Genomic DNA, 72,089 nt, shown 5'->3' on the forward strand with positions numbered 1-72,089 from the left:
GGAATGTAGTTCTTTCTGCTTAGGTTTCACCATTTAAATACACATTATTCTGATATGTTTCATGGCCCACTGAAAAAGAATGCATGAGCCTGGGACCGCAGATTAAAGTGAGCCTCAGCCAAATCCCATTTACCTGACAGCAGCCAGGGCTAATTCTGATGCTGGTCAATGTCCAAAGACCTAAGACAATGACATTGAAAGCCCGACAACAAACGTATAATCCCAGAAAGTAAAAATAAAAATCCTGAAAATTGTAATTAAACCTCAACATTTCCACTACATCTCTGGATTTTTTTCAGGATTTTTATTATCTTATTTTTTCCCTTTGCTATGAAACCCACAGTTAACTAGGTTACATTCCACGGAGGTTAATGCACCTGTGCTTGATTTCTATCTTTGTCCCAAATGTATTACATTTGCGAATACTTATCACTCATATTACACTTTCCCTTCTCGCTTCATTTTTCAGTCGCTGTTCTAAAATATGAGGGAGGAAACATAAAATTAAATACTCAAGTAAGGACCCAGACGCCGTGGAGGAACGAGATCCAACTGAGCAGTTCAAACCGGGCCGCAGGGAGACGGTGGCACCCTGCACGGCGTACATAGCTCGCCGTCTTTCCGGGTTTGACGGCGTGTGCAAACCCAGCGTGTGATTTGTAAGGCAATCTAAGGGCATGCATGCATCATTTTTGGAAGAGTATGTTCTACCACAGTCATGTATGTGAAAGGCGACAGATAAAATGTGTCAAGTCAAAAAAAAAAAAAAAAGACCTCTGGGAAGCTCAAACTGTGAATTGAAAACAAAGCTTCCAGGCAGGCGTTGAGGGAGGGGACATGCGGCTAAGCAGGGGAGAGTCTCCCCATTTCTCTTGCTTGCTCGGTGTGGCTGTAAGTAGCTCAGGCCCCAGACTGGAAGAGTTAGCCGACCCTCCCCTCCTCACTCTCCAAGCCCCTGCTCTTCCTCCCCCACCAAACCAAGGGAGGAGAACTAAGGAAAGGGTGGGATTGAAGGCAAATCTGCAGTAAATCCAACCTGAGCCCGCCGTTCAAGTTCTCAATCTCTTAGAAAGAACTGGAAACGGATAACGTTTTCCCTGGCTTCGTGAGCACGGAAAAAAAAATGAAATTGGTAATGAGGCGGAAGCACCCTGTCAATTGCTTCAAGTTCACTCACATCTAACATTTCACACACCATTTGCATTCGCGGTCTCCCTCCACCGAATGGAAAGGCAGGGCTGCCCTTTAGGGCTTAACAGGATGGCTGTCTCTCCTGGAAGTGCCTCTCTCTGTCATTCCCCCTCCTCCCTTCAGTTCCTCCCTCAGTGGTGAGACGCCTTCACGACCACCGGAGCCATCTGTGTGTGGCTCGGTGACTCTGCGGCCCCACCTGAGCGTCAAGAGATCTCTCAGGTTCCCCATCAGGGAGAAAAGAGCAACGATCCCGCAGCACAGCCCCGCTTCGTGTTTCAGATCTCCTTGCATCCGCTGCAGGGCCTGCTCTGGAGTTTCCGAGCTGCACTCGCTTGTCTTACTCAATGGGAGTTCACCTGCCGCACTGGTTTCACGCACCAGGGACCCGAATGCGATCTGCCGGATAACATCAGCGTTTACTGAACAACTTCCCTTTCCAAGCTGTTTCACAGTCTGAACTGTAATACGATTCCCCCAGTATGAACAGTCTGACCCCCCAATACGAACCTTGCTGCCCTCTCAAAATTCATATGTGGAAGCCCCAATCCCTAGTATCTCAGAATGTAACCGTATTTAGAGAGAGAACTTTGAGTGGGGTGATGACGGTAAAATGAGGCTGTTAGCGTAGGCCCTAAATTCAGACACTTCATAAGAAGACCCCAGGTTGCAAGCACGCAACAGGAAGACCGTGGGAAGAGGTAGCAAGAGGGCGGTCATCTGCAAGTCAGGGGAGGGGCCTCAAAGCACACCAACCAGAGGCATCCTGAGAGTGACCTTCCAGCCCCCAGAGCTGTGAGACAGTAAGTTCCTGTTGCTTAAACCACCCAGGCTACTCCTATACAGGTGGTGTTCTGAAGACGTTACGTGTGTAACTCAATTTGTTCTTACAACAGCCTGCGTGAATATGGAGCAAGAAGAACATTCTTAATCGGCTCTGTGCAGACAAGGAAACTGAAGTCCGTATCAGTCAAAAAAAAAGGGAGTCAAAAAGAAAACTTAGGCGATGAGTGAATGAGCTGGAGTTTAAAGCCTGGTGCTCTGCCCCCACAGCCCGCGTCCGAACCGCTACACTCTCCTCTCCCCCTGCACCCAGCGGAGCCCTGACTCCGGCACCCATGTTTCTCTGCAATCTTTCAAGAATAGAGAAAAAAAAATTTTTTTTACTCAGCTGAAGGCATGGATTATGGTGTCTGGAAATTAATAAATACACCAGCTCCTCTGCTTCCTACCTTATTTTTAAATTCCCTGATGGCGAGTTTCTCAGCTGGGATTCTTAATATTATGAGATAAATCCCAACTCAAACCGGCCTGAATTTTTGTACATGGTGGGGTACCCCTGTCTGTTTCGAACTCTTTCTCGGGGAGACAGAATGGCTGCCAGGACTCCAGACCTCTAGTCTTTGCACCACCGCCTTCGGGATGAGAACGTGTCTTTGGCATTTTTTCCCTAGAGTCCTCAGTAAACATACTTTTGCAATGTTTTGGTCTTCAGTTTTCCATTCACGGCCAGAACCCTGGAGCCAGGGGTATAAAAGACAGTATTTGGTTTAAGACAGTCAGGCCCTCAAGCAAATCACAGATCTGAGAGTCTCGAGATGGAAATGGGGGAGACCTCCCCAAGCCTCATTAGAGGTTACCAGGGGCTGGGAGGAGGAGGAGGAGGAGGAATTATAATTTAATGAGTATAGAGCTTCTGTTTGGAGTGATGAAAAAGTTCCGGAAATAAATGTTGGCGATGGTGTTCAACATTGTGAGCGAAGTTAATGCCACTGAACTGTACATTTAAAGTGACAAATTTTATAGTATATACCTGTCACAAAAATAAATCTAAAAAGTAAAATAAAAAAAACCTTGTGAACACATTTCACTTCCATGCCAACTGAGGCCAGTGTTTTTTCCTCAAAGCGCCCCTTTGCCATTGAAAAGTCCCCTTGGGAACCTAGTTCCTGAACCGGTGCCAGGACCAACGGACAGAAAAAGCACCTGCCATGGGTGGAGAGAACGACGTTCGGATTGTATTGAACAGTGACGTGTGACCCGGTTCAGGAATGACAGACAGGCTGGTTCATGGGAGGCGAGCCCCTTTCTCTCAGACTGCCAGAGATTTCCCACGGGATGACCATTCAAGTCCCATCGCTCATTGGTGATTTAAATGGGGAAAAGGGGAGAGCTTTTTAACGAGTATTTCCTAGTGGCATGTTTAATGTTCGGAGAGGAAGGAACATGTCCTCGCAGGGGAGCGCTGGAAGCGAACCTGAGCTGCAGCATCTCCGTCTTCCCCTGTGACTATGTACGGGTAGGCACACACCGAGAAATCGCAGCAAAATCTTTCAGGGGATGGGAAGTCCTCCCTTCTGACAGCTAGGAGGAAGGTGAGCAGCCTGCTCTGGGACCCAAGCCACTCGGTGGCATCGTCTGTCTAGCAGGCGGGAAACGAGGTCCGAGGCAGCCATCTAGCTGCAAGGTGAGTAGTTCACCCTGACTTGTTGGGAGTAACTGTTGCTGGGAAACAATACACGTGCATTCACGGCGCCCCGCATCAACTTCAGAATGATGTTATCATGTGTGCCCTTGCGCAGCTAAGCTGGAAAATCTGGGCCGTGACAGACTGAAGCAGGAACGGAACACATTTGCATGTTCCTGGGTTGAAAGAGCCCTTTGATTGCCGGAGAAGCCCGATGACGCTGTCAAGTGCAGGCAGGCAGCGCGGCGCACCCCGGGCTCCGCGGATCGCCGACAGCGCGTGGCGGCGGAGAGTCAGCTCCGGATCAAAGCGTCGGGGCTGTCGCAAGGAAACGTGTTCAAAACACAAAGGAGCCTGCGTCTTGATAAGAGGACGTCGCTGTGGGGAGAAATGAACAGAAAGAAAGAAAACGACCTTGAGTCTGTAAAATATTACAAGCCTCCGAATTGTAAGAGGCCTGAGTGAAAGGAAAATGAGCTCAGAGCTGAAAAGGTTGGGAGCTGTTCGCTTGCCCCACCTGGGGGAGAGAAAGGGGTTCCCTGGGTAGAAGGCTGGTCTTCAGCTTCCACCCAGAGGTCTGTGACTGAAAGCAGCGACCCGTGCACACGCGTGCACTTTACCTGAGCATGCCTCCTTGGTGTGAAACACAAGGCTTGAAAATACACATACTTAAAAAAAAAAGATTTTATTTATTTCCTTTCAGAGAGAGGGGAATGCAGGGAGAAAGAGGGGAAGAGAAACATCAATGTGTGGTTGCCTCTCATGCGCCCCCTACTGGAGACCTGGTCCACAACCCAAGCATGTGTGCTGTTTGGGAATTGAACTGGCGACCCTTTGGTTTTGCATACCGGAGCTCAATCCACTAAACCACACCAGCCAGGGCAAATATACCTATTTATTAAGAAGGAAAAAACAGTGGTTAGTGGCAATAGTCAGAACAAAATTTGCTTTCTAAAGAAACAAATAAACATATCGAAGATGAGACGTTAAGTAGAAACAAATAATTCTGCTGCCTTGGAAATGAAGTTTTCAGCAAAGCATTCCGTATAGTAACACACTTATCAGCAGGGAGTGAACGAATGATTCTCCCCCAACAAAGACCGCTTCTTCTGGTGGTACTCTAAGTGTTTCAGATCTGACTCCCCCATTTCAGTTTTTTGTTTGGGTTTTTTTTTTCCTTTTTTTTTTCCTTCCCCATAAGAACATCCACTGTCTCCATGCCTGGCATCCCCATCGACTGAGAACCACCAGAAAAAGAGAATAACGGGGGTGGGGGGAGCTGGAAAACTGGACCCCTGACTCTCTCACTCAAGCAAAGCCTCTCAGAATCGGCAACAGACGCCCTGTCCCTGCCTTTGCCCTTTAACCTTTACGTGGGTGTACGTCCTGGAAGGAAAGGCTGGACCAAAACTAGCTAGATACCATGTTTTCTTTAACCCTTGAGTCCCTTTTTCAATCACCCAATATCCGCCACCGTGGGCACCCCAAGCACATAATCGATCTCGGCACCGTCAGGCCGCTAGCCCAGTGGTGAAACGTGGGTTTTGCACAGGGAAGCACACTACCTGACTCTGCTCACCCCCACGCCCATGTTCAGGTACTCCTATCTGGTTTCAAATCACTGACCCAGTACTTTTCCTAAAAAATTTTCACAATTTACCAGCTTCTCAATAACAGCTTTTAATTAAAAAACAAAACAAAACTCCCCAGTCTCCAGCCAGCTGCAGTGTGATCATATAAATAACATTTAACTAAATTACACCTTGAGTGTATTTGACAAGCATAAAAGAGTCTTGCCCCAAATTCTGCCCCCTGCCGCACCCCAAGTTTTTATGGCTTGCTGGTGAACACTGAACATGTCAAAATATATTAAAAAGGAAATTCGAAGGGCCATCATTATGTGATTGCCTTGCCTGCACAGGAAATCATTTCCTTCTAAGTCTTGTGTTTTATCTGTTCTGATTTCTGAATTCATGCCACGTCTTCCAACATTTGGGTTTTTTCTCTGAACCCAGGCAATTCACCACGATGGTGAAAAGAAGCACCAAGAACTTGACCACACGGTGCAATGTTCTAATAAAACACAAGAGGGCAGGTTTTGCTTTGCTGTAAGCCCAGCTCAGCTGCGCTGCTGCTAATCAGGAAAGTCGTTGGCCTAATTACACATTCAGAAAGCCTCAGCAACATACACAGTGAGTGAGTAATCAGAGTGTGTACTCTGGCAGAAATCTCTGGTACTTTAATAAGGAAGAACAAGTTTAAGCCTTTCTACAAGGCGGTATTTACAACACAGAGAACAATTATATTTGGGAGACCCTGGGGTAGTTTTAGCTTCATGATTACCAACCTCCGAGGGAGCAGAGAGTGGCTGGAAGAAGAAAACCAAACTCAGTCGTATTATATCCAAGAAGCCTAACTTGAATCAAAGGGGCAAATAACACAAGTGGGTTGACAATTTCTGCCAAACAGCTGTAGTCCTGGTGAAAATATACCGGGCAGGGACCAAGTGCTTTTATTTGGCTTGTTTACTTTTAGAAGACTTGAACTCATCCAATGGCTCACAACTTTCTTATGTTGTTTTCAAGATTTCTTTAAACTTCCTGCAAAGCATAATGAATTCACCAGGTCGATGTTCAACTTGAACTGTCATAATAACGAAAGCCCAAATATATCGTCTTTGGAGAATTTTGAAAGAAACTCCTGGGCCCATGAAAGAAACCAGTAAGAAAGGCACTGGTTTGCCTGGCTAAATAATTGGCCCACTCACTTCCTTCCACTGAACCAAGGCTGTTAAGATATCAGGTTGTGGAGGGCCCCGAAATGACACCGTGACGTCCTAGCTTCCTACCCTTGTCCCTACAGATGGTAGAATTAAGGCCTACCAATGGTGGGGAAAAGATACACCCAGAAAAGAAAATATAGCTGACAAAGTGTACCCCTATATTAGGTTGCCTGAAGTAAAATTCCACTTCCCATATGCCCAACTCAGAAACTGAAATATGGGTTATTTCATAGTTCAAGCTCTACTTTGAGATTAATTTTTTCATTCAAAAATATTAACAGAGCGTTCGGGATGAGGAAGGCATTGTAGAAATGGGGGAGCTATGCACTGGGTTTTGCCACTGCATGGAGGAGAGGAATTATCTGCCCAAGTGCGGTGAACTGGCTCTTTTATGAGCCTGTGTCAATTAACCGCCCACATTTTCTAAGTACTGCAAGTGCCTTGGTACCATGGCATTGGAGCTGTACAGAGAGGTGTACACCCCGGCCTGCGGGAGCTTCAAGTCTAGACGTATAAGCAAACAGGGCACAGCTTTCACCTCACTGGTCCTGACATGCTTCTTCTGCATCTCCAGCCAACTGATTGACTGGGAAAGCTTCCCAGGAGGGCCAGGGAGTTAGGGGCTGTGGGCCCCTCTCCTTCCCGGTCAGTGACTTTACATAGCCATTCTACTACACTCCGACCCCAGCCTTGGTCTTTCAACCATGGGGAGGGATGTCAATAGGAACTCTTCACCAGGGAAAGGGCGGAGTCTCATTTTTCTTACCTATGTGACAGAGAGCCAGGAAGCAGCAAGTGCTTAGAAACTCACAAGCAGAAACATCAGTTTAAGAACTGATTTTTCAAAGTGAAGTAGCTATTGTGTGTTTTATATACATTGTCAAAGTGAAGTAGTTATGTATTATACATACTTATGTTGATAGACAGATAGATAGATAAATGCTCCAAAATTAAAAAATAGCCTGCAACAGACAACCAATAATCTGCAAAACAACGGTTTTATTTTCTCTTCAGTAAGTTTTCTACTTCTTGTTAAAGTGAGATTACAATTGTTCATTAGTATTATTATAATTAACAATGTTAAATTCTAAGCAAGACACAAATTAATGTCAAAGAATTTTAGAATTACAGAAGAACTCAGTTCACAAAAGCAAGATGTTATTAGATTTCATTTCACTTCTGTGTTAGATTTATAAAAACATTTCTTTGGCAATAATAATTCATAGACATAAACTTTTTCTCCATTTTTATTTTTTTAGACTAACCTTCCCAAACTCACAACACTTATTTTATTTGTTTAATCCTTACCCGAAGACATTTTTCATTGCTTTTTAGAGAAAGAGGGAGGGGGAGAGAGAGAAACATCAAAGTGAGAGAGAAACATTAATCGGTTGTCTTCTCCCATGCGCCCGAACCAGGGACCAAATCCATAAGCTGGGTGTGTGCCCTGACTGGGAATTTAACCCATGACCCTTTGGCCTACAGGATGACACTCCAACCCACTGAGCCACACTGGTCAGGGCTACATATGATTTTTCTAGTACTGATAATTTAGTATATAAAGATTTAGCATATGTATTCATTTTATTCAAGGTTGAATTTTCTCTCCCATCATTGAGAAGTATAGTTCTACAATGCTCAGTGATAGTTTCTGAGTTTATTCACACAATATGCAATGTAGGTAAATACCAACTTTTTTATTCTGCAGGTTTGTTCTACCTTTAAATTTGTTAAAAGGTATTCATCACTGATTTATGATAGTATTAGAACATTTTATTCCTCTTATATGAACTATAAAATTTAGGAATTACTTCTTTCAGAGAGACATTATAAAATACAGTGTTTATAATAAGTTTCAAGCTATAGATAAAAGTAGCGAAGTATAAATGACTATTCTTTACTTCTACCTCACATAGATCTTGCTTTAAACAAACATTATGAGAATATGTTATATAGAATTCTGATATACCTGAAAGATAAGCTAGAGGTGGTTATTTGCCTTATAGAATTATTCATAATGGTTCATCTACAAAAAGTAATTCCCCGTGGTGCTTTTAATGTGCAGTGGATTGATACACAACTTCTCAGGAACACACCTACCATGCACGACTTTATCTTCATTTTAATATATACCTCGTTTGGTTTAACAACTGGATGCAGAAGTGTGTTCTGCAACAACCCTGAGTTGAGTGCGTAAACTGTCCAGAGTGAAGCATGGTGATAAAGCGTGGTTGACTTTTCACCTATGCCGTTCAAGGCAGGAATCGAGATGTGGCCGTGTCTAAGAATGTCGCACAGGGCTTCACCCCACGAAGAACTCTGTGCTATCTCGATTCTTATCTGCTGAGCCTACTCTCCAATACACCTGTAGCTTTATGAGACTCAAATTCAGTTCAGATTGGGCTTGGTCCATTCCTCTGTTTTATTTCAGGAGATGACACGGAAGGGGGGAGTTGGTGAATCTTGAACCCTCGGAGCCCCCGTAGGTAGAAGGCAGATCCAGGGTCCTCCTCACACCCATTCTTTACACACGTGCATTCCATAGAGAGGGGTTGCAATGAGCAGACAGACGGGCCACCTGGTAGAACTTGGCCCTCCCTGCCGATGCACGCACAGGGGCCAGACATGAGCAGATGAAGTTTGCCTTCGAATCTCCGTAACTGTTACCTTCTCAGAAGTAGGGATCATATTGCTAAGTTTAAGGCCCTTGGTAAAGATTCTTCTCCCTCCTGATCTGACGATTACTTAGTGGAACATAACCATCTAATTCTGCACTGTTATGTTTTGTATACACAGTTGGCTCTTAAATAATAAGACAACTGATCAGCGTTCATAAGTAACTGTCGGTACAGTGCAGCTTTAATGAATCAAAAGTCAACTCTTAAAAATAAGCCAAATGCATTGTATGTGAATAATGTTTCACCTGAGCCTACCTAGTAAAGGAACTGGTTCAGGGTCAGTCAAATGGGACCCCAGAGCAAAGGGACGCTGATTAAATTGTCTCGTGTTCAGGGCTGTATCCTCATTGGCCACCTCCGGCCAGCCTTTCCTGGAAAGAGGGATTCCGTCCTGGGCCATAGGCTTGAAGCTGTGCGTTAACTAACTAGAAAGCTCTATCATTTAATCCTTTATCTAATTATTTATCACTATAGGGTTCATGCTTATCCAGCTATTGTATCTTGTGGTATGTCTCCCATTAAGAATTTCAGACTTTTGATAAACTTCTCAATGTCTGATTTATAAAAGAGAAATGAAGTGAGCACTCATTCATTCATTCATTCATTCATTCTCCATCCTACTTGCAAAATAAGGCTTATTTTCACCCTCATGGCCATTTTAACGGCTGAAGAAGAAAAGAAGAAAAGTAAGGTTCAAGAAGACAATCAGAAAGGCCCCTGAAAGCACAGATATTTAGCTGAAAGGGAGTTCAGAGACTATTGTAGCACCTGCTACCCCCTACACCACCCCATTACAAACTGAGACACTTGGGCTAAGAAAAATTGAACCATAATCTCGTCCAAGTCCCACATTACACTGACCTGCAAATTACCATGAATGCACACTGTCAACTTTTATTTATATTCTCAAAATGCAAGGCACCTTAATCAATATGGGGAATTATTATGAGATGCCACAAATCTCTTCTTCTCCCCTTTGTTGGATGGCAGAGATAGCCTAGAGTACCGCAGCTTGCGCGTGTTGTGCACGCACGTACGAACCTAGAAACTACGGCTAAGCATCTTCTGTGTCTGGGGTCATCGCCCCAACAGAATGAGCTGCGCCACAGATCTTCAGGTAAAGGAAGAACAGTGAGGGTTAGCTTGTTCATTGAAAGGGTTGCAACTGCAGCTCCTCGGGTTGGCCTCTCCTGCAGGGTGAGCACCCTAGGCTTCTTCTGTGTATCTCTTGTTGTTGAACTGTGCCTCCATTAAGGGCGTATATCCCTTCCGAAGTCTTCTGTACTGAAGGAAAGCCAGCAGCGCCAAGAGGCCCACCAAGGCCACCAGCATTCCCACAGCCATCGAGAGAGTTGCGGTCCCACTTGGAGTTTCTTCCGCTGAAACTGAAGCAAAAGAAAAGGGTCAGTGATTGGGATTTTCATCAGCTGAATACTCTCCGCAAACAAACAAAAAAATAAACCAATTTGCCTTTTGCATGCATTTTGTTGATAAAGCAAAACTACACAGGCTAGTATTAAATGTACTTTCTTCTTCACCAACTATTTATCACATCCACAGTTGTTCTTCCGGAGGAAGTGGGAAATGAAGTTCCATTCTTTAAATGCAGCTCATTGCAGCTTAAATTTTTCTTGTAGTAAATACTTACACAGCATAAACCCTCCCAGGAAGTATACATAACCACTTTTGTGCATCGGAAACTCATTTGTAAAAGTGTATGCGAAAATGGTGTCTGGGGGGCTACAACCCTCAGGGGAAGAAATTTTGCCACTGTCTCTATCTTTTTGATAGGACGGCAAATGCATAAAACAAATCAGACGGGTTGTTCTAACCGGAGACGTTCGTCAGCAGGAACAGATGAAAGGTGTGCCTGTTTACGTAGCTGCAAATAAAATCTGAATCTCCCACATGATCAAACCAATTCTCTACTCAGAGATATTTTATTAGCACCCCTCCACAAAATTAATGGACTTCATTTCTAGTATATGTATGCCTACTTGTCATTTCTCCAAAAATTATCTTATCCTTGGGCAGCTGTTCTTAAATTCAGTTCCTCCGTGCTGGGTTCTTGTTCTACACCCTGCTAAATGTAGGTTCTCCTGCTACTTCTTTTCCTCCAGCCTCACAGAGGGCTCTGGCCTCTCCTGAAGGGATTCCTCCAAGAGGATTTTAATTTGCCTCCTTTTGCTATAACCCGGCAACATCTGTTGCCCGTCTCAGCTTCTTAAAACACACATTTTGATTCTGTAGTTCTTGGCTCAGGAACCCAAAATGATTAACCATTTGTTATGGTCCAAATTCCCCTGCCTAGCTTATTTTAATTATTATTTTTTAAGTTGTAAAATGCACATAACATACATTTTACCACCTGAGCCATTTTTAAGTATATAGTTCTGTGGCATTAAATACATTCACATTGCTGTGCAATTATCACTACCATCCATCCGCAGAACTTTTTTCATCTTGCGAAGCAGGAATGGTAACTCACCCATCTCCCATCCCCCCAGACCTGGTGACCACCATTCTATTTTCTGACTCTTTTCTGAACTTGACTGCTCTTGATGCCTCACATAAGAGAGGTCGTATGGTTTTTGCCTTTGGGGACTGGTTTATTTAACCTGGCTCACTGTCTTCAAGATTCACTCCTGTTGCAGCACGTGACAGCATGTCCTTCCTTTTTAAGTCCAAACACTACTGCGTCGGGTGGGCGTACCACATTTCTGCCATCCCTCCCTCCCTCCACCAGGGAACATTCGGGCTGCTCCCACCTCACATCTGTTGTGACTACATTGCTACGGACTGAGGTGCACAAACACCTGTTTGAGTTCTTGCTTTCAGTGCATTGGGATAAACACCCAAACGCCGATTTGCTGGATTTTATGGTAATTCTATGTTTAATTTTTTTAAGAACTGCCACAGTGTCTTGCACAGAAGTTATGCCATTCTAGATTTTGACAAGCAGTACACAAGGCTCCCAGTGTCTCCACATCCTCATCAACACTTGCTATTTTCTGCTTTTTGGGGGTAGTAACCATCCCAATGGATATAAAGTGGTATCTAATTGTGGTATCTGCCCAGCTTTATAGCCCTAGGTAACCAGTCCTCCCACAGATCCAACTATATTTGATTTTTTAAAACTATTTAATACTCTTTTTCTTCTTTTTTATCGAATTTATTAGGGTGACACTGGTTAATAAAATTATATAAGCATCAGGTGTATACACCACAGATCCTGTTTTAATTAACAACAACCCCCCCCCGCCCCCCCCGACGCCTTCCACTGCAGGTAAGGAGGCCTCCTCCTGACGCGGCGCTCTCCGCAGACTCCCCGCGTCTTCCGCACACAGTCCTGCCTTCCGTTCCTTTTCCATATGTACACAGCGCTGCCTTCTCGCCTGCCCAGCGCCCTAAGATCCAGTCTCTTTGAATCTAGTTCAAGACCCATCTCCTTTCCCAAATACCTCCCTCTCTTCTCCAACTTTTGGTTACAGACAAGACTGGAAGCTTATTTGTCATGAACAGGAATGCACAGGAATTTGTATCTTCTAGCGAGTTAATACATTCGGGCAGTATTTAGCCACCCAGGCTATTCCTGTTAATTGGCTGACTTCAGAGGCGATGGGAACATGGTCAAAATGCACATTGCAAACATTTGGTTATTATTACATTCAGTCCCAGAGAAAAGTTTCAAAGAGATATCCCCAGCTGCTCAAGGAAATAACATCTCCGATCTGTAAGGAGAATAAGCAGCAAGAGGCAGGGCAGAGGACAGACTTCGGGGCCTGAAAGACTCAGCTAAGGAGACAGACGTGACCTCAGAGGCGGTCCTGATGACGCTGTAGGCGGAGATGACAGGATGAAATAGACTCAAACGGGGGAACACCATGGGCAGCGGGGCAGTGTGCTTTTTAACTTCTTGACATATTAACACACTTTTTTATTATTTTACCTTTCCTTACTCAACCCGTTCTAACATTCTTTTTTTTTAAGAGGGTATAACTGACACCCAATGCTCTACTAGTTTCAGATGTACACCATAAGGAGTCACTGTTTGTATACACTGCAAACGGAGATTCTTTACATGGCACTTGGGGCTATATTGGGGCCTACTCAGATAAAAAGATACATGTGCTTCTATATGAACTTACCAAAATATCCTCCCACAATTTGAACCAAGTGGAAAAACTACACAATGGAAAAACATGACTTAAAAAACATGCACACAAAGCCCCACGTAGCTCAGCCTGTTAGCAGGAGACTGACAGGTGCACGGGCCCACCCAGCACGGGTGGTAGGGGATAATGGGAAAAAATGGTCTAGTTAGAATAATGCAGGGGCATAAAATGAACAACAGCTTGTCTCTATTTAAAATTATGATAATAATTCACTGAAGATTTTTTTGCATTAATAGTCTTTTTTTAATATTGCATTATATTACTACTTATCTAGATGGTTAAACTTTTTGGTCTGCCCTTGAACTTTGTGCTGACCCTAACTAAGCCCAGCCCAGCCTTCCAGTACTGATCTCCTGTAAGTGCCCAACCACAGGTGGCTAGTGTGTGTCGACTTTACTGGTTAGGTATTTCCAACCTCAGCCAGCTTTTGATTAATTCAGACAAAATTGTCAAATCAAGGGTAGGGTTAAATACTTCCTCTGTGGAATAAGGTCTCTTAACCCTCAGTTTTCTGGTTGACCAATAGTCAACCAACCAGTCCCTTTTCTAATGTTTAGTACTTTAAAGGCTCATTTTACTAAGTATATGTGTCCTAGACAATTGCCAATAGACGTAACGAGACCTGAATGCTTCAACTTAAGGTCTTGGTTTCCATTAGGAAAGAGAGAGAGAGAGAGAGAGAGAGAGAGAGAGAGAGAGAGAGAGGAGGGAGGGAGGGAGGGAGGGAGGGCCTTCCAAAGACGAACAAATCTCCCACTTAGAAGTTACATTAGTTACCTGGCATGTCAACAGCATAGCTGTAGCCAAGTTGGTCTGCGGTTGAAAAGAATTCCTCATTAGTCACGGGAGGGAAGAAAGGAACCATGTTGTACATCCGATTGTGACCGATGGGTGCCAGCTCCCAAGGCCAAGCATCTGCAGAAGGATTAAATCTTTTCATCCACTCATCAAAAATGGCATCAGTAAAGGCATGGAGGACCTGCAAGACAGTTGAGCGCGACAGTTAACATTCATCAGACTATTTCATTAGATCTATTTGATTGGAGTGTTCTCTAATATGTAATGGGGCTCTTCTTGGCACGAGCAGCTGCCATATACCCAATCCAGTCTTAGTGACATACCTACTGGCAGTTCTGGTTAAATTGCCAAGAACATACCACGTATCTCTCCAAAGAGGATTAGAGAGCCCTTTGTCAAGGGAACAGATGAAAGCTCTGTTGCAGATTTGACATGGGTCTGAGAGCCTGGGAGGCCTGCAATAGTGTAGGTTAGTTCTTAAGTTCAGAAAAAAGGGCAAGGATGATGAGATGCATATTCTAGTCCGTTTTCAGGTGCTTTTGCTTTAACAGGAGAGAAAGACAAGGCTGTGTCTGCCAGGACTGTAACATAAATGGATAGTTTAAAAATATATATCCAAAACGGGTTTTCAACTTCTTCTCACCTGAGTATCCATCTGTGCACTCATAGCCACTGAATTTTCAGCGCTAGACCAGCAAAAGAAAGTCTAAAAATGTCATGAGGTGCATAGTGCTCATTTTCACTTCCTCAAGGAAGCTGTTAAAATCCTTAAGCGCAGCAATTAGTACATGCTTTAAAATATTTACAGCAAAACGTCTACACGTATAACCCTGATTTCACAACAGGACATAAACGTGCGTTCAGCTCAGGCTTTGCGCCTGGCGGTTAGAGTTCTTTTTTCCCTAGGCTGCAAGTTCAAGGAGCTCAGAGGCATTCTCCGCTCTTCTTTGCCTCTGTGTCCCCAGTGCCTGTCACCCCAGGGCAGGACACATGGGAGCAGGGAGATACTTATTTCAATAAGTACTTATTAATAAATGTATTCATCCATTCACCACTATTACTCATACCCCAAATCTAGCTCTGGTTTAATTATACTCCAACTTGTTATTTATCTTTGTCCCCTAACAAGACCCCTAACTCCTAAACATCAGAGATAAGGTTTTTTCCCCTTTGAGGCCTCCAGCTCAGCACCCAACCTGTACAGAGTTGATGCGTAACAAGAATCTGTTGGCTAATGACAGCGCCGTGAGAAGCGGTTGTATTTTTGGAAAATTGGCCCAAATAGGCACCTTGCTAGCTGGTGCCGCGTCCTCAGTCTGCAGAGTCATCCTTCTGCTTTCTGGCTTCAGGGTCGTTCAGGGACAAACAAACCTAACGTCCCTGTCCAGGCATGCCTTCGAGGATTATCCTCAGTCTGAACCCTTCATTCTTTGCACTTCTTAACCCTTTCAATTGTATTGCCCTTCCAGTTTACTTACTGTTGTTTATTTAGTAGGCAATGTTTTCATATCTTGCCTGCAGTTTAGTCTCCCCCGTTTGGGCAACACAGGGAAGCTTCCTCCCTGTATTTTGTCTCAAATGGCTACATTCGGGATGGAAACAGGAATCGAGTGATTTACTGAAGGCAAGTTTTGTGCCAAACATATTTTTTTTAAGTTTATGGCAGAGACAGTCTTCTGAAAAACCGAAACACCAAATGATAAGGCCTGGCATTTTACAGAGAGAAAAGATTTTTGAATTTCAAAGTCTTGGCTTTGAGTAACAAAATTTAAGCTCCAAAGGGATAAAAGCATCATTTGTTCAAAAGCAACAACTACGGAAGAATGCTTGATAAGGCAAGCGATAGATGTTTCTCACAAGGAGAGTTCAAAAAGGGTCGGTCATCTTCGAGAAGGGTCATCACCCCTACTTATGAATTGGAGACTGTATATCTCAGTTATTTATAAACACATATATTTAATACGTAAATGTGGCATTTTACAACTAAGAGGAAACAAAGAAAAACAGAATTATCTTCTGACGGTCGGGCCCCTTGTAGTGCAGGCTTCCCCCATTGAGTGAGTGCTCTAGGCGCCCATCTGTATCAGTGATCAGTGTACCAGCTGGTGTTGGTTCTGCTTCAGTGAATGTTTTTAAAGACTCTTTCAATGCGTTCATCCGTTTCATGATGGGTGATTTAGAAGCGCGCCTGCCCGCACCGGGCTGAGCGTTCAGGAGTTTTGGACCAAAAATGGCCTCCCTCCCAGACCCAACCTTCCTTATTCACCCAAGTTCACCCGAAGAAAGTTTTCTTGTTTCCCAGATGAAAAATGTCTTCAGAGGGAAATGTTTTTGCAGATGTGGAAGAGGTGAAACAAAAAACAGCAGAAGCACTAAAAGGCATCAAAATCAACATGTCAAAAACTGTTTTGAGCAGTGGAAAAATGTCTCGATAAGTGTATTGCATCAAATGGAGAGTACTTTGAAGGTGAGTGAAGTTTAAACATGTAAGAATGAACACACAATTTTTTATAAATAAATTCCAAGTCTTTGGGGGTCCCCCTCACACTTAATTATAAAACCACTGCCCTATCCTTTTAAAAGACCAGCAAAACTATTCAAACCTGCTCTTCACCAATTTGTGTTAATTTCTATTAACGTGATCTAACAAAGCTACACTTCCTCAGCTACACTGTGAGCAATTGTGCAGGGATCAAATTAAGAACTGTCTAAAATGACAGAAGACAAAATTGTAGCTAGGGACACACACACGGGGAAAGTTTCCGGTAGAAAACTTTTCTTGTGCAAGTATTCTCTGTGTGGCCACTGACCGGTTCGTATGAACTTAAACCCTTTCTTAGCCCCTCTGAACTTCATTTTCCCCATATTTAAAACAAAGAGAATAGTTTATTATACACGTTTTTGTGAAGTTCAAAGACTATGTTTGCATGACGTCTAGTATAGGGACACATTAATAGATACTCAATAATATCACATTCTCCTAACAAAAACTTATTGAGCATCTCCTAAGTGCCAGGGACTGTTCTAGACATTGGATATGGTATCAATGATCACATTAGCTTCTTATAAGCTAGTGATCACTTTTCATATGAAGCAAGTATTAGGTTTTTGAAAACATTAAATATCAGAAAGCATGTTGTACTTTGTTACTGACTTATGCAGAGATCTTTCACTAATTCTCTTATGAAACTAGTATTTTTTCTCTTCCCAGAAGTCATTATCTTAATGAACAGACAGCTCACAGAACAGTAAATACAAATAGTTCTTTAAATATATATATTTTTAGAAAGGTACTGGACATCATTTACAAGAAGAAAAATAAAAGTTAAACACTAAAATATTATTTTCACCTACCAGATTGGCTGGTAGGAGGGGAAATCATTCAACCTTCCAAAGGGCTATTTGGCAATATCTATCAAATTTTCAAATATACTTGTTTAACCTTTGACCCCACAATTCTACTCTATTTTATTCTCATGACTTATGCTACACATTCCCTTATTGCAGCATTGCTTGTAAAGCAAAAGATTTCAAATCATCTAAATGTCCATCAATGGGAGACTAAAAATTTCAGGATAAATCTATTCTATAGAATACCATATATCCCCCCACCACAAAAAAAGGAATAAGAAAGCCTGATATGAAGTAAGAAAACTGATACGGAGTGATTTAGAATAGAAAAATATAAACGAAGTCACAGAAGTGTCTATAGCATGCTACCAAGTGGACAAGAAAAGTGGGGAGGAACACAGGCACACTGGTGCTTGTCTGTTAATAAAACATAAGACGTATCTGGGAGGACAGAGGGAATGGTCGTGGGTAGCTGGGAGCTGCTAGTGGATAGGTTCCTCATTTTGTGCCCTCTGCATGGGAGTCGTGTATATGCATTGTGCATTTTAAAATTTTAAATTTAAAAATTCAAGAAACCATATAATAATCTACAAGTCTGTGCATTATCATTGCAACTGTATAAACACAAAGGAATATAAAAATAAATATGCAGAAAAATTGAAATGCAATTATGGATATTTTTAAAATCTTTAAGACAATATTTCTGCAATTGTAAACCATTAAAATCATTAAACCATTAAAATTTAAAAGCTACATTATTTTTGTTATTACTCAAAGTATTCGTTTAATTAGGACTTTTTAAAGAAATATAAATTACATAGATCTGTTTTTAAGTGATTCTCTCTTGGGCAGAGAAAGGCCATGTCTCCGGCATTTTTTTTTAAATTGTAAGTAAACTCATATGAACACAGAGGTATTTTATACTTGTGATTTTTTACTAACTATTAATATCACTAATTTTCCTGTAGCCTAGAACAGTAGCGTCAGAAGAGGCCTAACAGGATTAACTTAGTCCATCAGATTTCCCCCCCCCCAGAAACTCATTTGCTCTCTCCTTGTTTTGTATTCCTAAGTCCCTACTTCATTCAATTGATTGTCTTTGTTAAGAAATGCTGGTGGTATGGAGGCGACTTGCATATCTCATCCCATTTAGAATTTCAGTGTAAAACACTAAACAAGCCTTTCAGTGGGTATTAGCCACCCACCCTACCAATCCCCCAGCCACAGAGGAATAGAAAGAATTAGAACTCGCCAATGCATCTTTCTAAAAGGATAACATCCAAATTCACTCTGAGAACAGTCTCTTTAGGAATTGGGAAGAGAATAACCAGTCTCTCACATTGCTACTTCTGCGGCAGTTAACTCCACTGTTTAACTCTACAGTCTCTTGGGTTCCCTCCTTGTTTTTTCTTTTCTGGGTTACATCTAAATTGAATGGAAGACAGCACTACTTAGCTGTGGCCTAACCTTTTTTTCCATGATAAATGCATGTATTTCCTTCAACTACTTTAGGAATTATTAGAATTTCAGAAATCGGTTCAGAGCTTTTCTGTATTTTATCACCATGCTTTCTTGTACTGCCGCTGTGACCACACACAACTTTATACCGCTCTTGCTTGAAGAGATTTCACGCATTAAAAAAATCATCTTAATAAACGTATGCAATATATTTGCATGAATTGCCTTACGAACTTGAAATTCCAGAAGCTATAACTCTGTTAACTTAAATGCTTTGTACCTGGCTCTCAATACGTAAAAAATCATGTAAGGCTAAATCGGTTTCAACACGAAACTCTTTGTAAATAGTCTACAGTACTTGTGAGTTCCGAAACTAGTGCTAAATCATTATTTCTTCAGTGCCTTTTAAAAAAAAAGGTGGTAGCTTTTTGTTTATTTATATGTACATGATAACATATCCCAAAGAAAAACAAAATTTTAAATCTTAAAGGCATTAAATGTAAACTAATGAAGACAAGAATAATTAAACATCTAGTATCTTTGAATTATTAAATTTGTGAGTCGTGGAATTCCTCATCTATAAAGTCATAATGTGGCCTTCCAACCAGAACAAGAAGAGAAGTATGATTAAAGAGATATCCCTTTTGCGGAGAAGGGACATTAATCCCTTAGCACAGGGGCTGGCAAACCACAGCCTGTGCCCAATAGGACTTACCACCCATTTTTATAAATAAAGTTTTATTAGAACACCACACTCATTTGTTCATGTAATCTCTATGGCTGCTTTTATACTCCAGTGGCAGAGCTGAGTGGCTGCCACAGAGGCAGCCTGCAAAGCCTAAGATACTTGCTATCTGGCCCTTCAGAGAACAATGCTGCGAAGCTGGGTACACCTGGTGGGCTTCCTGGAAAGGAGGAAATAAGGCGTAGCAGTCCCTGAGACTCGGGATGCTGGAAATCAAACCACTAGCATCGCCATCGTTCCCTTTAGTGGGAGGACAGATTGGGGGTATGATTCTTGATTCATCAGAGGATTCCCCTTTTCTACGCATAATATTTTGGAGTACTTGGATAAGGAGTACTGTGACAACTTTCCTGATGAATATGGATTATGGGTACGAATGATCCCCAGTTGAAAGCGTATGTTTTAGGCCCTAAAAAAGAATGAAACCTTACCATTGGGACAGCATGCATGGACTTAGTGGGCATTACGCTCAGTGAAATAAGTGAGATAGAGAAAGACAAATACCACACAGCTTCACACGTACGCAGACTCTAAAGAACAAAGTACATAAACAAACGAAACAGAAACAGACTCAGATGCAGAGAACAAACTGATGGTGGCCAGAGGGGAGGGTGGTTGGAGGGCTGGGTGAAAAAGGTGAAGGGATTAAGGGGTACACATTGGTAGTTACAGAATAGTCACCAAGATGTAACGTACAGCATAGGAAATGTAGTCAACAGTATTGCAATAATTGTGTACGGTGTCCCGAGGGTACTGGAAATATCAGGGCATCACCTTGTAAAATATGTGACTGTCTACCTACTATGCTGTACACATGAAACTAATATAAAATAATACTGAATGGTAATCGTAATTGAAAAACAAAAGTGAGAAAAGAAAATGCATGTCTTAATAAAATCATATTTGGAGATGTATAGTATAGATTCATAGATGTATGGCCATATAGCAGAGAAGGAAGACACCAGAAATACTTGGCATAAGCTTATGGCTGGATGATGGAGGGAAAGAAGACGTGAGATGCCAAGGCAGAGCCGCTGACCGAGGCGGACTTCTTCCAGAAGGACACGCGTGGCTGCGGAGACCTAAGGGGTCTGCTCTGCTCTCCCCTCCCTAGGGGGCGGGACCAGTGGTCCGCATTTGTGACAATCCCTTCACGTATCGCTGCCACCTGTGGGGGAGCAGCGGGTTTTAGGCAGAAGGGACAGTTCCACCAACTGCTCTCGTCTCAGGATTCCTCCCAGCTCACTTTTACCAGGCTCCCATCTACCTGGGGGTCCAGGACGCCCCTCCGCCTTTACACCACCGGGCAAGCTTAGGGTCGTGGCAGCTCCGCCTTTACCCTCCCGCTTCCTATCTCCTTTATTTTGTACCCTGGATGGAGGGAGTAAGAATAATAATCATCTTTGAAATACCTCTGACTTTGTGCTTGTCAGTCAATCACCTTAAGGCACCCCTGTCTGCTCGGGAGAACAAGACGAACCTTAATTAAGGTTTGGAAATTCAAGGGCAGCGCGCAGTTCTCTGATTCTTTCCCACCCGCGACGATAAAACACACTGATATTTTCACGATGACATTTGCGGTGTACTCGACAGTTTCTAGACGAGCTTTGTAGAGGCCGAATTTATGGTTGGCTGCTTTGCTGAAGGCCGCGGTTTTCCCCAGCAGCAGGGCGGCGGGCCGTGACCGGGACTTTCAGGGTGGCAAACAGAGGTTGCTTGTCGGTCAGTCCGAGAGGCTCCCAGACTGCACAAGGCAGGGCCGAATAAAGCAGATCTGATTTCTGACCCAGAAACATAAACGGCTATAATCTGGTGGTTTCAGGGTGCAGTGTACTAGGGGCTGGATTGTGACCCCACCCCACCCCACACCTCATATTCATGTGATAAAGCCTTCATCTCCAAGGTGGCTCTTTTTGGAGAGGGAGCCCAATAGGAGGTCATTAAGGTTAAATGATGTCATCAAGGTGAGCCCCTGAGATGATAGGATCACCGTATTTTGCCATGTATAATGCACACTTTTTGCCCAAAGTTTTCAGGGAAAAATAAAGATGTGCATTATACATGAGTGGTATTTGAAATACCTTGTATCTGTTCTTGTGTTTTGTAATCATTTGTTATATAAAATTTCTTGTACCATAATATGTTCAAAAGTAAATGCTAAAATTCCTTTATAATACAATCAAGTATCTAAATACCAAAAAAATGAATAGTTGAATTAAAAAATTAAAATGAAAGATTTTTTTTCCTGAGAGTTTGGGCCATAAACATGGGTGTGGATTATACACAGCAAAACACAGTAGTGTTCTTATAAGAACACACTAGGAGCTCACTCCCTCTCTCTTTGCGTCAGGTAGAGACACAGTCAGAAGGCAGATGTCTTTGACCAGCAGCCCAGTAAGCCAGCACCTTGACCTCAGGTGCCCCGGTCTCCACAACTGGGAGATATAAATTTCAGTTGCTTCAGCCACCCCATCTGCGTCCGCTATGGCATCTCAGCAGACCAGAACACATTGCTAAGAGTAACCTTAAGGCGAGGAAAATTGGGGGTGGAGGGAAGCATCTAGTGTTTGTGTGCTCTAATACAATCCCAACTGGATAAGAATATAAACAGAAAATACTGCCAAAATAAAAGAGGACCACTGGTGAAATTTCTCCTTGTAGTTGCTCTGAAATCATCTATCCCGAGCATACTAGGGCAGGCCAGTCAGCCAGGACAGGTGGAGTAGGAAAACTGAGACAGACAGTTACACGGCCAAGCAGTTTACAGCCGTCTAGTAAATCGCAAAATCCTTTCTTCCCTAGTCAAGGACACTTAAGACTCTGTGATTTATGCTTCTCCTCTCCAACCAGAGTGTAAGTAGCTTAAGTCACCCCACTCAGGGAGATAGAGAGCAGAAATCCAACTAGTGCCATTGGTGCCAACCACACCCAAGGACGGATGAAATTAAGGGAATAAATCCCATTTTGGTGCTTTAGCATAAACGGATGAACATTCTCTTGTGATCTTCCCCTAAGACCTCCCCGAAACTCCTAACCTTTACAACCCTCAAGACAAAGAACCCAGGACATGCATGCTCTTCTTCCAAGGAGCATGCCCATGACTTCTTTCCTCTCAGGTGCGTGCCTTTACTTTTCTCACCTTGACTCTAAAGTTCCCACAAGACTTGCAACCAGAGGAGCAGTGGGCAGCAGCAGCCAGTCCCAGGCTAAGCCCCTGAGCCCGTCTCCAAGGCCCCGGCTCCTCTGACCCCCCAGTGAGCAAAGCAGCCCCAACGAGGCTCTCCTGTCGCTTCTTCTAGTCGACGCCCTTCCTTGTTTCGCTGGCCCTCGCTTTAATAAGCGTACTCTCAAAATCACCTGCACTCATGTTGTGAAATCTTTCCTGCACAAAGTCAAGAACCCACACACTACGGGCCAGCCAGAGGCAGACCTGCTCTGGCCTCAGTTCTTGCTGGGTAACACCAGGACCAAAGAATACACCTTCAAGTTTGCAGACTGACCCAGCCCAGTTTGCCCATTCAGCTCTACTAGGTTGTTTTATGTGTCCGAAGCTCCCGGTGATTGGGGGTGTGTAGTGGCCATATGTCCCTCCCCATTTCAAGTAGATTTGCTACTAGGGGGTGTGTAACAGTGAAAGCAAGTACAAGAACAAATCCTAGTACACCTATAGACACTTGTTAGCATGTAGACACAGAAGAAGTGAAAGACCTGTGCTTATACACCCAGGGAAGTCCACACGCTCCTCTGGCGGGTGTTCTGCATGGAAGATCCGCTACAAAGTAGACACGTGTTATTCCGACAGCAGGGGCAGCTGGTTTCCAACCAGAATCCTTTGCGAAGTGAAGCGGCCAGGACCACACACCGACAGAGCTTTGGGCCGAGTGTGCTGCTTCGAAGGTGCCAGGGTGCCGGGCTTCATGCCGCAGCCGTGCAGCACCCTCCTAGCCCCCCACTTATCCTCGACACCACTGTCTTCACCAATTAAAAATCATGTATCACCATGCTAATGTATGACATAAATTATGCTAAATTATTATGATATAATTTATAGTATCATTACATGAATTTACGGCTCTACCTCTAGATTGTAAACTTCTACCTAGCATCATGCCAAAGCTAACCATTTCCAAAGCACTCGTTTCTGATAAGGGGACCTCAAATGCTATCAAAGCGCCCATGTGGTGAAGATTCAGGTTAATTTATACAGGCATACACCCCCTCATTCACACAGAGAATCAAACACAGACCAAACTTCAATGTTATTGAAAAGCAAATAAATCCAACATAATATCCAGAAAACGTTCTTGCTATTCCACGGCTTTGAACGTACCACAAAAATGGGATCGTTGGCGGCAGAGTGCGGCAGAGCGCTTGTCCCGTTCAGGAAGGCGTGGACCAAATTATGGAGGCCCATCACGTGAGAGTCCAGGGTCCCGTTCGCCTTGTCGAACCCCTCCAGGGTATTCCTGGGGGAAAGCAGTAGGTCAGCAACAAGGTCATGGCTCAGTGAAGGCATTTCTGCGTGTTCCCGCCTACAGAAGCGTCTGCTGGTTGGAGGCTGGGCAGGGAACTGGGCCGCTCTGTCCTGGCTCATTAACTAAAACAGCCCCAACCTCTGATGATGGATGGCCTGCTCCAGGGGAGGGGACCCCTATGCAGGGCTAGCTCTTCACCTGCTCAGGTGGACTGTATCTCTCCTGTGTCCTGAATGACAAGTGTCTACTTTCACACCTGTCTCCTGTGCAGGACTACAAACTCCGAGAGGGCAGCAACCTCCTGCAGTTCTGCTGAGACAGCTCAGGCCCATGCCCAGCACATGGTCTGTGATCGATAAAGGTTGTTTGAATTAACGTATAATTTTATACTCCCATTTCTCAACTAAATAGACCTGCAGCGTAGCTGTAATATACATTCGGTGTTCTAAACACATCCCGGAATTTCTCCATCTTTGTTTTTCTTTTTTGAATTCCCCATTTTCGGGAAATTCTAATTGCCCATACCTGAACTCAGGGATCCTCAAAGTTAAGCATACAACAGAAAAACACTTATTGCTGGAGAAAAACACTTATTTCACGCCCCACTTCCAGAGTTTCTGTTTCAGTAGGTGCAGGCTGGGTCCTCACAGTTTGCATTTCTAGCTAATTCCTGGGGGGTTGGGGGGGGCCAATTATGGTCACCTGGGCACCACACTTGGAGAACCACTCCCTTAAATTGACATGGAATGCAATCTGTGTCCAAAGCATTTTTGTCACAATGGAACACCGAGGCCTGTTCCGCAAGAAGACCATTGTAAATGTCACCCTGCCCCTGACACTGCTGCCCTGAGGACTGTGCCAGCCCGTCACAGACCCTGAGACCTGCCACGCTCAGCTCAGCCTCTGCCTGTAGGTGCAGCCCACCCTGCCCCTGGCCCCAGAGAACCCTCAGTGATATAACTTACACACGGGTGGCAGAGAGAAGACCCGGTCTGGGCAGAGAATATCAATCTCTCCACCATTTCTTTTTGGAATCCCATTCATCTTTGTTTAAAATCTTGTTTAGACACATACATATTTCTTAGGTTTTAGAGGGAGACAATTATTAGCTGGCCTTCAAATTGCAAGCATGGTAAAGCCGCTGCTGAGTTGCAATTTGAGTTGCGTTAAGTCTGTGATTCTCCTCCGAGATATCAGACCCAGATATTAGGGTCTATGGAAGGGGATTATTTTTAAAAGACAGGAAAGTAAAAGAAAGAGCATGAGCAAATATTTGTAAAATACTGTATGTAATGAGGTACTCTGGTTCTATCCATATACAGAAATTAGAAATTTTTAAAAAATGGTTTTAAATAGCTAAGCGATTAAAACGGCACTATTAGTGACAGTGGGTGGATGGTGGCTTTCTTGAGACTGCTCCCTCGCCATGCCCTCTTATCAAGCCCCCCTCCGTCACTTAGCTTCCTGACTGCCTCCTACCACCTGGATTTCCTTTTGGTTCAGCCCAGCCGCAGGCACAAAAATCTCCCAGCGCTGTGAGGCGCCAGTGTGGCAGAGCCCAGGGTGCCTACCTGAAGCTGAAGGTAGAGTTCTGGAAGAAAGGAGGGTTGTCAAACGCCTTGAGAGACAGGCAATCTTGTATGTCTTTGAAGGACGGCAATTTCTCTCCATTTCTTCCCACTTGGTTTCTTCTCAACAGCCCTTCGTAGCTCCCGTTACACAGAGTGACCTGCCGGTTGTAGTCATCCAAGCTAGGATTCGCCGGGGGGTGAAGAAGGAGATGTCTTAGTGTGTGGACAGCATCATAACCTCGGGCCAAGCAAACCACCCAGAGTCGCACATCGAAATGTATTACAGTCACCTTATGAGGGTCAAAATTATGTGGTGAATGTACTACCTCCACAAGTAATTTTGGATCAGTTTCAAAACCATAGATGCAAGAAGTGATACATGAATACATATGCATAATAATTACCATTCCCCCGGAAAGACAGGAAGAGGGTTTACAGACAGGATGGCGATCCCCACTATGTGCACCAAATCTTGAGTAACTGTAGAGAGAAGGGGTGACCAGTACTGTACTGAGCTAAGCCATCTGGGGCAGAAGGGCCCCTGTAATGCTAGGAGAGCGTTTTAGGTGAACCGAAGGCAAATGGGGGGCTGGTCAGAGTGAAAATGGGTGAAGCAGGATGGAGGGGAGCTCTTAGCACAAACGCCGTGAGAGGAAATGTTCTGCGCCAGTGGGGCCGGTTATGTCATAAACGTGGTGGCTGAGAGAGCCCCGTGCCCCCAGAGACTCTTCTACGTGCCCGTCGTGGTCTGAAATCCCACCCTCGGAATGGGGTTTCATTGACAGAGAGAAAATGGTAATGCGGTTTCCAGGTGGGTTTTAATGGGTGAGGGGATAGTACCAGGGGTGTGAGAATAGAATCAGTGCATGTGAGGATGAGAAGAGGCCAGTACCTAAAACTAGGCAAAAAAACAAACAAACAAACACACAAAACCAACCCTCCAAGACAGCATTTCCCCAGCGTGTCCCCAGGAGATGACCCAGGAAATAAGGGTGCCAGGGTCAGGTGAGTTTAGGCCCCTCCTAAAGAATAATAATAACACACTTACATAAGAAATGCTCTGAGTCATTCTGAAATCTTTTTAAAAAGTCTTTTATTCAGCATCGCCTGAATTTGTAAAAATCGCTTTCCACATACCACCTATTGGTACCTCCAGGCGCTAGGAGAAATGGTGCTTTATGAAATGACACTAAGTCACATAAAAAGCATTTGTTACCCCCCTCTGTGGCGCGGAGCACTGTCCCGAGGGCTGCAGGGAAAGCCGAGGGTGTAGATGATGGGACCCCGGCTTGCCAGGCTTAGACCCCTGGAAACACGTGCATGCCCAGCCTCAGGGGTGTGGGCGGTGAAGCTCTGTGCCCTGGAACAGCCTAAAGACCCCGGCCAGGGGAGCTAGAGCAACAGGGTTAAAAACGGGATTTTGGAAAAAAGCAAATAAAGGAAGTCCTCCTGGGTAATCTTTTTCTGAGATGTGTGGCAGGAAAGAGAAACGAGTTCAAGGACTCACTGAGGACAGCGTCTTCAGGAGCTGCGGGCTGCTCACCGTCTGTGTGAGTCAGTACCAGGGCTCATCCTCCACCTGTCCCTCCGGACTCCCAGCACCTTGCAGTCCAGCCATACCAGACTGCTTGCAGAGACTCTTCTAGCTCTGTACGTGATCGCCTCTCCGCCTCGGACACGCTCACCACCCTACCCGACCTGGCTGAGGGCTGCGTCTCCCTAAAGTCTCAGAATAGTCATCTCCGCTCCTTAGAGTCTTTCCCTGCCTCTCTCCTTGGCTTTGTGCACACATCTATTATGATACTTCCCACACTGTGTGACCATTTGTTTACAAGCAATCCACCTTTGTAAATGTAAAACGATATTCAAAAGGGAAGCTGTATTTTATTCTGCCTTACATTCTCAGCACTATTACAATGCTTGGAATATGGTGCTAAAATGGTTGATCTCAAAATGATGGCCAGGCATGTTCCTTTCACGAATGTGATTTTCCTACCTCTGTCTTTTATGACAGTGCTTAGAATTTTAAAAAATCCTCCCTCCCTCAGGAAAGCCATTTCCAGAAACATGTAAACAGAACCCAACATGCATTAGAAGCGGAAATATAAAGCAAGCCTCCTTCTTTCAGCCATAAGAAAATATAGCCTCTGGATTTCCATCCTGGATCAGATGTGATTACCTATTGCAGACAATTTCCCAGCTGGAGAATCTCGAGTTCTGACTGATCAGAGTCGGGTCGTCCTGTCTCGCTGCCCCAAACAGCTGGTCTGTGCACACGTCACACTCGTTCCTCCCAGTGGCAAAGTTCCAGTAGGGCAAAGCAAAGGACTCGTTGCCAATGAGTCGCTAAAAGCAAAGGGCATGTCTAGTCATTTAATTCATGTCGTCAGGCGCCACAAGAAAGCATGTAATGCAAAGACAAATAAGGGTCCTCACGAAATGTACAGCAAAATTTAAAGAACCAAAGGTATGGTATTTACCAACCTGGAGATCTCTTTCCAACCACAACAAATGGTACCGGTGCCAGGTGACAAAGGCGGGTCCTTGGTGCGAGAAGTCAATGGCCTTGTACGGATGCCCTGGTCCTGAAACATAGGGAAACTAGTTAGAAATCACAGAATAGAATTTAAAAAAACAAACAAACTAGGATGTGTCTGCAAAGCCTATAAATCCACAGTGTTTTAGTCTAAAAAAATTGTTTTTGTCATCTATCTTTCTGAAAGCAACAACATTGACAGCAAAACAATTTTTGGAAGCAACTAGCACTTTTGGGATAAATTCTGTTCGTTTCTTGAAAGTCTGGCTGATAGCAGAGATCCGGAGAAATTCAGATCACTCTCAGCCCATGTTATGTACTTAACTTTAAGTGATATGTCATTACGATGAAATCAGAGTACCCAAAGGAATAGATCATTTAGACCTCAATGAAATATGGTTTTAAAAGGCATTTTCTAATGGATTTCTTACAAATGCATATATTTCTAAAAGAAGGATTAGTTAAAATAAAGCAACCTCTACTGCACTTCGTCTAATTCAGCCCTTATGAAACCAGAAAGAACTCCCACGGATTTTGCCTCAGCCCATCCATCAGTTACAACGACCGGCTGACAAGCACGGTCGCCGAGTCGGGAAGAGAGAAAAATACCTTCCCAACCAGTCTGGCTGGCCACTGGAACTGCCAATTTTTCTGAAAAGCTGTGGGCCATTTCATGACCTCGCTGCTGCCCGTTTCATCCTTCTTCCTCCCTTCACAACCGCCTTTGATGGTTATGTAGAAACTTCAGCTAGCTTTAGCTCTTTCTCAAAGTACCTATAATAACTTCCGAGAGCCGAACAGACACGAGTATAAATTTAATTTCTCGGTACGACCAGAAACTACGGTTTTCTTTTTCTCTTGAGACACTAGCCTCTCATAAAACAAAAATTCCTCAGAGTCACGATGGGAAAGCTATAAAGGTTTGACGGGCAGAAGAGCCTCCGTTATCTGTTGATGAAGAAAGACAGACGCCGGCCTGAGAGGCAAGTGTTTACGAGACACCCAGGCAGGGCTGCCCTTGCTGCTGTCGGCTACCTCATCCTTTTAAAATGTTCTAATCCAGAACAAAGTCGAAGGTTTGCAAAACAAAATGATGAGGGACAATGATACTGTATGTCCACTTAATTACAAATTTCTTTAAATTCAAAAACATACATTCAAAGTCAAATGAAAAAAATAATAATGATGAGGGAGAATCAAGTGGCGAAGAACCGGTGACAAACACCACAGAGACAGACAGCTCCCAATGAGGAGGGGACTATGCAAAGTGAGCTGGAGGTCCTCATCCGCCCTGCCCCCAGCGAGGGGCCCCCAAAGTGGGGGTCCTTGCAGGTGCAGCCAAGGGTTCAGAACTGCACTGAGCAGATGCTGGAACCTAGTGTTTATGGCTTTTGCGCGACTGAAAAAGGACGGAGGATGAAGCTGAACCTCCTAGATGAATGAAGTTCCTAACGGATAACCCCGCCCTCACTCCCCCACCGCCAAATCCAATTTTAGGATCCAGGAGGGTGAGACACCAGTTTCTCAAGCATCCAGCATCACATGGTTAGAGCACTAAGCCAGAAGGGTCACTGGGTTGCTGGGCTGGCTCACGCTTTTTCTTGACAAGGCAACTCCAGGAAATCCCTAGGGAGCCCAGGGGTGCTGGGTGTCATCAATGACACCCCGAACATCCAAAGACTAACACTTGTGCATTTATGGAGATACTTCCAACGCACTCCAGTCCTGCCCAGAGAAAAGCTCCTGTGCTCCAGCACAGGCTCAGCTAATTCCTCTGATTTGAAGGTAAGGTCAGCAAGGACTCCCATGGCCAGATTTAGAAATGTGTCCTTCTGGAATCAGAAAGAATTTGCTTCCGCTTCACCAACTCTTGCCGTGGAGAATTAACAGCTTTTTGGAGAAGAGTTACACTAGGAACCGGAGCGCATTTTCCAACATCTGCAGCCCGGGTGCAGGAAGGGGCTGCTCCAGCCTGTCCTCAGGCAGCCTGTGACAATTTTCTGACTTTCGCAAACCTAACCCTTCCTTCCGGTTGTGCTCTTGTTAGTTACCTTGCCTGAAGTTACCTTACCCACCCACCCCAAACCCAGACCTATAAGAATATATGTTCATCTGAGGCGGGAGGACCCACCTAATAATGTAGCTCTAACAGAATAGTAATGGAGCCATACAAAGAAGTCGTAAATGCTGCAGTTGGCGACCTGCGGCTGCGTCCCGTTGGGCCCGAGCAGGCCCAGCCAGTGTTGTGTGGTGATCACGTAGTCGGGGTGGGTGGTGTTCTTTGCGAGGTCCAGGGCGCCCAAGAACTGCTCCCTCTCCTGGGCCGTCAAAGAGTGAATGTTCCGCCGCAGGACCAGCGGTTTCTTCTGGTCGCAGTTGGGGCCCGTCCAGCCAAACTTGCAGTCTCCACAGTTATAGCCAGCAAAGTTTCCTAAAGTATTGAGGGGAGGGGGGGAGATGGAAGAAGTAAGTTGATGTCGTTTGAAAGAAATTTCTGCACTTGAACTTTGGGGCAGAACGGAAGAGAAAGATGAAGGTGCTTACAAGAGGGAAAAGAAAGCCAATTTCTGCCCTGGCTGGTGTGGTTCAGTGGGCTGAGCGCTGGCCTGTGAACCAAACCGAAAGGCCACGGGTTTGATTCCCAGTCAGGGCACATGCCTCGGCTGCTGGCCAGGTCACACTGGTTGGGGGTGTGCTAGGGGCAACCACACAGTGATGTTTCTCACTCACATTGATGTTTGTCTCCCTCTCTTCCCTTCTCTCTGAAAATAAATAAAAAATTTTTTAAAAAACCAATTCCCTTTCCTTTCTCTCTTGAAACGTTTGTATCTCAAAGTGAAAATGAACACTAGAGAGTTCCCTAGAAATTTTTCCAGCAAAGCAAACAGGATGTGACCTGCATCTTGTTTAAATTAATACGGTGAAGCCCCAGCCCCCAGGACCTCAGGATGTAACTGTATTTGGAGGCGGAGACTTTAAAGAGGTAGTTAACAGAGGTCATGGGGGTGGCCCCCACTCTAGTATGACTGGTGTCCTTATAAGAAGAGGAAAGTAAGACACAGACAGTTACACAGATAGTGAAGACACAAGGAAGAAGGCAGACAAAGCTGCGGACACCTTGATCTTGGACTTGAGGCCTCCAGAACAGTGAGAAAACAGATTTCAGTGCGTCACTCAGTCTGTGGCCCTTTGTTCAGGCAGCCCTGGCAAACACATCCCATGTCGTCTTCTATACGCTCCTTCTTTCCACGGGTCACGCAGGGTGTCCCTTCCTGCACCCCCTCCACGCCCCTCCCTGGGACCGAGCGGCAGCTTTGACATCCGCCGCAGAGCCCCTCGGTCCTGTGGTGTACTCGGAAATGCTGACCCAGACCAGTTCGCTGATGCAGAGACAGAGAGAATATACGGCAAGCTAAAGGTGAAACCGAAATAAATAAACTGATTTCCAAGAATTTAGGTGAAATGTAACTCAAAGATAGCTGGTTTGTCTCTCCAAAGAGACGGAGTTAAGGCGAAATCAATGGAGGCTGGCAGGTGGTCAAGGTGAGTGAGCTGCCACAGCATCAGGAAGTGCAAATCCCAGCAGGTTCCCTGTGGACACACAGGTGACAGATGCCTCCCCTCTGTCAGCCCAGGGAGCAGCAGGGACTGGTCATCTCAAGCACTGAGCACCTTTCTGATTCATGCCAAAGCTTAAATTATTTTATCTTGCTCTGGACTTCTCCCTTCTTCGTCCTGAGTATTGCTTTTGCTATGGCCAGCACCTCATTCTTCAGACGGTGATAAGTTAAAGAGTAAACATTTAAATATTATTGGGGCAAAATGTGGAAACAAAAAGGGATAGTAATACTTACCTCCCAGGGGGTGGGAGGGAGGGGCTATGTGAAGCATTTCCCCTGGGTGACCGTCGCCTGGGCTCACCTTCTCCTCCTCCTCCGTCTCACGCTCCCAGACCTTTTTACTGGCTGTCCCTTCTGTGGTTGCCTGGGTTACCTGCTCCTTTAAGCTACAGGATGGGTCCTCCACAGGGTCATCCTTGATTCTACATTATCGGAGGCAGATGCTCTGGTGTTCCTATAGTCCCTCCCATTCTCCTTCCGTTGCATTTATCACACCGACTGAGAAGTTCTACGTGTCTCAGCTACAGGCAACGGCAAGGCAGTCATCCCGCCGCCGAGGCCTGTGCTTGACCTTGTACGAAATGAATATGTGTTGAATAAATGAAAGAGACATAAAGCCAACTCATCACAATGTATACTTTCAATACCTTACAGTTCTACTTGTCAATTATACCTCGATTGAGCTGGAATTTTGTAAAAATGTAAAAAGAAAGAAGTATGTCAACCATAATTATTTTTTTAATTTTTAAAGAAAGGACTATACCCTGGTTGGCATAGCTCGGTGGATTGAGCACGGGCTGGGAACCAAAGTGTCTCAGATTTGATTCCCAGCCAGGGTACATGCCTGGGTTGCAGGCCATAACCCCCAGCAACCGCACATTGATGTTTCTCTCTCCCTCTCCCCCCCCCTTCTCTCTCTCTCCCTCTGTCTCTCTCTCCCCCTCCCTCCCTCCCCTCCCTAAAAATAAATAAATAAAAATGAAAGGACTATAAAGCATGTAGCAGACAATTCAAGAAACATAAATTTTCTTCTTGTTTTTTTCTTTCCCTGTCCGTGTGGGTTAGAAGGAAAAGCTGGCTTTGTAAACGGATTGGATAAACAGTAGGTGCCAAAAGAGAGGTAAGTAAAACAAGCTGTGGCCGTAGTAGAGAGGGGGCTATTTGGATCTTTAAAGAAAAAAGAAACTTTCCACGAGCATGAAAACAAAACAATTAGCTTTTGTACCTTGTAAAGAAAATGCCAGCCCTTCTCTTCTATTGGTCCAAAGGATTTTTTGATAGGTAAAGAAAACGTCCTTAAAAATGTCATCAGTAGGAAGAATTTTCCCGGAGTCACTGGTTATTTGTGTTGTATGCTCTTTGTCACATTTCAGTTCAGAGCGGGGCAGAAGGAGGTTTACAGTTGCTCGTACGGAAAATAGTACAATAATTAGTACAAGAACAAACCCTGTGCTTTGTGTCCTTACAATGGTGAGAGCAACGCATGGGCCAGATGCTGCTTGTTTGAGAGATTTTAGGACAGTCTGAAACAGGACAGGCCGTTCCTAAGGAAAAGCCACCGGAAACAGCTTCAGGGGGAGAAGGGGATGTGAGTTGGATGGGGTGAGGCCTCAGGAAATGCCCAGGGCAGGGCAAACAATGGGAACCAGACTGATGGAGACTCAGACGTGGTGCCCGCCTGCCCGCTCTGTTGGGGAGGGCTCGGCAGAGGAACAATGGCCTCTACCAGCACTTCTGTCTGGGAGGAAGCCATCCTTGCAGTTCGCCCTAAGGCCAGATCCTCCAGTTCTTCCCGAGATGTCCCTGGCACCCTTCGAGCTGCTGCCCAAGTGCTGGAACTCAGGGCAAGTGAGTCCAAGTAAGTCCTGTGCGGGCCTCTTGAAAAGAATGCCTGGGACTCCGGGAGCTTCTGCCGTACTTCGCCACCATCGCCATGGTTTCTTTTACAGACAGAAGTTATGGGGCTCTCTCTTCCTGGCACTGGGACTCTGGGCTGGGAGGCCCGGTGTGGGGCTGAGACCTTCTTGCTCCTCAGAAGGACGTCCACAGCTAAGCTAAAACTCCATCACACATGGATGTGGGACCAGCCCACTCTGCATCTTCACAGATGTAGGGAAATCTCGGTGTGGCTTCTCCTCTATATCCTTGGGTGTAGCTCCTCTGTTCAGCTAGATTTCCAGCAACAGAATGATGGCTGTTCTGTAGTTTCGTTATAAGTTATTCTGATGTGGTTGTGGGAGGATTTGAGTAACACAGGCAGCTACACCACCATCCTTACTAGAACCTGTGTAATAACTGCTTTTCAAACATCTTTGATTAAAATCTATCACTTATTCTGGCAGCTCTCATAGGAATAAAGTATTTTTTTTGAGGACTGATTGAATAAAATGCATCTGAAGAATACTAAACACTCAAAGTCCCAGCTGTTTACCTACAGCCAGATGACTGGAAGTGAACGTATATTCACAGCTCTGCAGTAAGAAAGTAATTCTGTCCTTCCAAATGCCAAGAAACAGCACACCTAAATTTTATAATAATAAGTTCAATACACTTCTACACGTAATGACTTAAAACTTGTCTTTGAATTTTGGAGTCTCACGGTGGAAACTGAGCAATTCCTCATGAGTTTTCGGGTTCCTGTGCTTTCTCCCACACAATTGTTTTTGGTTGCTTGAAACAACATTACCAATAAATGAGTATCTCCCTCCACCATTCATTCAACAAGTAATTCATTAAGACCTACTACCCAAAGTGCAGTCGGAATCAAGCAATGCCTCCCCCTGTGCCCCCATGACTTTCTGCCCACTCACGAAGTGCCACACTTCGTAACTTTGGACTTCAGCTCTCCGAAACTGTCTCGTTGGGATCGAAGTTCGACTTCATAAGGTTCTTGTGGAGCCCAGGCATGTTAATATATTAGAGCCCTTAGAACAGTGGTAAAGAGGAAGCTCCGTATTGTCATTATTACCAGTATTACTCGCTACCGCTTATCAAGTAGTATCACATGAGTATTTGTTTTAGTACCTTGTTACTCACCCACTACACTGTCAACTAAGAATTGTTTAAGGTTTTTTTCCCTCCCTGTAGGTTGAAGGCCTGATGTAATCGGGCCTAAGTGAACATCAGTTGGGTTCATGATGCAGAAACCCATGCATAATTGGATAAGAGGCACTGGGCACCAGGGGACACAGACATAAAGAGGCAGGGGGCCTTCGCCTGGGGCATGTGGCTAAGCGAAAGGCGTGTGCACAACAAAACATCAACGCACGTCTGACAGCGGGAAAGTGAAAATGGAGGAGTCAGCCACGCATCACAGAAGAACAAAAGGCAAGACAATTAATTCTGACTCAGAAGGCCAGGAATGCTTCCCAATTATGGTGAACCAAGACGTCTCTTTGCACAAAGCTGGAGTTGCCCCCTGCAAAGCAGTGTGGAAGCAATGTAATAAGAAAGCATTTGTCTGGATTTGAACTCACCTATGACCCAGAAATGTATTCAATTAAAAAATTCATTTTTCACCATGTCTCAGAGAAAATACTTTGAAACTCTGCACATCGTTTTGATTTTTTGGCTTCTCAACCTGGTCTAAAAAAATGTGTAAAGGGCTGAAGACAATGGAAAGGTGCAGCAATGTCAAACCCTAGCACGCAAAATGTTTATTTCTTTTTTTTTTAACTTTCTGTGGCAGTGAAAGTTTTCTTTCTTTTTTTTTAAAGATTTTATTTATTTATTTTTAGGGAGGGAAGGGAAGGAGATAGAGAGAGAGAGAGAGAGAGAGAGAGAAACATCAATGTGCGGTTGCTGGGAGTTATGGCCTGCAACCCAGGCATGTACCCTGGCTGGGAATCGAACCTGGGACACTTTGGTTCCCAGCCCACGCTCAATCCACTGAGCTACGCCAGCCAGGGCCAAAATGTTTATTTCTTTAACTTAGATTTCCTACTAGTTCCTTACATCAATTTAACATGAGTTCATTGCTTCCCTTAATCTACCGATAGCCACAAGAAAAAAAATTAGGGTTATCTTAGAAATGGAGAAAGAGAAAAAAGTAAAGGATGCCGAAATACCAATCTCTCTACCACTGAGGGTGTCCCTGAGCAAAAATTAACTTTAAAAGGACAACGTCCAGGACCTACTAAGGACTGGGATAAAAATGGAAGGAGACTGAGAGAGACCAAGCAATGCACATTCCTGCACGAACTACATCAGCTCAACCTCTGAAGGCTATTAGACTAAACAAGCTTAAAGACCACCGATTAGTGAATTTATAAGGAGCTCCAGACAGCCTATCCCTTTTAATTAGAGATTCTATTATTTTAATAACAATACTTTATACTCACATAGGGCCTTTCATCTACGGAGCTCAAAAGGATTTCACAAGTGTGGTTTCATCATTATCCCCATTTCAGAGATTGGAAAATGAAGGGTACTTAGTCACTTGTACAAACAAGAAGTTCTCAGACAATTGTTCAAAACCTATTTGGTGTGCATGTTTTTCAAAAGTCGCAAGACACAGCTGCAACTGGTTAGTCTCAGAAATGCCAACTGGCAGGTATGTCTTGTAAAGTGAATGGCTAATGTCTCCTGAAACTCAGCGCTTCTTGACAATTAAATTCAATAATATTCGGGTCCAATTTAAACCCACAGAGAACAGAGACATCCTCTATAGAGAATCTGAGCACATAATTTCCCCTTTCAGAGTCTGCATTTATTTTAATTAAACAGGCTAAAATCTTTTACCAACTTCAAGATCACAGAAACTGTGGTGTGTTAATTTTTTATTTTTAAATATTTTTGTGGTAAGAACACTTAATATGAGATCTGCTCTCTGAACACATTTCTGGGACTACAATACACTATTGTAGGTACAATACAATAGAGAACTCTCGAACTTATCTTGCTCGATCTGATTGATTTTGATACTTCATGTAAGTGGAACCGTGCAGTATTTGTCTTTCCGCGACTTACTTATTTCCTTAGCCTGATGTCCTCCAGGTTCAGCCATGTTGTTACATGTTGCAGAGTTGCCTTCTGTTCTTCAGGCTAAATAGTATTCTGTTGCACATATACACCACTTGTCAGGGATGTGGAGAAATTGGAAACCCTGCCCACTATTGAAGGAAATGCAAAATGGTGCAACTGCTATAGAAAAGAGTATGAGGGTGTCTCAAAAACTTAAAAACAGAACTGTCACATGAGCTGGAATTCCCACTTTGGGATACGTATCCAAAGGAACTGAGATCAGACTCTCAGAGAGATAGTAGCTCCTCATGTTCATTGCAACACTGTTCCCCATAGGCAGCATGTGGAAACAACCTAAATGTCCAGCAACAGATGAATGATGTGTTTATTTTTAAGTCAATGTGCCCATTGACTTAACAAAGTTCAAGGCTATCAATAGTCCGTTTGCCAAAATCTAATCTACAGCTCCACCATAAACCCATAAATTCTGGGTGACCCCAGAAGAATCCCAGGGGTCCTATTGGCAAAGTAATTATGAGGCTACCAGAGAAGAGGGCTTTGGAGCATTCAAGATAAGGTTTAAATTCTGAAGACTGGCTCCTCAACCATGAAAAAGCCACCGTAGGAAGGCAAGCAACTCGCTGTTTAAGGGGAGTACACTGAAAGACAGGATTCGATTATGTCTTGCTTTGGGACAGAGGACACATCACAGTGATGACTGTGTATACTAAATAACTTTCCAGCTAGGCCACTAAGGATTTAACCTGATACCCTGACACCCAAAGAAAAAGACCATCAGCCCGACATGAGTGGAGCCACGCAAAGTTGGGGTGGAAACAACTATGGTCACGAATGGAGGACAGGGGTGAGCCATAACCTGGTAGGGGATCTCAGAAGCAGCCATGGCCTTGGCAATGGCTGGAGTTGGAGACCACACACCCTGAGGAAGCCCTGCTTCCTCTGACTGGCTTGTGGACGTGTATGGACACATGAGGTCCTTACAGCCTGGACTTACAGGACGGGCCCTACCTACATCCGGTCCTCTGCCTCCTGGGCATGTTTGTCCTCCTCAGAGCAGGGGGTCCTTTTCATGTCTTGAGTACAGGTCACTGTGACCCTACATTACTGTCACTTCTAGAGAAATATTTATAAGTGTTCCCTCAGGAAAGAGAGATTACAGCTGTCCCCTCTTCTGCCATTCTCTCTTCTTTCCATCCCCACATTTAAAAAAAAAACAAAACCGTGTGACAAGTCAAAAAGATAAAGTAGATGGTGATAAGAAGAGTGAACAGTTATATCTGATTCCCTAAGACCTTCCGTCTCAAGATTCCATAACAGGGAGATTTCCAACCTTTGTATTTTGTGATACTCTAACACTGACGGACCCGAAAATCAGTGTTCTGGAGGGATTTTTTGAGTCACAGACAAAGAAGTACTATGTTGTGCAGTTTCTAGTCCCAAAAGTAATATGAAACCTGCTGCTTTTCATTAGACAGAAAAGCCATGAAAAATCTATGAGATAATGTCTCTAGAAGCTAATGCTCAATGAGAAAAACTAAAATGCTATGAGAGAAAAATAAATACTATGAAATTCAATATGCTATTAAAAACTTGTCACAATCAATACTCATGGCAAAACTAGCAGTTTCTTTGACTCACGGAATTAACAATACGACTACAAAATGATTACAAAGCCAGAATTACTGTTAATGTTTAGAAAAACTAGTATCATTCCTCCGTTAACTTCACAATCCTTTGGACATTTCCTTAGTTTACTTTCATACCCTTAACACAGCTCAATTATCTGTATTTTCCTAGGTTCCTGTATCATATAAGAACATTAAGGAAAGCATTATTTAAAACGGGAATGCTCTCAGGCAGCTGGGCAGTGCAGAACAGTGTCCATGGGCTTTGCTGAAGTGGTCACTTGTGGTGTTTGTGTTCCCGATGCCCTGCCAGTCTTTGAGATTTGTCACTGCTGAGCGTGGCCACTGAACACCACAGGGGGGCTCTGCCGAAGAGGATGGGAGCAGGCTCAGGGGAGCCAGAGGACTGGGAGCTGCACACAGATTTCAAAGAGACAGGTAACTAGAGAGACCGAGGCCAAAAGGAGACGCAGCGCGCAAACCTGAAATGCCCACCTCAAACCCAAGTAAGAGCGAAAGAAGCCACTGTCGCCTGGTAACAGTCCCCCCTCCCCGGGTCACTGGAAAAGTTCCATCCTGCCACGTCTCTCCAACCTGGGCCAAGGGACAACCCAGACATAATAATCTTTAGCCTGCTTGAGACCTGTTCACCTCCCTAGAAACGCTGTGGCTAGGACCACAGAACCCTGCCTGCGACGCCTGTCTTCCAGTGCCAGCCTCGCCCACCCCCTCTTCAACAAGCGCAGACCCATTTCAGGGAAGGGCACGGAATCTGTCGTGAGCGGGCTTGCTCTGGCTTCCAGAGCTGACTCTCGAGCGCTTTAGCTTCCAACAGACAAGCCCGTGGTATGCTGGCATGAGTCCATATAGCCAGGCTTGGCCCGAGGACTGTTTCTTTAGATGCCATAACACACGTACTGGAGGGTATGAAGAATGTAACCAAGACATCAGCCTGACTTAATTTGCCGCCTACGAGGGGCAAACTTGGTTTGCCTTTCAAAGACTGCTCTAACACTCGCAGTGGTCTCGCCTGCTCCTTAGAAGGGGCTCCTTCCCCAGCGGGGCCCTCCCCATTAAGTTTGCAGCAGGCCAGGTGTCCCCAAGCGCCTTCCTCACCTGTGCACATGCAGGTGCGGTTGAAGAACTTCCGTGGCCACCGTTCCCGGTCATCCCGGTTTCGCAGGGTGTAAGGGCCGCTCCAGCGCCTGGTGTCGGCTTGCGCCTCCTTGCACTCCCCACGGCCCTCCCGAGAGCCACAGACATTGGCCGGGTCCACACCCAGCGGCGGACAGCACTCCTTGGTCACCAGGTTGTGCACTGTGGTGCAGACCCGGGGGAACTGTGCCCGGGCTCCGGGCAGGACCGCACAGCCCAGGCAGCTGAGCAGAAGCCCCCAGCGAAGGGGGCTCATGGCTTTATAATCAGGAGGACTTTCTCTCGCTTTTTTCTTCTCTTCCACTGGAGCACTTGAGCATTCACTCAGTTTTCGATTTTCGGTTTTTTATTTTTTTTCTTGTATATTTTTGTTCTGTGGTCTGCTCCTCTCCTCTTTAAAAAACGCCCATAAAAATCCCAGAACCCACGCCTGTGCACGTGTGTACACGCACCGGCTATTTTATGTGATCCAAACTGAAACAAATTTAATTGTATTAGAAGCGCCTCTAACAGCCGGGCTTAATGAGGGTAGCGCTTCTCACCCTCTTCCCCCCATTAAATCAGGCTTTGTCTAATGGAGTTAATTTGCAGAGCGCTCCAGCCACACCACGTACTATGCTGGTATTTCTAAACTGCCCCCCCGCCTTTCCCCCTGAGCCCATGACTTTAATCGCCTTGAACTCAGTTCAAAAGCCAAACACGGGGCTGCCTTTATTCTGCCTGGAGAGCCAACCACAGGGCCTCGTGGGGTTTGTTCAGGGGCTGGGAGAAGCCGTCATTAGGGGGATTAGTGTTAGAGAAATCCTCATGGTCAGCACATGACCCAAAGTGCACAATGAGGTAGATAGAGTTTCTGGCTTTGTTTCAAAAGGGTGAAGCTATCTTCATCATCTGGGATCATGTGCTCCAGCCTAGCCCGTGACCGCAGACTTCCCCGGGAGTCAATAGCGGCAGTGAGCTCCTGGTCAAAGGCCCCTCATAGACAAGCACGCGTTGCTAACGACAATCCACTCCTGACTGCGCCCTGATGCGCTGGAAAGGCCAATACCGCAGGCCGCCCGACTTCGGAAATAAAGAAACATTTATTCAGGGCTGACGTACAAGGAACAGCTTTGTTCTGCCATTAGGGAGCCTCTTCCCCCCAAATAGTAACATACTCTTCTCCCATTCGGCACATCCAGCCTGCAGATTCTTGTTAATTACGTGAGACACCACGCCACCAGAAGTTCAAAGTCATCGTTATCTGACTGTAAGGAAGGCAGTGAAACAATGTGGAGCAAGGGCTTGCGAGTGAAGTCTTTTGATTTATAGTCAAGCTAAAGGTCGCCGATCTGGAAAGCAATGCCTCCCCTAGTGCCTTGGGTCCAGTGAGGGGAGCCCGTCCACCCCTTCGGGTGGAAGCAGGACGGCCTGAGCCCCAGCTGTGCCTGCACGCACTGCTGGCGTGAGACTGGCCCAAACAGTTCCCCAGCACACTTAACACCAGGGCCTAAAGATATGGGATGTTATTCCCAAAGTGATTTCCCACGGTTCAACCATGCTGGGATAGCTGTGGCCATCCCACGCAGTTCTGTGCCACCCCGTGGCATTCAGTCATTGTGACGAATTAAATGATAGTTGTCCGCTCCCACTGCACTCCAGAGCCAGCCTGTACCCCAGTCCCGGGCAAGCAGAATCTCTGAGCGCGGGAGCCAGCCTTCAGCCTGTTTCGTAGGTTCTCTAGGCCCCTCTACCGTGCACAGGTGACTGTCAACAGGTCAGAAGAAAACACAGCTCCAGAGGAAATGTCGGCATAGAGCCAGCTTCAAGATTCCACGGGTGTTAGCGTCCCCAGTCTGTCCTAACGAACTGCCTCGTACAGGGTGGCCTAAGATAACAGTTCCGGAGGCCAGGAGTCCAAACTCACGGTGCCTGGGGGGCTGCGCTCTCTCCTCCGAAGACTCCCGAGGAGCCTTCTTCTTGCCTCTTCCAGCTTCCGGGGGCTGCTGCCATTCCTGGGTGTCCTTGACTGCAGGCAGCAGCCCTCCAGTCTCTGCCATAGTCTCCTGGCCTCATTCCCCTCTGCGTCTCTCCTCGGTGTGTCCCTTATACAGATACTTGCCATTGGCTTTAGGGCCCGGCTGGGTAATCCAAGACGGTCTCATCTTGAGATCTGACATTCGCAAAGACGCTTCTATCGAACAAGGTCTCGTCCACAGTTTCTGAGGCATGGAACGGCCTCTCGGAGGCTGCTGTTCAACCCACTATTATGTCATGGATGTGAAACTTGAATAATACTCGAATTTTAGTATCTCAGAATCGGAAGGTGTTGTGGAGCTCATTCACTCATTCCATGTGTATTTATCTACCCCCTTGTGCCAACCTTGTGACCTTTGGGATCTAAGTCTACGTTTCGTGATGCTCTGGTCCCACAGCATCCAATTCAGAGGTCTTGGACACTGGCGTTCATTGATGGAGTCAGCCACTCTCGTGTCAGAACACCCCCAGGTCGAGGTCCTGGGGTATCGTTTCTTCCAGAACAACACTTGTTAAATAACTCACCCAGCGTGTGGCTTTAGATTCAAGCTGTGATGACTCCCAACATTACAACCCGGACCTTGCCCTCAGGTGTGGGCTTCAGATGCTTGTGTCTAACTTCCTCCTCGTTGTCTCGCTTGGACGTCTAGACACTTCTCCTTAATGTGTTCCAAGAGGAAGCCGTGCTCTCGCCTCCCGGAGGTTTGTCCCTCTGTAAATCACCTCCATCTTAGCAAAGAATGCCACCACAGTCCTGTAATGGGTCCTTGGTTCTTCTCCTCCCCGCCTCCCCTGCACATGCTTCCCACCGCCCTTCACGTGAAACCCCAGGTCCTCTCCAGGCACCATTCAGGGCGCGGTCCCCAGAGCCACAGACACGTGCGCCTGGTCTGTGTGAGGGTACCCACAGTAAGGAGAGAAAGTGCAAGTCAGAACTCAGAAACTGTCATCACAATTTGACATTGCCACAATGTCAAGCACATGATCAGTGAACTCATCTCTCGGAAGACGGGGTCCCGTTGGGGGTGGAGGGAGGGGGCTGTCAAACTTGCACGGTGATGACCTTGAAGCACTAGCTGCAAACTAGTCATGTTGGGTCCCATATTGGCCTGTGGCTGAAACTGCTTTAAAGTTCTTCACCACGGACAGTTTGAGAAGAGTTGGGGCGTCAGATCCCCCACCCTCTGTCCCTCGCCCACCCCTCTCTTCCTCTCGCTCTGCAGGAGCAGAGCACAGCTGTCACTCTGTCACTCACACGTGTTCATTTCCACCGTGACCTTGTCCCGCCACGGCCTCTGCCTGCCATGTTCATGCTCAAGGGCCTCTTTGTCACTCCGGTTTCACCTCGAATGTTCGCTCCTAAGAGAGGTCGTCCCAGAACACCCACTTTACGGGGTCTGCCCACAGCTGCCTACTGTCCGCCACGCAGTGTGACTTGTTCTTCATAGCGCTTACCGCTGTTTCAGATTTCCTAACTTATGGAAGTAGCTGTTGATTGTCTGCCTCCTCACGTTTGTCCAGCAGGCCAAGATACTTAATCGTATTGTCTTTCCAATGCCAAAGAGTGGCACCTTAATAACAGTTGATGAGTAAATATTCCCGATCCTCACATTTTTATGTTCATCAGAAAAGCCTTGCCATTGCAATGATTGGCTTTATACAAGTTAAATGTTATTCATGTGACGACATAAAATCAGTTTAGACTAATAAACACCACTGTTATGTTCAGGGTCCCTTTAAGGACTTTGTTACATTACTAAGAATGTTTAAAAACCACTGGCCTCACACCTGCTGCCAACAACGAATTTCCTCCTCACTATTCTGATAAGGTATCACCAGTGTCTGCTTAAAACACCTTTAGTAAGGAGGTTCCTTCAAGGACTAATTCTAAGGGTTAGGAAATTCTTTCTTTTAAATAGGATTTAATACTTAACATACTTCTAATGTAAATTTAAATATAAATATTTAGTGAAAATTTCACCCACCAATGCTTCCACCACAAGCCCCTGTAGCCCCCCCACCCCCAGAATGGGTGCAGTCCATTTTCTCTAGGATTTTCTCCCCCATCTTCTCGGCTTTTAAACTAAATTTCCTCAATCCCTTTCATTTGTTCTTCAGTCAACCTAGTTCCAAGTCCTCTCATCAGCCCGGTCACTCTTTTTCAGGAAAATTGCATTTGCTCTTTGACCTCTTGTTGAGTGTTTCCCACAATGGAATGTAACTAACGTTCCTCAGTAAAGATAGCTAAAAAATTAGCTCCTGAGCTCTGCTCAGCAGCCACAGCGGTTTTGCGTCTGTTAGCTCCGACTAAGTCCGGCTCCGGTTCAGACCTCGGGATCACATTGGCTTATGGGACAGACGGCATTGGCTTGTGGAACAGACGTGCAGTGCACATCCGCTAAAGCGATGCTTCGCCAGCCTTCGCCTTTCCTGATGTCACTCATCTCCGGGCGAAGAGGGCAATTCGCTCACTGCTGCGAAAGCAAGTCTCAAGGTCAAGACTCCTCTGAAAGACAGGGGCTCTATGAGGAAGACCTCTACAGAGAGGCCCAGCAAGCGTTTTATCTTTATGGCGTTTAAAATGAACTTCAATTCCCATGTCTCTTTCACAGAGCTTTGACAATGCAGCCCTAAAGTGGGATGTTTCTCCCATCTCCATCCCCTGTTATTTTCTTATGGAACTTTCTTCTGGGATCTGCATTAGTCTGCTCCAATCGCAACAATAAACAGGAATGTTACTGTGTAACAGGACAGATAGAGAGGGCCCTTGAACACCCTACAGTTGTATGGAGAATTAGTAGGGGTCTTTTTCCATGAAGAAGATTCACAGATTTGTTCAGCTTCTCAGATGGATCTATGACTCACACCTTAAGACTTCAGCACAAGCCAAACCTCGAAGTTCCCTAACAGAAAACTTAGAGAGCTACTCAGGGCCTCATTGGTGCTTCCCAAGGATGCCCCGGCCATCAGCCACCCATCTGCCTGTCCACAATGCAGGAATTCACACAGTGCGCTGCCCACCTTTCTCATGCTCCCCTGGGCTTGCAGGGGAAGGCTGACAAGGTCAAAGGGAAAGGCTTCGACAAGGGGGCAACCCCGTTAGCCTTGAAGACACATAGTCAGGCCCATCATGAGCACTTTAAAAATATTTGTTGAATAAATGAACCTCCGTCTGTGCTATACTCCCCAAATTCACAATCATCCCCCATGAAAGCGGATACTTATTCTTTATTTATCCCATGGAAATATCGAGTTTGCAGCCCCATACTTTGAAAGAGAGCAAAAGAAAGAACATGAATTAAAGAGTAATTATGCTAATGCTGGGTAGGTGAGGAAGGGTAGGAAGAGTATAGGTTATTTGACCTGAGATAGAATTGTTGGGGAAGGATCGAATGATTTTCAGGAAGATAAAAAGATTTACTTTGGATTTGGTCAGGCTGTGGCTACAGGTGATTCCATCAAAGTCATCGGATTTCGTGGTCTTTTTGAGTTCCCATGTATTGCCTGGTTCTGTCACTTCCGGAGCAAGAAAGCAGCCTGAGGCATTCAGTCGCTGCTCTGCCCCATGCGCCAGGCTAGAAGCTTGGTGGGTACTGTTTCTGGTGGTTTACCCACTGGGCACTATTCCCTTTCCCCAGAGTGGAAGGTGGAGGCTGTGAGGGCTCAGTAACCATCCCTGTGACTGAGCTCGGTTTTCCTGACTCCAAGGTCATGGTCTCTTCCCTAGGCTGCATTGCCAAGTTCACCGCCTTGTCCAGAGAAGTGCTTTATGCCAAGGGACCCCATGGAAACTCACATTTCTTTTTTTTTTAATTTTATTTATTTTGAGAGAGAGAGGGAGGGAGGGAGAAAGAGAAGGAGAGAAACATCAGTGCAAGAGATAGATTGGTCAATTGCCTCACACGCCCCCAACCGGGAACCTGGCCCGCAATGAGGACACGTGCACTGGCTGGGAATTGAACCAGTGACCCCTTGGTTTGTAGGCTGGTGCTTAATCCACTGAGCCACACCAGCCAGGGCAGAAACTCACATTTCTTTATCTCTTTCTCTATGCCAGTTTCTGCACTAGGCTTGCGTCCCATGCCTATGTCATCCCATCTGAATTATAATGAAGTGCTGCTTGTAATAAAATATTTCTAATTTAGATGAATTGTTTTCATCTCGCTGCCCCAGATGAAAGCCCTCAGCAGGTCAAAACGGAATTAAGAAATTCTCACCCTGACAGAGGAATCTGGCTGAAGCCGAGAACGCACGGCTCCCCCTAGCCTTACACGTTCACTGGATTACCGCTGGCAGCAGCCACCCTCTTACATTAAGGCACGTTATGGGAAAACCTCATGTGAAACTTCTGAGGCTTTTTCATGTCATCTAATATGCTTCCCAATGTTACTTTTACGAGGATCCTGGGGAGAGATTTCTCTCAGGGCTCCGTACCCAGAAAAGCTCTGCTTCTTCACAGCTCTTAGACCCTGTGACTCTTACAATATGGCTTCTTTCTTTGCCTTTGCCAGCTGTGCAGCGTGGAGCCAAATATGCAGCCCCCGTGGCGAGCCGCCGATTCACGCAGCCCTTGGCTTGGTGTTCTCCCTGCCTGATGCTCCTGGATTCTGAGACTCCTGTTTCATCCCTTTGCCAACGTGTGGGTTTCTGCAGCGTATCTCAAATTTCTTGAGAAAGGAAGCAGAAAGATGTGTGCATCCACCTGTATTCCTGTGCAAGTCCAAAGGTAATAAACACCCACCCTGGTAATTGTTTATAAGAAAATCAGGGCTTTGAGAAGAATTCAAGATGAGTTTCTGAGAAGGAGGTGTAAGTAATTGGAGATCAAAGGACATAAGACAAGGAGGTTTTGGATCATGGTTTGGTTGTCATTAAATATTGCCTGTTGCCTGGCTGGCATAGCTCAGTGGATTGAGCTCGGGCTGCAAACCAAAGTGTTGCAGGTTCGATTCCCAGTCAGGGTACATGCCTGGGTTGCAGGCCATGACCCCCAGCAACTGCACATTGATGTTTCTCTCTCTCTCTCTCTATCTCCCTCCCTTCCTTCTCTAAAAATAAATAAATAAAATCTTCAAAAAAATAAAAAATAAATAAATATTGCCTGTTTACTACAGGAAAAGTTTTCAATAAGAAACTGTATAACAGAATGCAAGGGGAGATATTGCACGTGTATTGAGACCACTTGTTGCCAATGGAAGCTGTAAAATCGAGGACCATTCTAAGGAACGTTCTGAAATCCATCGGACATTCTATGGGCAATCCGTCTATGACAGCTGAGTATCACAGAGCTAAATAAAGGATCTGAGTGTAGAAAAGTGCTTGATTTAGAAAGCAATTCATTTTACCCTGTTCTTTTACAGTCGGTGCAAGAATCTCAATGAAAAGAGATATTCTGCGAACTTTCACTTTGCATTTCAGCACCTAGCGCCATCTTGCACGTAAGAAGGACCTGACGTGTGTTCATGGATCGGACTGAATTAGATGCTTTAGAGAACTGTGAGTGAGCGATGCAGGGTGTGTGTGCAAAACTTTGCAGATAGGACACCAGTTTGGCTTTTCCTACAACGGGGGACAAAATAGCTCAAAGCCTGGTGAGCAACCGAATGGAGTGCCAAACGTTGTAGAGCTGCTGCTGAGATTAATACCCAGAAACCATCTGCATCTCTCTTCTGCTGGTCAGGAGGAGTTGCCTGCTCTTTCCTCCGGGCCTCTGGATGTGAAAATCCTGCCTGTTTTTTGGTTCCCTTGGACTCCTCTCTCTGGGGCTTTTTGATCTATCCTCTGCTGCCACGTCATGGGGAAAAGAGATTATTTTTTCCCTTGTGTCCAAATAGTTTCCTGAATGCTGGGCATCTGTACTGATGAGGGTTTTGCTTTCTAGATCTAAGAGCTTTTCTTTTCTTGGTGGTATGAATTGTTCTTCAGAGGAATTACGGGTTAGGAATGGGCTGTGTGGCTTCTGGTATTTCCGCTGGGTGCATTTTTTTCTTGCCGCGTGCGTTTTTTGATAGTCTGTCATCCCTAAGGCCGTATTATACACCAAACTCATTTTAGTTTCAGATTTTACATCATGCATCTACACGGCCATCTCAGTTCTTTGTTATGCAACGTGTGCCCTTCAATTTTTGTTTGAACATTTCGTTCGTTATTTTTCATCCCAGTGACGGGTATTTGATTTGGATTTCTGGACTGACTTGGGAAAGTAATATAGCTGCTCCTGCTTCTGCTTCAAAACATGGATCCTGGAAGCCGCGGGGCTGCTCCCCATTCTGTTCAGGTCTGATCAAACCCAGCAAATACCTTTTACACATTTGCAACAGGTTGTAGAGGTTTCTGTAGACAACTTCAGTGCTAACAGATCCACCGGAGTTGACAAAGGTGTGCTTAAGAATGTTTGGGGTCTGGAAAGATTACCAAATGCTTACTGTCCCGTGAAAAATGCAAGGCACGTAACTGCGATTTCACTGTGCTAACACCCCGTCAGGTGAAGGGGTGGGGGTGGGGTGGTGGGGCTGGGTGCGGGGTGACACAGTCTATCTGCGTGTGAATGTGTAGAACGTGCACAGGGAACCAGCTGAGGGGCTGTGGCTGCAAGGGGGCCTACGAAGCTGGGAAACCAGATAGGAAAGCAGACTTATTTTCCCTTGACGCTTTTGCACATTTTGAACTTTGATCCATGGACGTATGTAGCGTAGTTATTTTATATTATAAGTATAAAATTTTTTAAGTTAAAAAAATTTAGAAGGGTGGGAACTCATGATAATGACATTACACAGAGTAGCAGTACATTTGCAAGTGGTGAAGTCACCGTGGCTTTGGCATGGCACAGATCCGGGCCCTGCCGCCTGCCTTGGACAACATGGTTATCCTCGCTCATCCGTAATCTGAGATGACAATACCCACTACGTTGAACTATAAGGGTAAAACACTGTTACATAATTCGCCCAGCAGAGCCTGGCACACAGTAGGTTCTCAACAGTGACTATAGTTATTATTATTTCCATGAAATAATCCATTGATGCCACTGTCAGCCTTTCACATTTCAGCACTGCCACAACTCCAGTCTGACCCATTATGTCATTTTCTGTTTGTTTGTTCGTTCGTTTGTTTGTTTGTTTGGAGAACCAGCACCTTCTCAGTCCATACCCCTCACTGCCTCTTTCTCAATGGATAATCGGGAAGCGGGTGGAAAATTCCACCAAGACACTGAAAAATTCTCTCCACTGAATCTGTATTTCAGGGCTTATTAATTAATATACACACATGTGCACACACACATTCATGCTTATGCACATCTACATACCTAATCCAAGAATCTATTATAATTATAAGGTCTTTTATAATATGTTTCCTTCTAGGAACTAAATCGGTGCTTCTAACTTTAGCATATGGGAAATATCCTTGCCCATAATGAAATATTGCCACCCCCAAGTGGAAGGAACTGTTCTTTCTTAGATTCTGCAAGTTTAATGAAATCATGACTTCTTATGTTTACAAGTATGCTCTTCTCTTAGCCTTGGAATTTAGGAATCTCCACCATCAACTACAATAAATATGTGTGTGGACAAAGCTTAAATAAGCCACAGAAGCTATGAGCAATAAGATTTGGAACCGCTTTTATTCATTTCAAGAGCTGGCCAAAATAAATTCTACCATTGAAAATAAGAATAAAATAAATCTTCTTCTTCAAAAAATAATTGACCTGAATCTGAGGCTCATTGTCTCCTAGGTGCTGTCGGAGAGCCATGAACCATGATGTCTGTCTGACACTGTCTTTGAACGTGACCCCTTCTCATGGACTTTCATCCGCACTAATTCCGTTACTGTTAATAGGCCACGTGCATGAACTCACACACACAGCCCAGAAGAATAACTCTGAACTTCAGGTTCACTTTGTAACCTACAGAAAGGAAATTCATTCTTCCAAATCATGGCAAACAAGCTGCCTACTAACTAAATTTTGCTGTTACACATTTCTTGTTTCTCAAAAGTGTTCTTCTTGTATCAGAAAAACAGACAAAGCAAGATAATTTTTTGGTGACTTTGGTTTAGCTTCAGTTATAAGAAAAGGTTACAATAACATAATATTTTTACAGTCACAAAATCTATTGAATTGATAAAAACCAACTGTCTGTTTGTGCCACAAAAATGGATTTTATCGTGAGCAGGATGACATGAGAGCCAGATCAGCACTTATCCGAAGAGGCAGAAATAATGGCAAGAGAGCAACAATCTTTTTGGCGAAAACATGTTTGTCCCCACTGAAGACCCCAGGAAAAAGAAAGCTGTAAGTGACCAAGCAAAGTCATGGTACATGTGGGGACTGAGAACCGTGGAGGGTGAAGGGTTAGCTAGTAAAGCACATTTTTAAAAACAAAATAAACTTTCTTATAAATTTTCATTTCTATGGAGTAAATTTGATCTCGTAGAATTTGTCTGATTTGTCCAAGATGGCACAGATGGTCTAACAGTTTGTTTGCTATGGCTGTGGTAATTAAAAGGTAAACTGAAGCATATTAAACATTTTAAGAGTTGATTGGAGCAAACATGGATTTGAATTGGGTAACCCCAAACTGGAAGTTGTTAGGAGCCAGGGGAGAGGAGCCAGGAGAGAAAATGTGGAAGCAAAGCAATAAAATTATTTGATTGGCCATAGCTTAAGTGGTTGCATTGTAGTGGTTGCAATGCGTCATTGGCTGTTTGTGATTGGTTGTTCTTAACCTAGAGGCTTTTACAACAATCCACTCTGGCTTAGGTTCTGGTTTGCTTATGTAGAATACCAAGCCCCCTCAAACCACCTCAGACCAACGCCTCCTTGTTTGTTTGTTTTTAATATTTTATTTATTTATTTTTAGAGAAGGGAAGGGAGGCAGAAAGAGAGAGAAAGAAACATCAATGTGTGGTTGCCTCTCATGTGGTCCCCACTGGGGACCTGGCCCGCAACCCAGGTATATGCCCTGACTGGGAATCGAACCTGCAATGCTTTGGTTTGCAGCCCGCGCTCAATCCACTGAGCTACGCCGGCCAGGGCTTTCCTTGTTTTATTACTTGAATGCAAAGTACAGCAGAGTGGCTTAAACAATAGAAATTTCTTGTCTCACAGTTCTGGGGGCTAAAAGTCTGAGACCAGGGTGTCGGCAGGACCATGCTCCCTCTGGACATGCTAGGGAAGGATCTGTCCCAAGACTCGCTCCAGCGTCCGGTAGCTCCACGGCTGCTGGCCGCACAACTGAAATCTCCTCATCAGTACATTGGTTCAGGGTCCACTGCACTCCGGCACGGCCTCACCTTACATGTAATTCAACTAGATCTGCAATGACCGTATTTCCAAACAGGGTGGCCTTCGAAGGCACTGGGGCTAGGACTTGGCCAGAGAATTTAGTGTGGAGGACACAGTTCACCTCGTAACAGATGGAAAATGGTGACCGTGGGCATCAAACCTCATAAGCTCGCTCCCTTTTCACAACCAGGTCACCCTCGACACGCCCTCCAAGTTTTGAGTTTCGGAGGAGAGTTGGTGCAGGTCACATGGACGGGGAGAAGACGCCGAAGAGAAATCGGGGAGACACCATCGTAAGCCTTAGCTGCTTTCTAGTGACATGAAGAATTCTACCTCGACTCATCAGAAATCCCAAATTGGGCGGCGGGGAGCCTACTTCTGTAAAAGTCAGTATTTTTCCAGTAGTACCAGAAGTTGCTCTTTTTCTACAGTTAGTTCCATTCATGGTCTCTTTAAACCCTATCATCTCATAAATTATAGATCTGGATGAGAAGTTAAAAATTCATTTTAGACCTAAATTTTCCATTGCGAACACCAAGGCTCACCCAGAGTCAAATATAACTCACCACGAAGTCCATCAGCTGCAGAGCCTCGGCGTCCTGGCTCCTGGTCCAGTGCTCTTCCCCAATGTCGGGCAATGAGAATGAGTAGAATGTGAGCTCTCTTTTTCTGATATAGACACTTTTTCCTCTCATATTTGTCTCAAGCTTCTCATATTTAAAAGCCACTCGTTCCCCTCTTTCTGCCAACTCAACAGTTCCAGATGGACAGCCAGAAAGTGCTCAATAAATTTATTAAATGAATTCATGAATGCGAACAGGAAGGACTTGGCCTTTAAGGATAAAGCCTTCAGCTGAGCACCCAGGTGGTCCCCTGACTCACCTGCCCCTCCATCTCTTTGGGAAGAAGATCTGGGGAGCTCCTTTGCTTCCTTCCGAGTTGGGAGGTAGGCGGGGTTCTTTCCGGGAAAATTATCCCCCTCTTCCCCTTCTGGGTTTTTCCCTTGAACTGAATTCTTTATAGGCCCTGAGTGTGGCTCCTCTTCTTGCTGGAGAAGCCTCCTTGCACATGGCCCTAGGGCTGTTGTGATAGGAGACTGCACTCACCCTGTTTCCCAGTTGAGGCTCCTTGGAGACTGTGCACCTCTCAATGGCCCTCTTCAGGAAGACCCCTCCCATCCACTTCCCTTCACCCTCACAGATACACCTACTGGTGACCGGCTATGTTCTTCTGTCCACAAAGTGCTCACAAGCTGACGACTAGAAGCTCTTCCTTCATGTTTATATATTAACTTCATCTAAGAAAAGAAAGCAAATTGAAGGTGATTGCCACTTAAGCTTTTAAGGAAATATCTAAATAGTTTAACATAAAGAAAAATCCTGAGGGAGGCGCTCACTGAAGTGCGAGAGAAAGAGCCAACGTTGCAGAATCTTGCCGAGCAAAGGAGAGGTACCTGCTGCATATGAAGGCTGATGAGAAGAAGCCAAAGCTCTGTTTCCTTTCCCTAGGTACTCAGATCTCCAGAATATGTGATGTGCTATAGCTCCGAGGGCTGTTGGTAGATAAACCGGACAGGAAACACTACCAGGCACCCAGCCCCCGATCAATCCACCTGGGAGAGAAAGCACGTGGGCCCAGCACCACACTGCGACTTTGTTGATTTTCTGTGCGACCCTACAATTAAAGTTGTCAAAGAAACATAAATAAATACATCGGAGCCTAACAGAAAACCTTTGGGAGCTACACATTCACCCTCCTGAATAAGATTTAGCACAAAGAAAGCTAAAAGCATAAAGATAAGTATCCCCATTCAGTAGCAGTAAGAGCCCTGAGGGAGATTTCTTTCCGGCATTTCTTTTCCGCTCTGAAGCACTAACCAGTGGCTGCTGAGGGCGACGAAAGGGAGAGAGTAACATCCTCTCCAGGATGTTCAAAAGCCGAACTGGCTGCCTGAACTAGACGGCCTAACTTCAAAAACGCGGACTGTCTCTGACCCTTGCTGGACAGAGAAGCAAAGTGTGCCATCGGTGGCTGAACATAATTCCAGTTTCATCCCACAAGCAGAAGCCGCAGTCAGAACTCATCTGACTCCCGACGCTAACCTCAAGCCCCAAGCCGTGGAGAATATTAAACTAACCTGGTCTTACAGCCCTGGTCCATCCTGCGTTCGACCTTCCCCCTTCTCGTAGGAGATAATGACACGCCTCCCCCCGCAGCACCACCCCGCTCCAGCCCAAAACACAGCTGGCTTTCACTTTTTCAATATGTTGTTATTTGACAAAATCATTCAGGAGGGAATATAGTCAGTAATATTGTAATAATTACGTATGGTGCCGGGTGGGTACCGGATTTATCAGAGGATCACTTTGTAAATTATATAAATGTCTAACCACTATCTGTACATCTGAAACACAAAATAATGTTGAATGTCAACTGTAATTGAAAAATTAAAAATACAAAAGAAGATCATTCTCATAGGCAAGAACAAAAACTGAACAGCATAATCCACAGCTCAGAGACAACCCCATTAATCCCTGGTCTTTCAGACTTTTCTACCACTGCCAATTTTATACACACTTTTAGTTTCCTTCTTTTAAAATAATTGTTCCAAGAAGATTTAAAGCAGCCTGGGCATGTTTATCTCTCTGAGGCTCTATTTTCACCACTTATACTCAATAAAATGAAGAAGGTGTTCATAATACACATCTGATCAGGTTGTGGGGAAAGTTAAACAAGTCAGCACACCTAGCGCGTAGCAAATAAATTGACCTTCCTGCCCTCCATCTGCCCACCCTTCCTTCTTTCCTTTTTGACTCATTCATTGAAAAAAAGGTTTGCTAAGCACCTGCTGTATACCAGACACTGCCCTAGGCATCAGGCTCACGGTCATGAGGAAGAAGAGAGCCGTGGCTCCCACGCTCACAGCACGTGGACACAGTGAGATGGAGAAAGTGACGGGGCTGTAGGAACGCACGGCAGGAACATCGGAACTGGGCGGTGAGCAGTGAGGTGGAGAGCCCTGAGCCCAATCGTTGTGATGTTGCTGATACAAGGAGTGCAAGAAGGAAAGTTCATGAAGGAAGAGGCTGGAGCCCCCAGAAGCTGAAAGAGATGAGGAGGGATTCTCCCCTAGAGCCTTTCGAGAGAGGGCAGGCTGCCTGGACCTTGACCTCAGAATTCTGGCCTCCATGGCTGTGAGAGAGTCAATTTCTGTCGTTATAATCCACCTACTTTGTGATCGTGTGTTCTGGCAGCCCCAGGAAACCAGTGCAGGCACATACCCGTTATTCTCTTCTTAAAAATCACTCACGTAATTATCAAGGGGAGGCCCTGACTTTCCTGATGATCAGAGTCACTGATGAGCTACACATTGGTTTTGTTTTATTTTGTTTCCTGTAAAAGGAGTGGTGTTGAGAGTGCATACACGAGGTCAGCATTTTCTTTCTATCTTGTTTGTCTTTCCTTAGTAAACTCATTACCAAAGTCAAAGCAAAAATGAACATTCGTTTATCCTAATCCAAAGCCAAGTTTGTGAGGTGTAAAATTAATATGACGCTACTGCAAATGGTGCAACTTCTTCTGTTTTTATAGAATGTGATGCTTCGCTAATTAATCGTCAGCCAAAATCGTCTGTTCCAAATCGACACTCTGTTTTCAATGCTTCAAACTGTTTGGAAAGCACCCTTCTGCACCATTTCTGTTCGTTTCTCAGGGCCAGCTTAGCAGCTTTGTTGCAGGTAGATGCTTGCTGTCTGTTAACTTGGGCTGAGACCCTCCACCAACACAGCACACACCCTTGTCAGTGCCAGCACATTTGTTTTTCATCTGGGGGATGCTTGTCCCTGGCTTTCAAGGGGCAGGAGCCACGACCCTCCCACCCAACCTGCCCATAAGCACTGCTCTGAAAATCCCTGCTGTGCATTTCCAGTACAACATCTATGACGTGCCAAAGGGATGCTTTAGATGCGTGGAAAACCATCCAAAGTGACTCTCACTGGCTTTCTCCCTTGTAAGTTTTTCCCGTCGAACTGTGTGCTCATTTGTTTAAGGTCCCGTGGTTCCTACGTCCTGTCAGAATTAAGGCGGTGCTTCTTTCATCTCTGTCCCCCAGCTCACGTCAGGGACAGGAACGGGACTCCATTTCGTTTGATGGGTGAGATGTGGTAAACCAAAAGGTTCAAAAAAAGTTTATAAAAACAAACTACCCCTTTCATACAGAAATACTCTTCATTGTCCTGTGTGCTGTGGTGCAGTTTTTGGGGAAAGAACACGGGATTTGATATCCTGGTCTAGGGCTCTTGAGTAGGGGGTTCTGCATTATCTTACTAGGTCTTGGGTGGGTTTTTTTTTACATCTGGGAAATAAGAGGAGTTAGAGTTTGGTCTGCATTCATCTAAAATCTTTTTTAGGTTCAAAGATTATGTGTCACTAATTGGAAAGAATATGTGCGCCCCATGTTCACTGCAGCATTATTTACAACAGCCAAGCTGTGCAAGCAACCCAAGTGCCTATCAACAGACAACGGAATTAAAAACGTGGTGGTATGCGCACACACACACACACACACACACACACACACACACACGTATTGTGGAATATTACTTGGGTGTAAAGAAGAATGAATGGAATCTTACCCTTTGCAAAAACATGGATGAACCTAGAGGTTATTACGCTAAATGACATAAGTCAGACAGAAAGACAAGTGCCACATGATCTCACCTACATGTAGAATCTGAAGGACAGTGTAAGTGAATGAACCAGTAATAAAGGAGCCAAGAAAAAGCCCAATGCTTGTGGCAGGCCCCATTATGGAGCAACTGAAACAGTTAACTGGGAGCGAGAACAGGAGAGAAAATCTAAATGTGTATTGAGCTCTGAGATGGTAATTAAGGCCATTTAATAGAATCTGTAAGGGGTTCCTGTCTGACTTTAAGATGTCTCTCAGAAGTCAAGAAGGGTCAAATGGAGCCTCCAGCCACAGATCTTGCTATTTAAGATCCCCAATAATCCCCATCTTAACCCCTTAATTGCTTTCATGTATTGTACCATTTGCTACAAAATTTAAATTAAAATCAATGCAATGAATACCCAGTATGTAAAACAATGCAAGGCTCCATTTCAGCACGAAGCTTCATTTAAGCTGTAGGAGCAGAAAGAAAAGACAGCCCTTTGTTCTTTTCCCTTTGCAATCCTCCAAATGGCCTCGTGGCCAAAATAGCTCCTCTAATCTTTAAGTTTTAATTAGCTGCCCACAATTCGTAAAATATCAGGAATTAAAATGCTGATACCTCATTCTCCTGAGAAGTGGCACACAATTAACCTCTTTTTTTTTCTGGTCAAAGGCGGAAATTGAGAAAGAGTAATGACAAAATTAATCTATTCTGGCGGCACAGCTGGAAAAGAGCCTCCGACCCCGCGTCAAAGGGGAAAGCCACGGCGCGCGTGTGCGCAGAGACTGCGAGCGTGCCGCGTGTGCAGTCTTTTATGTTCGCGCCAAGTGTGTCACAAAGCCATAGGGGGCTCCCCAAACCGTGCAGCAATGTCATCCTAGCCCACCTCCCCTTCGCCTCTGAAAACGGGTGTCTTTTCAGTCAAGCCTGAAGCTCTGGTTTTCCAGCGAGGCGGGTAGAAGACAGGGAGGCTGAGATCCGTCCGCTCACCTTCCGGGCAGGATCTCCGCACCAAAACACACTCCGGGCGGCGAAGCCAGATGGAGTTGCTGGTACCGAGTTTACGCCTTTCTTGAATAACTTTTTCTCTCCAAAAAGTGGATTCTGCTTTTCTAAAAAGTTCCTAATGATAAATTACATGGTCAATGTTTAGATAAGATCAACCACAGCCACTTAAACCTCATGAAAGCTCACAGAGACAGAACAGAGTTCCAGACATTGGACCGCGCTCTCAATGAAGACAGGAGGAGGTGGCCGGTAGGATGTGGGCCGCAGAGTCCATCTGCCTGGTGGCAAGCCCCAGCTTGGCAACGCACTAGCTGTGTGATCTACAGCAAGCTACTTAACCTCTCTGAGCTTTTGTTACGGATCTCTAAAACAGGTACAAAACCTGGTGCTGTGAGGATGAAACAGAGAATGCTGATAAAATGCTGAGCACAGTAATACCCAGTTTACAAGTGCTCATAACTATTACTGTCAACAGAGGGATCCAAGAATCTTTAATGAGTACAAAGAAAAAAAGATGGTCTTTCATGTTAAGAATGCTTTGGTAATTCCAATCGCTGCTGTTTGTTTTTCAGGGAACAGATGTATTAAGGTATAATTCCTGTACCATACAATTAACCCATCTAAAGGGTCCGTTTCAGTGGCTTTTAATCTACTCAGAGTTGTGCAAGCATTATCACAGTGAATTTCGAAACATTTTTATTACCGCAAAAAGAAACCCAATACCCATTAGCTATCATTCCAATCCCTCCATTTCTCCCAGCCCTAGGCAACCAGTAATCTACTTTCTGTCTCGACAAGTTTGCCTATTTTGGACATTTTATATGATTTGAGCAATATAATATCTTTTGTGGAGGCTTCTTTTACTTATCATAATGTTTTCAAGGTTCATCCATGCTGTAACCTATATTAGAAGTCCATTTCTTTTTATGGTTGAATAATATTCTATTGTCTGAATGTACTACATTTTGCTTATCTATTGCTATCTTTCCCAAGTAGAGTAATTGTAAATCCAATGCTAAATAATAAACTCATAACACCACCTACTACCAACCTTCACCCACACAGAGGTGCTTTCTAGCCTCCTGGGTGCGTTGACGTACGTGATTTGATTTGAACGTGAACAATTTCATTGGCAGCTCAAAACAGTCCTGGGTGGTGGGTGTTGTTCCACATTTTATAGATGAGCCCAGGGAAGTGACAAGTGTTAGCAAAGATTACAAAGTCACACTGTTATTGGCAGAACTGGAACTCAGACCAGACCTTCTGAGTCAGGTCCCATGGGCTTCGTTGATGGCTGTGTGAAAGTCCACAGCATTAGGGTATGCTTTTGTGTCTTGGAGGGAGCAAAGAGGACATAAAAGTTCTTTTTCATGACCTCCATTTGTCCCCAAAACCAGCAAGGACATAATCAGGGGTAGGGGACCTTGGCTGTCCGTCTTCAAAGTCAATGCATCACAGCTTCTTCTGGGGTTGACCTATTCCTTAAGGAAGCAAAAAACAACAGTTCCTTTGCTAAACATTCTATTTTGTACCTCCCTGGCTGAATGTCTGTTTGAGATTTTACAGCTACACCATTTCTAAGGCAGCACCTCTGTGATCAGAGATACATTTTCCCGGGATTCATGAAAATCAGATCCTTCTTCTGTATTTAAATCCCTATTTGAACTGCCTACCCTTCCCTGCAAACACGGACAATAGCCTGCTCCTTCTTACTATTTAAATTTTCTTGCTCTCTGGGCTGGGAAAAATATCCCCATATTATTCTACTCTTCAGAAAATGCTCTGAGAACTTCATTTTTTAAAACTTTAAAATGTTCTGAACACTTTATTTTTCATGACCTCCAAGCCCAAGTCACAGTGACTGGTTAACAGTAACCATTCACATACACCCAACTCTAGTGTGTACAGATGTGTACACAAAATCTGAAAACCCCCTTAGGAGAGCAGGAAGGAGAGGAAGAAAATGGTTCCAGGGACCACCTGCAGATTTAAATTCAATAAAATGCTCAAACACCTCCTCCTTTATACCAGCAGGAGGTGCTCTCTTCAGACTGTTCTACCCAGGCAGGACCAGCAACTGTAAAACTCAAAAGCAGCTGTGGCTGGGACACAGCATCTCTGGACCTGGACCGGAGAACTCGCCATTGTTGCATCATCTCAGATGCTGCGGTCAACCCCGCAAAGCTCCTGACAGGCCCCAGGAAGCTCAGTGGGCTTCAATGAAGAGGCAGATCTGGTTCCATTTTAAGCTCCAAGTTCACTCCTTTCTCCCACTGAGAAATAACAGAACTTTCTCTTGGATCTTCCTCAGTGGTTGCGTCTGGAAAACCCCCTTAGGGCTTTGTTATGGCCTGAATTGTGTTCCGCCGAAACTCGTAGGTTGAAGTCCGATTGCCCAGTGTCTCAAAATGCAGCCGTGTTTGGAAAGAGGGTTGTTGCAGGTGCAATTAGTTGAGATGGGTTATTAGAGTGGGCCCTACCCCACGACGGCCAGTGTCCTTGCATAAAGGAGACATGTGGACGCAGACACGCACACAAGGACAAGCCACGTGAAGGTGAAGGCGGGGATCAGAGTAACGCTTCGACATGCCCAGCAACACCAGAGATTGCCAGCACACCAGCAGAAGCCAAGAGAAAGGCACAGAACACAGAGCTTCAGGAGAGGCCAGCCCTGCCATCCCCTTGGTCTCGGCCTGCCAGCCTCTAGAACTGAGACAACGGCCACCAGGTTCGCGCTGCGCTGTGACGGAAGCCCTAGTGAACTAATAAGCACTCCTTCCCTCGCTCTTTGGAATGATTTCCCATCTCATATCCTTTCTTCATGTCACAGGGAGGACTCTGTCTTTCATTCCAGCCTCGCTTCAGGGGGAGGGGAGCCATCGTCTTGCAGGAGGTTGTGTGTGTTGTATTAAATATAACTCTAGGGGCCTCTGCACAGCTGAGAATACTAATGAGACATTTCCTTTTCATAAGTTCATTCCATCCATTCATCTCTCTGTACTCAATTTTCAAGCTAAGAATATTCTTATACGGCAAATAATTGACAAACTAATACAGCAAACACCTTCTTTTTAGAGCTCAGCATGTTCTAGCCTCTGTTTGGGTAGCTGTATTAGCAACGTAAAGGCTCCAGCGATCCTGTGAGGGAGGTGCTGTTATGATCATCCCCATTTAACAGGTGAGAAAACTGAGGCAAGGAGAGATCCAATGACTCCCAGCAGGTCAGTAGCTGAGCCAGAGTTCAAAGCCAGAGTTCAAAGCCAGGCTGCCCTCTGGCTCCAGGATCTATGTTCGGAGCCACTATGCTAGATCACGTCTTGCAAGCAGAATTAATAGCATTAGTGTGGGTCTATTATTTTGGCTATCAATCATCTCTGCCACCTAAGGGCCCAGCCCAGTGTCCTGAAAATAGGATGATGGCACCCATCCATGCCACACAGAGAGAGTTCTTTTGTGCCACTGTGGGCTAGCAGAATGGGGGCTCCTGGGCATGGTTGCTCCACAGCCTTGTGTCTGCCTGGCTGCACCCCACCCAGTGTCTCAGCACACACCCTCTGCTTGCCAGGCAGGCTCTCAACCTGCGCACCTTTTGTACAGTAGCCTTTGTGGGTGTCCTTCCATCCTCCCAGAATCCTCAAGCTTTGCATGGCCCCCTGCAAAGAGGGAAAGACCCAACTTCTAGAATCCCCTGGAACCACGATGCCCTGCATCCATCTGCCCAGGAGCCTGTTTCTGCTCAGATGACCCTGAAAATGCTTGTTCAGCCTGTGTAAACTTGTCTCTTACACAAACTACTCTTGACTTGACCCTGAAGGCCTTGCTCATTATAACGCTGGGTGGGTAAGCTCACAATCGTTCTGAGTACATTTTGATGCTGGCGCTCAATTCTGGCCACATGTGCCGTGTTCAAGGCTCGTGGCTCAGTATGGCTTTGGGGCCCCAATTGTGAGTACAGTTGTGGCAAGAAGCACACCGGGCACCTACTGTGTGCCCGCACACTCAGTCAGCACGAGTTCACCGAGGGAGACACATGATGAACACCACACGATTCCCATCCTCAAGGGATTGAAAATCCAGTTTAAAGACATTAAAAGTCAGCCCTGGCTGGCATAGTTCAGTGGATTGAGCGCAGGCTGGGAACCAAAGTGTCGCAGGTTCGATTCCCAGTCAGGGTACATACCTGGGTTGCAGGCCATGACCCCCAGCAACTGCACATTGATGTTTCTCTCTCTCTCTTTCTCCCTCCCTTCCCTCTCTAAAAATAAATAAATAAAATCTTTAAAAAAAATTTAAAAAAGACATTAAAAGTCCATCACAAAGGATTTCCTTTGATTGCGTCTGAGTAATACGATTATTCTGATTTAGTCAAACAGCAATTCTTGAAAAAGGGTCTCCGTGGCAAACTAAGTTTGGGAAATGACAAATATTTACTATGGCCTATCACCCCAACCCCCTTTTCTTTCTCCCAATTATAATCCAAGAGGATCTGAAAATGTGGCAGTAAAGAATAAACAAGCAAAAAAGTATTTTATTTGTTTAACCCAGCCATTCCCTAAGTTATTAGACTAATAACCGGCCCTGACCAGTGAAACTCAGTGGGTTGGATGTCATCCCACAAAGCAAAGGGTTTCCAGTTCGATTCCCAGTCAGGGCACATGCCTGGGTTGTGGGTTCAGTCCCTAGTCAGGGCACACGCAAGAGGCAACTGATGTTTCTCTCTCACATTGATGTTTCTCACCCTCTCTTTCTCCCTCCCACCCCACTGTCTAAAAATAAATAAAGTCTTTTTTTTTAAAGTTACCAGACTATAAAATTTTCTTTCTTCAAAGAAAGCTTACTAACATCTTACCCAAAATATTTACTGGGAATTTTTTTTTAATCTTAGGCACAGGCAGCATTCTAGGAGGGGCGAACCAGGCGGCAGGGTTCCAATGCCCGGAGGCCGGCCAAACAGCCCGGGAAAGGCGAGCAGCTGGAGAAAGCTGCACTCACTGGATCTTACGGAACACCCGAGTGGGAAGAAATGGAGGAGATGCCCGCTGGTCAACAGGACTGGTCAATGAAAAAGTTGGTTAAAAAGGACACTGGCGCCTTGAACACTTTACCTGCAAATACTTAACTGTTTGTTCATTCACAAATCTTTGGGTGCATGGATGCCTTGTTCGAGTGTGAGCTGGCTGATGAACCTTGTTGCGTGTGTCACATGGTGTGTCACACCGAGATGCACCTCCCATCATTCCCGCCGGGGCAATGTCATAATAATTCTTACGAAACAAGTGGGACGCCGCCCCTTTCTACATTCACAATTTCCCCGGTTTTAAATTTATCTCTCTTCATCGGCTAAGCCATCATATCCAGTGCTCCAACAAAGACAAAGTAATCAAATACATTTCCTGTCGAATCAAAGGTCGTTGTCTCCTCCTGGGAAGAACTGTTAAGTTCCCGGGTCAAGTTGAATGGGAAGTACCACAGGTCACGGGGCTGAGACCCGCCCCTCGCCCTTACAGGCTTATAACATCTATCAGCTGGCGACTTCTTTTTATTAAACCTTTCAAAAGGATCCAGCTTCATTTTCCTTGACACTCCAATTATTTCTTTGTCTTTTGCTTTTCACACTCATACTATAATAATATAATAAGTACAACCAGCATGACCAGGTTTGGAAACGAGGACAATAAAATGACTGCTGGCAAGCATACGACTGCGGTGCTGGGAGCAGAGAGTGCAGGGTGCCAGCGAGGAGCCCGCTCGCCGTGAGCTCCTGCTCAGCCCCCATCACGGGGCGATTTGTTCCGAAGCCTGGAACGCGCAGGCTGGCCAGCCCAGAGGAAGTCCGGCGGGACAGTCTCCGCTGCACTGCACCGGCTGTTCTGGGGGCGGGGCCGGGAGGGACATCTGAAAGTTGCTGGCATACTTTCTACAGAAGGCAGGGAGAGTTCATTTAAACACTCTGGCTTGAGTGCAGTAGGGACATTTGGAGGCCACTTGCTGTCACACCCTCCCGCCTGCCTCTGTGTTGTCCAAATAAATGTTGCGTAAATATTTTAAAACAGAGTTTTAAGGGGCCCACGTGATTAGGCTGCTTGAAATGTCCAAATATCTGACTCTACTTGAAGGATTTGGTTTCAGCTTACTGATATATACAATGTAGAATACCTTCTATGTACTCGTTTTTATGCAATTTTAGTGATATATATATATACACACACACACACATACATATAACTGAGGTTCAGGTATATGGTTGTGTTTGATTAAAGGGTGTAATAGACCCAAGACAAGTCATTTCTATGACATGAACTGCAAAGGAACTCTAGGTTTCTGGCTTAAACAAGAAGGAAGCATTGTCGCTGTAACGACCAGGGAAATAATAGGGAGAAATGAAATGGAAATGGCACCTGTCAGGAGCTTGGACAGGACCGAAGGAGAGCCATCCTAAAGATGGGTCAGACAACGGTGCTTCCAGATGCACCAGAAGCCCTCTGACGCAGAACGCAGTGACACTCAGACCCTGAGGGCACTCACGTACCCGCATCAGTGCCCAGGAGGCCACGCGGGACTCGAGAGAAGCCAGGTGCACCCGAGGTCCCATGGTAGCGCCTGGCAAGCTGAGATTTGTTTGTGACAATACATGAATTACCCCCCCAGCAGGTACAGGTAGGATTTTCGCTGGTCACTGAGGTCCTCAATAAAAAGCTGGGGTACAAAAGTCAGCAAACTCTGAGTTATTACCAATACCACGACCCTATCTATACGTTTGAGTTGGTAAGCATGCAGAATTGCAAATAAGCACTACTGTGCAGTACTGAGCTAACCAGTACTGTTAGCTGGCATAGCCCAGCTAGGTTGCCCTCTTAAAGGGAAACACCTAGTGCCACCTCGCAGAGGCTCCGTGGAAAACCTAAGTCACCCCAGCTTATCAGGCACCCCCAACAGGTGTTAGCAGGAAATTGTATAGCCCTGAACTCCAGGGAAAAGTTGGGCTGTGCTTCCAAAATGGTCTCAAGAACCAGCTCAGAAGCTGGTGACTGGCAAAAAGCTCTTCCACGTGTGGAGAAAGTGAACCCTTTATTTAAGGCCCAGTGGACCAAAGTGTGTGACTGGAGATGTGGCACGTGCCAAGGGCCAGTGGCAGGTACATCTAGGATCCAGGGTTGACAGGTGCAACCCTCAAGAGTGCTATGCACCACATGGCCTGGACCGGTGATTTAACATTGACATTGGACAGAAAATAATGTTCTGGCAGCTGCCGGGGCCTGTGATGTCCAGCTGCTGCTCTTCAAAGGGGACCTCCCAAGCACACCTGCTGAAGACCAACAACACCTGCGCAGCAAATAATGAACTGATAATGGATGCATTAAGACCAACGTTTACAGTACTAAGACATGTTTCTATTTGTGTTTGGCTGTTTGCTTTCATTATAGCCTTCTAAACACAAACCTTTATTTAGCTTTCAATCTCCATTACATCTGGAAGGTTTTCTAAACCCTGTTTATCTAGAAAGTTATTTAAATCTTACATTTAAAAATAGCAGTCAGATCATATTCAGGAAGCTGAATGGTGGAGAGACTATTGTGACTGTTGTTATGAAGACATTTATTGCATGTCACCATGTAATGCGTGACTGTGATCCTAGCCCATGAGTTTACAGCCTAAACTCACCCAGGCTCCTGCCCTGGCAGGTCCTGGTCTGCAAAATGACTCAACTTGTCTCTGTTCTACTCAGACAAACCCATGCTTTCTTTGGAGCATGAACAAAGAGATGCGGCTTTCTGCCGTCCCGTTCTGCTATGCTGAAGGAGGTTTAGAGCCCTTTGTCTCCCCACCTTTTTAAATTATGTGAATAAGAACAATGTAATTATGCAAATAAGAAAATTTTTTAAAAAATACAGATTACTGAAAAAGAAAACACTGAAAGTCATCTGTAATCTTAAAGTAAGCACACAACCCTTTTTAGTCCTTCTAAAAGGGTTGCTTATTGTCACATCAATAGACGTCAAGAAGCATTCATTTCCCGAGAACCTAAAGTATTTCTGGCACAGTGCTCCGGGATAGGAGGCGTGGAAAAGAATAGGAAGCTCAGTCTAGACCCTCCAAGGAGTTCCCTCTCTTGTTGGGGACTCTCATGAAAACGAGTACCGCCAGGGACTGTAACATAGTGGTGACCCCCACCGGCAGAGTGAAAGGGGAGAAGGCTTGTTAATTAGGCATTAACAAGCACCTACTATGTGCTCTCTGGTATGCACATGAATGGTGAGCTTAAGGAGATGATAGCAGCCAGTCGGGGAAAAAAGACCAGTGAAATACCACAAAGTATTATCTAGGAGGACATATGGATAGAGTCGGGGGGGGGGGGGCGGGGGCGCAGAGTGGAGGCACCCCTAGCTTTCCCGGGGAGCCAGGAGTGGCCGTTTAAACTGAAGGGAAAGAGCGGAGTGCAGGGGGCGCTTGCGGAGCACGCAGAACGTGCCTGGCACGACCTGCTGAGCACTCTTCATAGACGTTCCCTTTTAGTTCTCACAACAGCGCTGCCGAACGAGTGTTTTTCCTTTCCTCTGTTTGGCAGTGGGGAGTCTGAAACGGAGAGCGGTTAGAGAACGTGTGAACAGACCCAGCCAATAGGGGGAGTCAGAGTTCAGGGCTCGCAGCCTGCCTCCAGAGCTGCGCTCTTGACAGCTCCCCACGTGAACACGCGTCGCAGCGGCACCTTGGCGTCAGCCCTCTCTGCCCCCTGATGGGCCGCCTTTCGGCCTCTGCACCCACTGCAGTCGACAGAGCACGTGGTTTTGGTGCACCAGCCATTTTTTTTTCCGAACGGGAGAGTTCAAGGCTATAAACTGCTACAGTGAGCCTCACATAGTCTTCAGTCAGCTTGGCTGAGGATGACCGGCTCCCCACCGCCTATCACAAATGCAACTGAGAGCTGAGAAATAAAGTTGCATTTGGACTCTGCTGCAGTGGCTGTCTCTGCCTGGATACAAGCTCTTTGCTGAGGATTCCCATCTTAACAGCTAGATCTGCTGTTCCAGCCACCCCTCTGCTCCTCCATGCTCGCCCCCCGCCCCAGCACTGCAGGGGACAGGCTTTGACTGCCCCTACTCCTGCTGTCCACTTTGGTTTACCTTGTTGTCTTTGCCCTTTTCCTTCTGTTCTGAGAGCCCAAGCACTACTCCACCTTCCAGGGGTATTCACTCCACACCCCTCCAGCTACTACTCCGGGTCACATGACCCCTTTCAGAGCACCGCTCCCGCCCGAATCACACTTGTGTTTTCCTGCAGGAACATGGAAACTCTGAAAGACCTCTCCCTAAAGTCCATGCTGCCTTTTTTGAGGAGGTACAACTTTGCCACGGGAAGTGAGAACGTATCCAAATCTGAAAAGGGAAGAGGGCGCAGAACCCCATGCCCAACGCATAGCACGGAGCTCTCTGGGAGGTCAAAATGGGAAGGAGAGCAGCATCAGCCCAAGCTCTGGGAAAAGGTTTCATGAGAAGGCCAAGCTTGAGAGAACTTGGAAAATGGTGTGAATTAGAGACAAGATGTGAAATAATAATAAGATGTGAAACAAACAGGCATCTTGTTATTCTTATCGGAGCAATTCACCAACTTGACATAAGAAAATGCTTAAAAGGAAAATGTTGTTACGCTGCTGTATAGCTGTATTTATTTCATCCTTATTTAATCAATAGCTGAAGCGACTGAACAAAGCAGGCCTTCAATTTTCAAAAGGAATAAAACCAAGTATTTCTGTTAATACTTGTTCTTGGAATAAGAGGTCGGACCGTTCAAATTTAGACCCAGTTTATGGGTTTAATTTTACAGCCCTTTGCAATCATATCTTTAGAATCTGATTCAATTAGGGAATGTAATCATTGATATTCGGTGAGTTTATCTCTGAAACCTACAGGATACTGAATATAGTTTAAAAGTTCAGCTCAAGTTTACAAGCAGTGAAGATAAAAAGGAAAGAGAAAAAGCAAGTATGGTGCTATGTGAAAAGAAGAAATAATATAGATCTTTAGAGAAATAGTTTTAGGGCAGTATGCATGATAATGATACTCTTTGTATAAATTGCTAGTTGTGATTGTATATACGAAAATGCTTGACCGAAGGATCCACTAGAAGCTACCAACAATGGCCCTCTCTGCAGAGGATAACTCAGCTCAGAGCTAAAACGGAAACGTACTTTTCATTGCATACCTCCTGCTCTGTTTCGGCTTCTTACTGTGTGACTCAATGATCAATTCTAAAAAAAATAAATGAAAGTTTTTTCGGAAGTGTCTGAGGGGCGGCAGGATACGCCAACCCAAACATGCCGCTTTCACGGGAGGAGCAGTTTGAGCTGAATGCCACTGAGGGGGAGGAGACACAAGGAACGCCCTCTGCCCTCCCCTGTTTGCCTAAAAGTGGGACGTAACTTGTAAAGATCTGCCCTCTCCTCCGTCTACCAGGAAGGACAGAGGTTAATCGCCAGTGGCGCTTAGACTCCAATCAGCCCAGAGGTGGCACCAGAGGACCCACATAACACACTTGACCAGCTAACCCTCACCGTCCTCCCTGTTTATCCGCTTTCCCACAACTTGCCGCCCTAGAAGCTTGGAGTCCTTTGCCTTTGCCTTGTCACTTCTCTACAGATTTATTGTTGTTTGGTTAAGATGCTGTATAATAAGCCCAGGTTCTAACCAGCCCTTAGAGTTACTCATCACAGAGCAGTACTCTGGTGCAACTGCATGTTGCACATGTCAATGACCTTTTGTTGTTTTTCTCTTGTTACTCTGCCTTTTGTCAGCCTAAATTACAAGGCCCCAGCCAAGAACCTCGGAGGCTAGTGGGGAAGTTTTTCTTCCTCCTCTACACACCAAAGTTGGTTAGCGGTCCTCTTAAACACAGACAAACCTATTCAAAAACAATTCTCTAGATTACCCAGTCTTAGCCAGATGCTTTTTCTATCACAAAACTAGACCAAATATTTTATCACGATTCCTCTCTTCAGTTAACAAAAATTTCTCATACCTTCATCTAAACCCAGACCTTCTTGCAGCATCTACCTAAAAATTATACAGGGTCCGGCAGAAGTAGCGCCTGCTTACGTGTGGTTGGTAGGGTAACAATATAGGTATAATAATTTATAGTTTTAATTTGAACAGTTCACCTAAAATGTCATGTGGTTCGCTTGAGAGTGATACTGTTATGTTACAGAATTACATGGTTAGGATTTTATAATAAAACATTTTGTAAAAAAGGGGGGCATTACTTGTGCCAGACCCTGTATGCTCTTGAGAAACAATAATTTGAAGACACTAATCAAGTTACCCTTCACTTTCTTTTATCTTAGGAAGTCTATTTCACATCTTTCTTTTTCGTTCTTTCATAAAAATAATTCTCTTATCCCTTAATCGTGTTTTTGTTCCGTGTTAACCCTCTCCTCCTGAGCTGAGTTCATCAAAACTGCGCCAAATGCCCTAACGCGCACCTCACTAATGACATATAAAAGACCTACTACTTTATTGCTAGAGCTAATGTTCTATTTTAATACCTCTCAAGAATTATGCTGGCTTTTTGCAACAGCATGCCTACATAGCACTTTTTTAAAATGTATATTCGGGCCTGACTGGCGTATCTCAGTGGATTGAGCGTGGGCTGCAGACCAAAGCATTGCAGGTTCGATTTCCCAGTCAGGGCACATGCCTGGGTTGCAGGCCACGGCCCCCAGAAACCCCACATCAATGTTTCTCTCTCTCTCTTTCTCCCTCCCTTCCTTCTCTAAAAATAAATAAATAAAATCTTTAAAACAATTATTTAAAAAATGTATACTCAGCTACACCTCCTCCCTCAAAGGGTTACGAACAGGTTTGACGTGAAAAGTGCTTGTTAGGATGCCCAGCACACGGACCGCCCTCCAGACACGGTGACTCTGGTTGTTCCTGGTGCTTTAAACCAGAGGGGCAGTGAAGTATTGGCAGCGCGGGGGAGTTGCTCTGAATGCACTGTAGACTATGATCGGTAGTGAACAGGCAAATATCTGCATGCTCTGTTTAAGACAACTCATTATAGCCCTGGCTGGCGTAGCTCAGTGGATTGAGTGCGGGCTGCGAACCAAAGTGTCACAGGTTCGATTCCCAGTCAGGGTACATGCCTGGGTTGCAGGCCATGACGCCCAGCAACCGCACATTGATGTCTCTCTCTCTCGCTCTCTTTATCTCCCTCCCTTCCCTCTCTAAAAATAAATAAATAAAATCTTTGAAAAAAAGGGTTTCAAATATTAAAAAAAAGACAACTTGTTACATGAAAACTGGAATTTATGGGACTAGTGTGTGACTCGGGGTCTGTTAGGAAGAAGGCCCTTGCCTTTGCTCAAACTATCCTGTGTGCTCCCCCCGTGTCTGCTGGCCCTCTCGCAAACATGGCATCCAGCAGCTGGAGACCACAAGCAATTCTTCAAGATCTTCAGTTAGATGCGTGAACTACGCTTAAACAAGGTAATCCATCCCGACACCACATCTTAAGGATGATGGTGCAGAATTCACATAGTTCTGGAATCTGAGGCAAATCCAAACAGGACCCGTATTTCTGGCCAGGGCACAACATAAGATAAATCAGATAAATCAGATATGACGCATAGTATATAACATGAAAGTAAAGAACCTCAAACCACTATGCATGCAAGAGAGTAGACATAGGACCCAAGACTAATAAAATGGACATTAATGTACGTACCCATCGATTACACGAAAGGCCCCAATGAATTATTAAATGCTCATCTCGTGTAATTGTATTTAACAATTACAACAGCTTCCCTATATCATAATCCTGGCCTAAAATGAAAGTAGTATCCAGAATAATTAAGAAGGAAACAGTCATTTAGCGGCGTGCTTGTGAATCACCTTACAAATTTCTCAGATGAGCCAGATCTCCCAGGTTTCTTTCTAAAAACTTCCCAAGGAAATCTGAGAAGACGCTTTCCCCCTCTCCGCCTGGATACATGCCTGAACCGAGAGGACATTCACAACCTTTCTGCTGCTAATAGGGCACTGGGCTGAACACTGACTCATAAATGTTTCATGCTGGTTGTGGTCTTTCCATCGAAAGCATTTCTTTTCTGAAGGAAAGGCTGACTCCACACTTCCACGCCTCACCCTTCGCCTCCCCCTGAGTCGTGAAGATCTATCCCGGAGCCGCCCAAGCCCGAGGGGTTCCTGGGAGAGCGCTCCTGTTCAGGCTCCGTCAGCCCTCACTCCCGGGAAATGCAAAGTTGGCCATTTCTCCGAGCACTTCCCCCTTCGGTGAAAGGCAGTAAAAGCGGTCAGATTGCCTCTTTACACTTCCTAAAGTAAAAGAAACAATTATTTACATATACTACCTATATTTATTTTGAAAATTATATGTGTGTGTGTATATACGAATTTTTAAATACTGCCTACCTTCTTCTTGGTCATTCCTACCACACACAAGGCCAACTCACTGTGTGCAACCTCCCCCACCCCCTGGTGGAGGCCTGCCCAAACTCCCCCCTTCTATTTTCCCCCCTTCCAACCTCTAACCAGGGGTGCTCCTCCAACCTCCTGCTGATAACACGTGCTCCTACTCCAGGAGCAAATACATGGGATTATGGCCTCTGCCCCACATTGTCGGAATGACTCTCACTTCCAGCATCTTCACCAGTCCCCTCCCACTCGAACCCAGGGAGAGCTGGTTGATCCTGTGTGGTCTTTCCCCATCCAAGAAATCTTCCTCTGAAGGCCCAGGAGGATCTACTCCCCACGCAGAGCCTCTTCTGATTAACCAGCAAAAGCCTTTCGTTTCCTCCTACAATTACCTCCACTTTTACACTCATCTTAACCAAGCATCCCAACAAATACTGCATTCATATATAGTAATGTTTAGGAGGTGGCAGGTGTTCAATGCCTGACGTATATTTAATCCTTGCAATCCCAAAGAACTGCTATACGTAAAACAAAGATAATGATACATACTTCATAAGGTAGTTAGGAAGATCAAATAATACCTGGCACTTAGTGGGAGTTCAGTTAATTAAAGTCCAACTGATGAATGAATTAATAACCTGAGAGTACACAGTACTTCATAAATGTGAGTTCCCTTTCCCTCACAAAACAGCGGAACCAGAAGATGCACAAGACCAAATGTATAAATCCAACAAGTGACTGTCTTTTATCTGTAGCAAGGCAGCACCCCACTAACCTGTACAACACATTTTCTAGTTACTCCAATAGATTAAAATTTCTTCCTCCTGTAATTCTAATCTACATCCCTGACCTCCTGCCACGGAGTCCTGCCTGGCTCAGCTAAGGGAGCTACACAACACCGAGTAAGACGTCTGGGGCTCTGCTTTCTTTACTCCACACCACCTAGTTTGGCCCTGAGGTGGCTCCCACAGGTAGCCAGGAAAGGTGACACCCTGCACGTCCCACTTCCAACACACACTTATTGTGAAAGCAAAAAGTCTTTAAGAAAAATTAATTTTGAACCCATGCCAAAGTTGTATTCAGACCTGCAGAACAAAAAGACAGCAAACGGGAAAAATGTGTTCACCAAAAGTCGTAGTAAAAGGCTCTTTTAGGAACAGAAAGGAGAATAACAATTAATTTTTTTAAGAAAAGAAATAGGAATATCTAGTTAAATGGATCTAACCCCTAGCGTAGCGTTGGAAACAGGAATTTGTGATTTGTCCCGTCTGAGATGGGGCACCGAAGACGGATTTCTAACTGTGAAGATGGATTTCGCAGATGAAGCTGGACCTGCTGGACCAGGGACCACCACACTTTGCGAGCCACTGGTCTGGATTCCAAATAAAAGTGTCGAGCTGTGAGACGGAGTAATTTCGCGGCCGTAAAGCTGCCACGCCTCTCCCCGCCGGGCAGGCAACCGCCGACGCCGCCCGAGCTGCCAGCCGGCGCCTCCAGCAGCAACGCCGAGCCGCCCCCATGCGGTTCAACAGCGGGCGGGGCTTCTCAAATTGCCTCGCCTCGGGGAATGAAATTGGGGATGAAGTCGTCTCTCTCGTCCCCCGAGACAGATCGACTCCTTTCTCGCCCCAGCCCGCAAGGCGGTGCCACCGGGACTCCCGGGCGCTCAGACCTGGACGGGACCCGCGCCAGCCGAGGTCCCGGTCCCGCGCAGCGCGCACGCGCAGCAACGCCCCCGATGGCCGCCTGGAAGGCGCCCCAGAAATGGCGGTGCCGAGTGGCCGCTCTCCTAGTCTCAGTTTTCACTGCAGCTGGCATGACTGAGTCCGTTTAGTCCTGACAGAAGATCCTATGAGATTTGAATCCCTTCCAAGAAATAAATTAGTTAATTCTTTTTTTAAAAATGGGGAGCTGCCGAAACCCGGGATCGAACCAGGGACCTTTAGATCTTCAGTCTAACGCTCTCCCAACTGAGCTATTTCGGCGCCTTCGCCTTGGTTGAGAGTAAGGTATTACTGAATTTCATGCGACTTCCTGATCCGCCCGTTCTCAATAATTATAGCGCCTCTTTATTGTCACAT

General features: G+C 45.3%; 1 protein-coding gene and 1 non-coding gene across 2 annotated transcripts; both read right to left on the reverse strand.

The window, feature by feature from the left end:
• Positions 1–7,916: 7,916 nt before the first annotated feature.
• On the reverse strand, positions 7,917–40,216 carry DCT (dopachrome tautomerase). The gene is made up of 8 exons (XM_045838886.1): positions 39,572–40,216; positions 30,359–30,658; positions 28,176–28,276; positions 27,871–28,037; positions 25,692–25,871; positions 23,976–24,111; positions 14,071–14,272; positions 7,917–10,503 (listed from the first exon to the last, which is right to left on the reverse strand). Exons 1-8 carry the CDS (start codon positions 39,864–39,866, stop codon positions 10,325–10,327), a joined length of 1,560 nt encoding a protein of 519 aa, XP_045694842.1. The 5' UTR covers positions 39,867–40,216; the 3' UTR covers positions 7,917–10,324.
• A 31,704-nt stretch (positions 40,217–71,920) lies between these two features.
• Positions 71,921–71,993, reverse strand: TRNAF-GAA. Its single transcript has one exon. It is a non-coding gene; the product is annotated as a tRNA-Phe (tRNA).
• Between the last annotated feature and the right edge of the window lie 96 nt (positions 71,994–72,089).

This window comes from Phyllostomus hastatus, unplaced genomic scaffold, assembly GCF_019186645.2.
Source record: "Phyllostomus hastatus isolate PE091 unplaced genomic scaffold, TTU_PhHast_1.1 phas_contig_29, whole genome shotgun sequence".
Lineage (NCBI taxonomy): Eukaryota > Metazoa > Chordata > Mammalia > Chiroptera > Phyllostomidae > Phyllostomus > Phyllostomus hastatus.

What these genes read in the sequence shown, in the direction of transcription:
- DCT (XM_045838886.1), bottom strand. Translation starts at nt 39,866, where the DNA reads ATGAGCCCCCTTCGCTGGGGGCTTCTGCTCAGCTGCCTGGGCTGTGCG. An exon ending in TGGGAAATTGTCTGCAATAG is followed by an intron (nt 25,872 to 27,870) that starts GTAATCACATCT and finishes GGCGAATCCTAG; the next exon opens with CTTGGATGACTACAACCGGC. An exon ending in CTATGCTGTTGACATGCCAG is followed by an intron (nt 10,504 to 14,070) that starts GTAACTAATGTA and finishes CTTTTGCTTCAG; the next exon opens with TTTCAGCGGAAGAAACTCCA.